This window comes from Dipteris shenzhenensis, chromosome 3 (assembly GCF_047967505.1).
Source record: "Dipteris shenzhenensis isolate YYH24624 ecotype China chromosome 3, Dip_SZ_1.0, whole genome shotgun sequence".
In the NCBI taxonomy this organism is placed as follows: Eukaryota; Viridiplantae; Streptophyta; class Polypodiopsida; order Gleicheniales; family Dipteridaceae; genus Dipteris; species Dipteris shenzhenensis.
In genome coordinates, this window is record NC_141598.1 from 12,276,933 (window position 1) to 12,349,021 (window position 72,089).

Consider the following 72,089-nt stretch of genomic DNA (forward strand, 5'->3'; position numbering starts at 1 on the left):
ATAATAATCAGAGTAAATTGGTGACATGAGCCAACCTTTTTGTTCGGGGGTCACTATGTTAGCAAAGTATGGTCTCTCTCTCTTTAACATCCATCTCAAGAAGAATTGCATGTGTCATCCAACCTCTTTCATGGGCCTACTCAACCTCTGCAACAAGATAATTTGTAGCAAAAGCAATGGCCAGCTAGCAAAGCATGTCTTCTATTCTGCAATATGTATATCCTTTTGTCAGCAATGTATGTGTCTGTAACAATTGCAACCTAGCATTTTCTTCACACCATATCAATCGTGGCCTTTATCACCTTCGCTGGTAGTTTTCTTGGTGGCATGGACAAAGGTTCAAGAAGACGGCTATGCAGAGGTGTGCTAGAGGGGGTCAGCTTCTCACTACGGTTCCAAAGAATGTGTTCTTTCTCTGTCCTTCTGCACATCATGAAGAATTGCATGTGTTAGCCAACATCCTTCAGGGATCTACTTACTCAAACCGCTGCAACGTGTATAACCTCCTATTGAGGATGTGATGTGTTGCTAACATACCACATTGTTCATTGTTCACCCCAACGGTGCAACCTGGTACTTTCTTCACACCATTAGCAATCATTGCCTTTCTCACCTTCACTGGATGTTTCCTAGTAATACATATGGAGAGGCACTCCCTTGATCTAATTCAAATACAAAATTTGCAGCACGCGCAGCCCGCTCTACATCATTGTGAATTCTGCATGATGAAAGCAAGTTCAACCATAATGAAGAGACACGTCCAAATGGCATGCTGTTGATCATGTCCTCTGCCTCGTCCAATAACCCTCTTCGGCCAAGAAGATCAATCATGCACATATAATGCTCCATGGATGGGGTTATGCCATGGTCTCTATTCATAGAGGCAAAGTGTCGCCTTCCATCAGCAACGAGACCTGCATGACTGCAAGCATTGAGAACAGATATGAAAGTGATCCTGTCTGGCTGGAAACCTTTACCCTGCATTTGACCAAACAGTTGCAAGGCCTCCTTGCCATGACCATTCTGGGCACATGCAGTCATGATTGCATTCCAAGAGACCACATCTCGCAGAGGAACCTCTGCAAACACTGCCCTTGCATCATGTACGCTCCCACACTTGCCATACATATTGACGAGGGCTGTTCCAACAACAGTATCTGATTCCCATCCATTGCCAGTAACAACAGCATGGATCTCTCGACCCTCTTCTAAGGCTGCCACACTTGCACATGCATCCACAACTGAGCTGAAGGTGATCTTATTTGGCTGGAAGCCTTCGGCCTGTGTTTGATCCAATAGTTCCAAGGCCTCCTTGCCATGGCCATTCTGGGCATTTACATTTATCATGGTGCTCCAAGAGATCACATCTCTCTGTGGCATCTCTGCAAACGCTGCCCTTGCATCATCTAGGATCCTGCACTTGCCATACATGTTGATGAGGGAATTCCCCACAACAACATCCGACTCCCATCCATTGCCTGCAACACTGGCATGGATCAACCGACCCTCTTCTAGGGCTGCCACACTTGCACAAGCATCCACAATGCAGATGAAGGTAATCCTGTCTAGCTCAAAGCCTTCATCCTTCATTTGACCAAACAGTTGCAGTGCCTCTTTGCCATTCCCATTGTGGGCACAAGCACTAATCATGGCACTCCACGAGGCCACATTTTGCTGTGGCAACTCTGCAAACACTGCCCTTGCATCATCCAGACTCCTGCACTTGCCATACAAATTGACGAGGGCTGTCCCCACAATGATATCTGACTCCAATCCATTGCAAGCGACAGTACCATGCATCACTCGACCCTCTTCTAAGGCTGCCAAACTGGCACATGCATCCACTATGCATATGCAAGTGACCCTGTTTGGCTCGACGCCTTCAGCCTGCATTTTACCAAACAGTTCCAGGGCTTCCTTGTCATGCCTGTTCTGGGCACACACTGTAATCATGGCATTCCAAGAGACCACGTCCCTCTTTGGCATATCTGCAAATACTGCCCTTGCATCATCTAGGCTAGCACACTTGCCATACATATTGACAAGAGCATTCCCCACAACACCATCTGACTCCCATCCCCTGCCAGCAATAGTAGCATGGATCATGCGGCCTTCTTCTAGAGCTGCTATAGTAGCAGACGCATTCACAACGCAGATGAAGGTGACCTTGTCTAGCTCGAAGCCTTCTGCTTGCATTTGGCCAAACAGTTCCAGGGCCTCTTTGCCATGCCCATTCTGGGCACAAGTAGTGATCATGGCACTCCAAGAGATCACATTCAGGTGTGGAACGTCCACAAACACTGCCCTTGCATCATCTAGGCTCCCACACTTGCCATACATATTGACAAGGGCTGTCCCCACCACCACATCGGACTCCCACCCAATGCCAGCAACAGTAGCATGAATCCATCGACCCTCTTCTAAGGCTGCAACGCTGGCACAAGCATCCATAACACAGACGAAGGTGACTTTGTTTGGCTCGAAGCTTTCCACCTGCATTTGAACAAAGAATTGCAGGGCCTCCTTGGCATGTTCATTCTGGGAACACGCTGCGATCATGGCATTCCAGGAGACTACATCTCTGTGTGGCATCTCTGCAAATAATGCCCTTGCGTCATCCAGATTCCCGTTCTGGGAAAACCCTGCGATCATAATATTCCAGGAGTACAAATCCCGATGGACTATTTTGTCAAATACAGCACGTGCATTCTCCAGGCTCCCACACTTGCTGTACATTTGGACGAGAAGGTTACGCAGAAATGTGTTTCCCTCATAGCCACGGTTGTTCATGTGTTCATGCACAAGTTTGCCCTCAGACAGGGCCTTGGCACTAATGCAAAGCCTCAAAAGCGAAGTATAGGTAGCATGGTCTGTATCTGGACCCAGCTGACGAAGGATCTCCAAATTGAACCTTTCAATTCCACTGTCTTCATTTCTCTGATGGGGGATCTGTGTGCGACAGGGCTTGCTAGTTCCGAGCTTGGTTGGCAGGTCTTCAAGGATCCACTCACTACATGGTAGCTTGGTGCCCATCAACCTCAAATACGGGACAGGCAACGGCTCCAGGACCATGTCACTAAAACGCAGATACGTATTTCTAATCCCGGAGTCCGAAACCTTCGAGGTGGTAGTGGTGCAACATACGACCAAGTGTGATTGTTTTCTCTTCAAGGGTAGCGGTGCAATTGCAAGGAGAGGCAAATATGGTAAAGAAAAACTAACACAAAACAGGAAGAGCGCCATACGTATGATGTTCTTGCCAGAAGTGGGCAGCAAAGAACGGATGCAACAAAGTACTCAAAGGCCACAAATTAACAAAGACGCACCTTCCCTTCCATGGCTCTCGACCTTCGATTCGTTGGTTGTGAGAGAAGAAAGCCTCATAGCAACATTTTCAGATGACGCCTCTCATATGAACTCTCCAACGTGGCACAATAGCCAAGGTGCAGTCACATGATGTAGCAAACCGACGATCCTGTTTTCGTGTATCTTTGATGCGATCGTACCGGCCGCATGATGCAACTAGCTCGATGCAATCACTACCAACCGCATGCATGCTCTCTGAACGAGTCCTGATGTTAAAAAATTTCTCCTCCTGTGTGTGAGAGAGAGCGAGCGAGAGAGAGACCTAGGATGATCATAGATCTCCTTCGATATGCCTCCTCTACACCACAAGTGAAAAGAGCGGAGGAAAGCTCTAAGAAATTAGATGACAAAGCTCCAAAATTCCCCAAAAACATGTGAAAAAGGGGGGGACCAACACAGATGCGACACCCACAAGGAATACTTGAAATTCCTAAAAGTTCCAAAAATAAGAAGAATACCCAATAAGAGCCAAAACCTCTCGAAAAGAATTACCCATCCACAAAGGTCTAGAGAAAATAAGCCACACTTTTCGATTCTAAAATGGGGAATCTTCATCAATCACATTTGCATCTACTAAACTCATTTTCTTTTGAGGGGATCTTGATCAATAAGCCTTCTCTCATGATGTCTTCAGCTTTTCATCTCTCTACTTCTTATAAAAAAACTCTCAATATGTCGTTCTCTTCCACAATATTGGTAGACACTACTATATTGAATTCCATTCCTTCTAGCTCTCTTTTTTTCCTTCACAGCATATGTGTGTTCTCCACCTTTCTCTTCACAACATATAGCATCCAAAAAATCCAACTCATCATCCATTCTCAAAATTTTGATAGTCTCAAAGTACCTTGGGCATAAACTTGCTAAAAGTATTTGCCTTTGCATCAACCACTTCTACCGTTGGCATAGACTTTGCTAGAAGTATGGCCTTTGTATCATCCACTTCTACTTTCGAACCAAGAACATTCAAATGCGTAAGGAGTGCTTGCATAAGATGCAGATGAGTTCCTAAGCTCTCCTTGTCACCCATATGAAGACTAAACAATTTTTACTTAAACTAAGATTCGGAGTGCTTGATCCTAATACCAAAAAGAGATTCTAGAATTACCAATTCTCGGTTGTTCTCCTCCCCAATGGCCAACTTGTCCACCTCCAATTGATTTGTCATTTTCTTGTCTATGCCAAAGACCAGCTTCCACAATCCCTTCTCCATGAAATAGAGTCTAGTTGAAGGCCACCATGCCTTACCTACATTGTTCTATCGATCAGAGGCTGTTCACCTTGGACACCAAATGCGGTTATGAGTACGATTGGGCATGATCGGCAATCGCTCCTCCAGATTTTCACAGGCCATCGAGGGTGCATTGGACACTACGAGACGTGCGATGCTTTACCAGCCACTGGACCCTATCTCCAGGTGATCGATTTCAGGGTGGGCGGGCTGTTAAAAAGAAAAGAGAACTCTTCTCGGGGCCCCCATCGGTGTCTTCAAATTGGATCACATTGCCGTCCACCGCCACGTCTCGGTTCGAGAATATTGACCTGATTCCCTTTCGATGCTCGGCACGTAGTGCGCCCTTGACACAGGACTACCCCATATCTTAGGATCGACTAACCCACATCTAATTGCTATTCACATGGAACCTTTCTCCACTTTGGTCTTCAAAGTTCTCATTTGAATATTTGCTACTACCACCAAGATCTACACAGGCGATCGTTTCACTCGAGCTCGTGCTACGACCCCCATGGCTTCCTACTCATCGGGGCCTCGTACTCACCCTGATGGCCGGGTATAGGTCACGTGCTTCAATGCCATCCAATGGTTCTCCCCATTGTAGTTGGCAATCATCTACAATACTTGGATTTATCTAACCTGTCTAGGTCTAACAGTAGACTTTGAGCAAAACAACTAGAGTCACTCAAGCTCTTACAATCTAACCTTGTTTAAACCTTTCCAATAGACCTAACCCTACATGCTATCATAAATCGATACCTCATAGGCCCTCAAACAAACCTTGAAGTCTTTCAATGTGTCATAGGCTCTCAACCAACCTCGATCTAATACCAAATAATAGGATTCAGTTGCAATTTGCAAATGCAATAAAGGATTTCACTCAAAATGTAATCTACACATATATGTAGTCTGGACATAAAATACAACACGCTGATTGACAATATGCACACTTAAATATTCAACCCACGAGATAGAAAGGCAATGTAATATAGGATTCATGACTCATATATTAAAGACTCAATAAATTAGAAAGTCCTGCAACAGCTCACCATGACCATGTTTGTTGCTACTTACAATGATTCTAGAGACTCAAGACACTTCTTAGCTTGCTTCATGAATTGACAATGATGGCACATATAGAAACAGGCTCCAGGTTTGTTGATGCAAATTAATTAATTATCACACATCCTAAATTAAGCTTACACGGACCAAATTGTGTTCTTGCCCATCACATTTGTAGGAGTCATGACCTTCTCCACACTAAAACATCTAACCACTAGTAGCCATGGATTGCCACTTGTAGTTGATGCTACCGTCAGCTATATGAAGAGCAAATCACATGCCACTGTCAGCTGTATGAAGGGCCAATCACATGCACCAAAAGCCATGCACTTTAATGGCTACTAAGGCAACCCTATCGTTGCTTCACAAATGCCATCATAACAAGGTCCTATTCTCAAATGATAAAAGCACAACCCAAGAAAAAGATCTTCCCAATAGTTTATGGTGATGGAGCCTTGGGTGCAAAGTTTCTCTCGACACGTGAAGAGACCCCATGCAAGTATGCCACTTGCCATTGAAGAGGCCAAAGCACTAAAGAGTCAAGATGTGCACCTAAAATGATGCAAGATGCTCGAAAGGTCCTAAAATTTTTTACATTATAGTTCATTTCGTTGATTCAACCTCATTTTATCTCTTAAAAGAATTACATTATGCAAAAGATTATCATGCAAAATGTCTATACTTTGTAAGAGTCAATATAGAATGTACTTTGCAAGTCATTTTTCTCTTACTTTATATACTTTACATTTTAACAAAATTGCACATAAGCTTATTTAAGCATATTATTTTATTATTGGGAATGCAATAACAAGGGGAGGGGGTGTTCATGACACTTGTCTTCCCAATTAAGCTAAAACATTTTCTCACTTTTGTTTTTCTTGTTGGGATGGTGGCAGGTACGTAGACATCTATCCCCCTTCAATAAAAATTTTGTCAAACTTGATTGCTGTTAAAGGTCTCTTGAAAGACATTCATGGTTTCTATTTCACTAAAATATCATCATTTTGGAAATTTTTATACAAATTCATTTTCAAAGTGGCTTTGTTTGGTCTTGAAATATAACTTCTCTCTTCAAGTCTTGTCATTTAACTATGCAGAAGGGATCTTCAATATCTTTTGTACACACACACACACACATAGTTATGAAAGGAAGTGTGCTTTGATACTTACAAGTGATGAAAGGAAAGCATATGTAGGCCTAGACTCATGCTTGTTCCTATTGGCTTTATTCAATGGAAGAGCTTGTTAAATACACACATGGATTGCCAAAGAACACACAATAGGAAATAGCATGCAGCAAGTGCCCAAGGAATGTCCACGACTGTCACTTGAGTGAAACTATGCCATTACACTTGCTCTTCACTAAAATATTATGCTTTTCATTCTAACGAGAAAGCCACATTCAAAGTGACACAAAGCTACGTGTTATTGTTTATTGAACTTTCCGATCAAAGCCATGAGGGATAGTGCAATGTCATTGAAGGAACTAAAGGTATGTATCCAAATTGAGGACTCTATCTTGGTCACCTCATATGGGGGAGCTATTGGCACTTTCAATTTCAGTATGGTGCAGAAAGAAAAGGTATGTATCCATTCGTCATGCCCTTGTATGCCTCAATCTTTTCCCTCTCTAGCTAAAGGCACCCCCTATTCATTGCCTTTGTAAGGCCAACCTGAATGGTGTCAGGCTGGTGGCGACTTTGTAAGAAGTGCGGTATGCCCAGACTGTGGAAAGGAGCTTCTCACCCCAATACGTGCGATGACTATTCATTAGTAATGTGGTAAACTACTGAACTTCTTATTGGAGGACTCCACCTATCCATTCACTTTTGCGCGGATAATAAGGTGATGACTTTTTGTGAATGACCATGTAGGAATTTGTCATCTCCTTCACCACTTGTGCCACAAAATGATTTCCTATGTCGCTCAGAAGCTCAATCGAACAGCCGAACCGACATAACACATCCTTGTATAAACACTTGGTTGTAAAGCATGTAGTGTTGTCTCACAGTGGCTAGGCTTCCACCCACTTGGTGTAATAATCTATGGTTGCTAGCACATAAAAATTTTGAGTTTGAGCAACAGATGACGGCTTGAAAGGACCCATGAATTCCAAACCCCATTTCTGGAAAGGACCCAAAGGAAGCACTGGCTGCATCGGCATGTGGTTCCGATCCTGTCCCAACCATTGACATAGATCGCACTGTAGCGTGAATCGACAGGCATCCTTCTGTAGTCTTGGCCACCATAACCCTTCTTGCAGCACCTTCTTAGCCATAATAGCTCCCACAACATGACCACTTCTTGCCACCCCACAATGCGCCTCTGTGAGGACCGCTGCTTGCTCCTACAAAAGCACACACCAAAGTAGAACATCTATCAAGTGCTTGTGGTAGAGTTGACCAACAACCACCTCAAATCTGCGGCTTCTGAGTGCTAATCGCTTCCATTGATCCTTGTTGAGATAGTTCGGCATTTGTTCAGACATCATGAAGTGCATCATCTCATCATACCATGACCATGGCATGCCCTAGGTTGTTGGCCCCTCTCATGGCTTCGCAACGGCCACCAAAACTACATTGAGGTCCACGTCCGGGAACTCATTTTCAATGTTGATTGTGGGCTCCCCTATTTCTAGCTATGATAGGTAGCCCACCACTATGTGTTGGGATCCTGTCTATGTGCCACCTCAAAAATCATACTCGTGCAGTAGTAGGAGCATCCATTTGGCCAGTCTCCCCATCAAGTTTTGCTGCTTGACCAAGTATAGCAACGCCAAATGATCGAGATGGAGAGTGAAACATTGCCCCTACAAGTAGTGGCGAGACTTCTTCACAATGCACACCACCCCGAGGCCTTCACATTTGGTTACTGAGTAGTTTCGCTCTACCGATGATAGTCTGCGGCTTGCACAATACATTGGCTGAAACCACCCTACCTCGTCCTGATGCATCAGAACGGTACTAATTGCTCGATCCAAGGCATCTTTGAATAAAAGAAAGGTCTTCTCCTAATGTAGAGGGATCAAGATACGTGCTCTAGAAAGTTGTACCTTCAACTACCAATACACCTTCTCACATTTTGTGGACCATACAAACGTTTTGAGTTCCACGTGCACCAACACATTCAGGGGTATGGTGATGTGAGCCAAGAAATAGAGGTGATGACCATGCCATCGTATATGTCCCAGAAACCGCACGCATTCTTTTGGGTTTACTAGTGCTGGCACTTGCATGATTGCTGCCACTTTATCTGGGTCCACTGCTAGCATGGATAATTTTTTCAAGTTAGTTTCGGTCAAAAGGTAAACTTTTATATTGGAGTCAAAAGTTTGTATGCCCTAATAAAATGAACATTTGAAATATTCACGAAGATTTGAAATTATTATGCAAAAAAGTTAAAAATTTCGCCAAGATTTACATTTTTTCCTTTACAATTCAAAAGAAAATATATTAAAAGATACTATATTCTACCAATATTGTGAAACTTAAAAAATTAGCATGAAAACTTTCGCCAAGATTTTATATTAATCTATAAGCATAAATTTGATAAAAACATCCATGACTGCTATTCCTTGAGTGTTGATCACATGCCCTAATAGGTTGGCACTCCGGATCACAAATGCACACTTTATTGGTTTCAAGCTAAACGACACTTTTGTACAGCGTTGAAAGTATAGCTGCAAGTGATCCAAGGGATTGACTTTGGTTTTGAACATGCTGAGGTCGATGGTGCATTCCGCAAACTGAACCACATGACCGTGCACACATACAGCTCCCAGGCCATAATGAAAGTAGTCTTTGGCTGGTCTTGTGGCACCATCTGAATCTGGTTATATCTATTGTACCCGTCCATAAATGAATAGATCTCGTGCCTCCCACTTCAGCTAGCATGGAATCCGTATGTGGGAGTGGAAATGGTTTTGGCATTGTAGCTGCATTCAATTTCGATAATCCACACAAATTCTTAGCTTCTTGTTTTTCTTGGGCACAATCACAATCAAAGAGATTCACTCCGGATCCTCGATTGGTGCAATGAATCCCACCTACAGTATCCTCTCTTGTTTCGTCTTGACCTGCTTAGCCACATGCAGATTCATACGATAAGTTCAGTGCATTTTGGTGGGCACGGCATCCTTCAAGTCAACCCAATGATGGTAAATCTTTGGGTCTATCCCCCACATATTGGAATAGTCCCATGCTAACATGTCCACAAACTCAGTTAGCACTGACACCAGTTCCTTCCAGAATTCCTTTTCTAAGAGTGCTGATCTTCATAGGCTTGGAGCTCCCATCAACACTTAGAACACCGTCTCTCGGGCATCTTCCTATACGGGCATTAGCCGCATCATTCATTCCTCAAATTCAATTCCCTCTCTTATTCTAGGACATCTTTCATATCCAGATCCATGATACTAGGTCCTCCATAGGTTGCAGCTGCAGGTGCGGTAACACCCAATCTGTCCCTAGTTCTGGCCAGTGGTGTTGTGCAAAAATTTCCATGACATCAACTGAGAATAGTGGCACCAAATCCGAGTTGTTGCATAGAAGCTCCTCTTCTTCAGCATCCTCGAGGCCATCCGCCATGTTCACTGTTTTGTCCATGATTGGTCACACTACTCCCTCGAGTGTATTGACCACTCCCATTGGCATGTGGACCTTGTGTCTACCTTGCCGCATCGACATCGTATTGAGGGCCCAATTTTGCTTCACCTTTTCCTGCCATAACCAGGGTCATCCCAATATTAAACTGTATCTAGCTGCGGTGCCTCCATGTTGAGCACAATGAAAGAAACAATAAAGTCAATTTCGGCATCCGCCATGCACACGTCTCGAAGCATGCCCAAAGGACGTACTCTCTATTGATTAGCCATTCATACCAAATATGGCACCGGCTCCCATTTATTCCAGCCCAATTCTTTGCATGTATGCAGGGTAATGATGTTCACCCCAGATCCACCATCAACCAGTACTTGGGAAAAGCTTCATCCATTGATGCTCCATCCGATAACTGGTATCCACATGTCAGTGAGGGGTATGGCTGCAACTGGCACTGATGCGATATGATAGACATCCACCTTCGATACCGACAACGACACTCTGGTTAGCATTTGTAGGAGTCTCTTATGAAATTATAGCACTAGCTATCTACAGCAATAGTCCCAACAAGATCTGAATGTTCATCTGGGCCAGAATCCATTTTGACTATGTGGTTGCCTTCATCTTCTAAGTAGAAAAAATTGAATTCGTGATTAAAAAAATGCGAGAAATTCAGATGAATGATTCACAGGGAGGAAAAATTCGTGCAAAAAAACGATGACATGTCAAGATTTTTCCATAAATTGACATGTCATCCATTCATATTTGTACAAGGCTCTTTTCCTATACTTAGGCTCATAGTTTGCCAGTTTCTCTTATCTCACGCTTGGTTCTCTAGCCGACCATAAGAGATTAAATAAGGAAAAGAAAGAAGAAAGGCCCTTCAAGGTTGCAAAAGCAATCTAGAAGGTCTGAAATAAGATGGAATTTTTTTGTGGGAGTCCTAGGATCTCTTTTTTGAGTTCCTAAGATCTCTTGTGAGAATTCTGGTTTTGGTCTTTGTGTCTTTGTTTGTGGGAGTTCTAGGTTCTCTTTGTTGAGTGCCTTCGATCTCTTGTGAGAAATGTGCTTTCGGTCTTTTTGTGTCTATGAAATTTGTTTGTGGGAGTTCTAGGTTCTCCTTGTTGAGTTCCTTCGATCTCTTGTGAGAAATGTGATTTTGTTTTGTGTTTGTCTATGATGTTAAAGTAAATTTGTCTCTTTGTGTCTTAGTTTAATAGAACTCCTAGAGTTTCATTCTCACACTTTCTTTGAATGAATACTTAATATTCTTTCAATAGAATGTGAAGAATACAAAGAGTTTTAAAAGTGTCTATGAATTTAGAGTTTTAAATGTTATCAGAACACTTGTCTCATTCTTACACTTTCTTTTGAATAAATATTTAATATTCTTTCAATAGAATGTGAATGAATGATTTCCAATTTGAGTATATTCTTTGAATAAAAATGAATCCATGTCTCTTGATTTTTATTACTCATTCTTACACTTTCTCTTGAATGAATATTTAAAATTCTTTCAATAGAAACTGAATGAATGATTTACAGTTTGAGTATATTCTTTCAATTATAGAAATGAATCCATGTCTCTCAATTTTCATTACTCATTCTTACGCTTTCTTTTGAATCAATATTTAATATTCTTTCAATAGAATGTGAATGAATGATTTACAGTTTGAGTATATTCTTTCAAAAGAATATGAATCTTGGTCTCTCAATTTTCATTATCCATTCTTACACTTTCTTTTGAATGAATATTTAATATTCTTTCAATAGAATGTGAATGAGCCATTTACAATTTGAGTATATTCTTTCAATAGAATATGAGTCCATGTTTGTGAATGAATGAAATACAATTTGCCTTTACATTTGTTTTTGAAAGAATATTTTATATTCTTTCAAAAAAATGTTAAAAAATGAATTTTCATATTCTAGCAAGGATATAATCTAATGTGAATGAAATATAATTATTGATAAATGAAAATAATCTTGTTTTTTATAATGATATTTAAGAGAATGACAATTAATATATTGCATTCTTGAAAGTGTTTTTAAAAGTATATGTGTTGCTTTTGACAAAATGTGTATTGTAGTATGTTTCTATTGCGTACGTAAATTAATATTTTTTCCAACAAAAGCATGGTGCATGGCAAGATTTAGTCATATGTGATGGAGATACGAAAAGTGCATGTCTTGGTCTCCTTCGTGCAATGTAAATATTGTGGACACAAGTTCACGGGCGGCTCTACTTGCATCAAGCAACATTATCTTGGAATTGGCAGTGGTGACATTAAAGCTTGCTCATGCACTCCATCTGATGTTCTTCCATTTTGCAATTGTATTTAGAGAAAGTGAAAAAAGTGGTTAATTCGACCCTGATAAAAGGAATCGTCCAAGTCCTAATGTGAGCACTGAGGTTCATGAGACTGTTGAAGGAGAAGCACCGATAATTGTGAGGGGTGCATCAATACATGACGGTGATGTAGATTTGCTAGCAAGCGGGTTGTAGGTGAGTTTTGATGTGACTAATGTCTATCAGGCAAAGAAGAGAAAAAGGGGAGAACAATCATCTATAGAGGATGGTTTTCTTTGACAACAAGTGCATGAAGAGCACTTAAGATGGATAGAAGCATTTGTAAAAAATGGTATCCCATTCAATGTCATGTGAGATGAGACATATCGTAATGCCTTGAAGTCATGTGCTAGACTAGGATTTGTTTTGCCGGATTATAATAAAATGTATACGGATCATCTTGATAGAGTTAAACAGATTATGGCAGACTACTTTAAAAAAAAGATATTGGATTTTATTCCTACATATGGGTACACTCTTGCTTTTGATGGATGGACTAGCAAGCAGGCTAGACCCTTGGTAATTGTAATGTGCATTACTCCCAAGGGAACAATGTTTTTGGAGAGTATTGATACATCTCTAAAAGAAAAAACTTTAGCATATATTGTAAAAATATAAGAAAGGGCAATTCATAAAGTTGGTGGTGGTAGTGAAAATGTTACTACATTAGAAACAGATAATGCATCGAATTATAAGACCGCGGGTGAGATGATCATGGCAAAGTATCCCACTTTGACATGGGTGCCATGTGGTGCTCATACTCTCAACTTATTGTTGAAAGATATTGGACAATTTCCATTTGTGCAACCAGTGCTACAAGATGCTAATGCTATCGTGAGTTTTATAAAAGAGCCATCAATACTTGCATGCAGTATTTAGAGAGCACTCTGTGAAGCAACTAAGGTAGTTTTGTCAAACTAGATTTGCCACTTCTTTTCTAGTTCTTGCTAGATTCTTGGAAGTGTGCTAAGATATAGTCGAGACTGTTGCTGATAGACGATGGGCGAATTGGCTTGAGAAAAAGACACAGTACATAATACTAGGCAGTAAATGTGTACATCTTGTGCAATCAACAATATTTTGAAAAAATGTAGAAAGAATAAAAGAAGGTGTGGAGCCATTTGTGACAATGTTGAGGATGGTTGATGCTGATGCCTTTGTTATGGGTAAAGTGTATTGGAAGATGTCCAAAGAAATACGACACGTTAAAGAATTTGTATGCTTTGCATCTAGGGAAAAGCAACAAGTGGTATATTTGGCCGATAAGAGATGGAAGCAAATGCACACTCCTTTGCATGGAGTTGTGTTTGTAATACATCCACAATATCAAATTCATGCTCAATCACAGAATCCAGACGTCATAAGTAACTTTGAGAGGTTTGTCAGAACTTGCTTCTAGGAGATTTAGGCAAATTGGCCTACCAACAACGAGTGAGGTTTACGAATTGTGAAGGCTCTTTTGGAGATCCCTCGAATCTTGATTCTATTAAGATGATGATTGCACCTACTTGGTGGAAGGAATATGGTGGAGAGATATTGGAGTTGCAACTCGTGCTCTCTGTAGCTACAGCATCAGGTTGATGTGAGCAAAATCGGAGTGCATATGATTTTATTCATTCTAAGAGATGCAATCATTTAAAGCCATCAAGAGCTGTAGATTTAGTTTTTTTCTTTGGGAATCTACGATTGTTGAAAGGGTTTAATGTTGCGGCTAGGGTAGCAAGTGAAGCCGCTGTAATGAGAGTTCTTGGGCAACAATTATATACAAAAATAGTTGTCGAGTGCATTTAGGGAAGAAGAAGACAAGCTTGAGCTATTCAGTGACAACAGTGAAGTCGAAGAGATCGACGATATCATACCTATGTCAAATGCCATATAGAGTGTTGTATGTTACACATGAGGATATGGATAGGAGAATATGTTAGGTGATGGAAGAGACATATGCTCATATCCAGCTTGTATCCATCTCGTCTCATTTTGTACTTGAAAGTTAATTATTCAGATTGTGGATGATTTGGTATACATAGTAGCTAGAGCTCATCTTGTGAGCTAGAGCTAACCTTGTGACTTGCAAATACTTTCAAGGCAACATCGAGAAAAAGGAGAGAACAATCGAATATGCGCTATCAAACTTTATATTTTCAAGTCGCAAGGGTTGATCTAGCTATATGTGCACTAATTCACGTCGATATATTTCAACATTTTAGCATTAACTTTACAAGTCCACATAATCCACTTAAACCACTTAATCAATTCTAACCACTCAAACCACGTAGTCTACTTAACCACTTAAACCACTTCATTCACTTATACCACTTAAACCACTCAGTCCACTTAAACCACTCGATTCACTTATACCACTTAAATCACTTAGTCCACTTAAACCACTTCATTCACTTATACCACTTAAACCACTTAATTTTATTTTTTTTGGGCATAAAAGTAATGTGTCTTTATTGCTTTATAACATGCAATACATCAAAAAGATATCACCAGAGATGTTTGTTGTGGCTATAATAGCCCTTACATCATGAAGAACCACAAAAGTATTAACTTCCAAAAGTTTCAAGAGTGACTTCTCAAAGATGAAAGGAGAAGCTAGAAGTTTCCTCTTTGGAGTCTGAGGTAGCAGTAGTAGTAGAAGTATTTGTGGAGTGTCCATGAGCAACAACAGTATTTGTAGAGTGACCCTGAGTAACAACAGCGCAGCAAGGCCCTGAAGAGTGTCAATGGACATAGAAGATAAGTCTTGGCCTGACATAGGGAGAACTTGGGTGTGATTAGCAAGGGTAGGAGAGAACTGAGTAGAAAATCCAAAACAAGGGATTTGTATGTTGGCTCGAGCAGAGGTATCACATGGGGCTAATTTGATGAATCCATAGCCATAGAGGGGGATTTGGTGGAGAGGCTACCCACAATAGAGTGGAAGGGACCAGCAATAGCTGCATAAGTGGAAGAATCTTTGCTTGCAGAGCCATTAGGATGATGAGGAGCTGAACCTGGAGAAGAGGGGAAGGAGGCCCCAGTTGCTATAGCTTTTCTTTGCAGGAAGGGGGGTAATTTGGCATGATCATCTAAAATGAAACAAGGACGTTTGTGTTTGGATATATCTGAGCTTAACCTCTGGTGTTCAAGGTTGTATGTACTAATAAAGAAGTCAAGTCTCCTTTTTTCCTGTCCCACCATGAAGCAAACATAGCATCAGTACAAATATCTTTATGATTTAATTAAAAATTATTTCTAGAGACCCAGATGATTCAGAGAGCATGGGCCCTGATGAGAAACCAAGGCTCATGCCTTATTTTGCAAGCATCTCCTAGCAGAATAGCTTTCCAGTTAACAGGCTCATCACACTCCATCTGAATGAATTTCCACACTTTTTTGGCATGAGGGCAAGAAACAAAAAGATGGAAGACATCCTCAACAGAGTTTAAACATCTCATACATTTTCCATCACCTTTACCAATGCTAAGTCCTCTTGAATTAGACCATACTGCCTTATGAGGAATTAGCCAAGCAAGACGACATTTTCTGATGCACATTCCTAATTCAATTTTTGTGAAATCTGAGGTACCATTTGGATCTGTCATCATTTAGTTTCCACCTGTTGTTGAGAGTTCTAAGAAGATCATCCATGTCAGTAGTGGGAGTTGGAATAGGTAATAAAGAGGAGCACCCCACCTAGCTAAACTCTTTGTGCATGCATAGTATCGAGACTCCCTTCCAACTCACATCCCCTTGCCATAGTTCTAGTCTTCCCATGATAAACTGGAAGGCAACAAATGCAACCACTATGGAATGCATGTGGTTGAAGAACTTTAACTTATGATTTACATCATTCAAACGATAGTGTGATCATTCCCACTCAATATGACAGTCAGAGTTGCATCGCCATAGCAAACAATATTATCTTTAATGGTTTGAAAATCATCAGCATTGCATTCAGGGTTGTGTTGAGGATAGAACCATTGACCTCGCTAGAATCACAAAATGGTAGAGGAAAAAGTCAGTAATCATGGCATCATTGAACTTTCTGTAGTCCACACATATTCTAAGTTTTCCATTCGCACAATCACAATAGGTGAAAGCCATGTAACATGGGTGAGAGGATAAATAAAACCAACTCTCAACAACTTGTCAATTTCCTCTTTAACTTGTTTTGCATAGTTGGGATTCATTCTGTACCTTCCCTGTATCACTGGCACATCATCTTGCTTTAAGTTGATTCTGTGTTGACATAACTTTCATATCAGTGTAATGTCAAGCAAAGACGTCCTTACACTCTGTCAATAAGTCTTTTAAAGCCATTTTGAAAGGTGGAGGGAGACCTATACTTACCAAAAACCACCTATAGATGTAGTCAAATGGAAGAATGTGAAGTCCAAAGACAATTAGTTGAATACCTTAGAAAGGGCCGAATTCAACCTAGTAATTCACCATGGTCATCACCAACTTTAATGGTAATGAAAAAAGATGGCACTATGAGTATATTCATAGATTACAGAGCCTTAAATAAAATCACAATAAAAAATACGTATCCTATGCCTCGCATTGGATGAGCTCTTTGATCAATTTGCAAGGGGAAGTATTTTACTAAGCACTCATTTCGTTGTCACGTCCATAATAATATGACATATGGTTACAAATTTGAATGAATTGAAGCCCTTGAATCCAACATATTTTATTCAAATTTCAAAGACGTTGTGCTTGTTCTCATATGCTTACTCGATAAAGAGCGGGACATGGAAAAAAGCAACTTGGCATCCCACGCCTATTTCTACAAGAACGAAAACATTCATCTACTGGGTTCAGTCCGTTTGAGCTGAACTATGGTTATAGACCAGCCAATCCGACTATAGTTGGAGTACCTCAGAAAGTGCCTAGTGCCGCGAACTTTGTAGTTCAGATGCGGGAGATGCTAGCACTTGCGAGAGCTAATATCCGCCAGGCTATGGATAGAGCCAAGGTGTATGCGGATGAAAATCGGTCTATAAGAGTATTTGAAGAGGAAAGCATAATATGGTTCAAGGATTGCCAAAATTAGAGCAGCCCACTCAAGAGGTGTATGAACCTTGTGCTCTTGGAAAGTTGCATCGCCTACCATTCCAAAAGGATGGTCTAGGTTCAGTAAGAGCACAACGGGTGTTGTAGATTGTGCATAGTGATGTTTTTGTACCAATGAATGTCACAACCCATAGAGGGTATCAGTATTTTGTCACATACATTGATGATTATTCTAGGTTCACTTGGCTCTTTCTCATGAAAAGAAAATATAAACTGTTCACTTGGTTTAAGGAGTTCAAAGAATTCGATGAGAACCAAACTAATTCTAGAATTGAAACACTTAATTCTTACAATGTGGGAGAGTATACTTCACATGCTTTTCAGGGATACCTGAAAAAGCATAGGATAAGGCATCACAACATTGCTATACATGCCTCAACATAGTCTAATTGTAGAGAGGAAGAATAGAACTCTCACGGAGATGAGATGGTGTATGCTGAAATCTAAGAGAATGTCAAAAGCATTTTGGGATGAAGTAATTGTTATAGCCATATATATTCAAAATCATTGGCTCCCACAAAGCATTGGTTGATAGGATGCCTTTTGAGGCATTTTACGGGTTCAAGCCCAAGGTGAATCATTTTAGAGTCTTTGGGTCTATTGCATATGCTTTGGTACCGGCTGAAAATTGATCCAAGCTTGATGATAAAATAATTAAATGCATCTTTGTGGGGTATGGCACTAAAATCTGAGACTTTAGGATTTTTTATCAAGCCACAAGGAAAGTAATCATAAGCAAGGATTTTTTGTTTGTAGAGCATGATAGCATGCAGCACATCAGTGAGGAGTTGCCTCCATATGATGATACACCTCTAGACATCATTCGATTTAAGGATGATGCTGATTTGGGTTCTCTACTTGATGTTACCTCCACCTCTCAGACTCTGGCAAGGTTGCCACATGTTTAAGGTTCTTTTCCCTCAAATGTTTCAGATTTGTAGCCAGCTCATGGGGAGGGACAACCCAATATTTGGAAGCATTATCAGCACCATGCAAAGGATGTTACTCCAGATGCACTTCTAGCTCTTCAGATGCCATTCCCAGTGGGATAGCTAAAAATTTAGTTCCTAGATGGACTAGGTTGACACTTGCAAATGCTAAAGATCAGCCTATATTGGGGAGAACCGTGCCATACCCCACAAAGATGCATTTCATGCTTTTATCATCAAGCCACAAGGAAAGTAATCATAAGAAGGGATGTTTTGTTTATAGAGCATGATAGCATGCGGCCCATCAGTGAGGAGTTGCCTCCATATGATGATACACCTCTAGACATCATTCAGTATGAGGATGATGCTGATTTGGGTTCTCCAGTTGATGTTACCTCTACCTCTCAAACTCTAGCAAGGTTGCCACATGTTGAGGGTTCTTTTCCCTCAAATGTTTTACATTTGCAGCCAGCTCATGGAGAGGGACAACCCAATATTTTAAAGCATTGTCAACACCATGCAAAGGATGTTACTCCCGATGCACTTCCAGATTCTATTCCCAATGGGACAGTTAAAAATGTTAGATATCAATGCTCCACTCTCATGTAACTACGCGGGAACGAGCTAACTCTACTTGTAAGCCCCCCATATGAGGAGAAGGCATTTGAGTAGCTCGGTTATCCGGTAGGTCGTGGTTTGGACACCAGATGGGGGCCATGTGTGGCTTGATGGCTAGACGGCTTCAAATAGAGTTGGCACACTGCCAACTAGGCTACATGCAAGTGCGGGAAGGCATCCCTTGACTGACCGCACTGAGGGTAGATGGAGCATTTCTTGGGCCAGCCCACTCTCGAGTTGCGGGGCCCGTTTGGAGCCTCAGATGATCCCGGATAGCTGTGGGCCGAACAGAATCCGTAGGTTAGTTGCTCTGTTTTGCACACCGGTTCTATCGTATGGTCGGTGGCTTATTTCAGGACCGACCCCCAGTCGACCATTTTGGGCGGACTGGGTCGGCCACCCAATTGAGCCTAACTGACTACGACTGGTGGCTATATAAGAGCAAGCCCGTGAATCCCATTTCATCACTGGCTACAGCAACCTTGATTCCTTAGCATTCAACCTCTGTCTTCTACTGTTTCCAGCACGCCATCGAAGCTTCTTTCACAGGAGTGCATAGTTGGGAGGCAGTGCCATCTATTGTATCAATTGTACAGTAATCAAATTTTTTATTCTCCATACTATCTTGTTTCCTCTCTTGCGTACGAGATCCTGTTATCTGTTGAGCACAGACGTATTATTTTCTTACAAAAAATACAGTTCCCATATGAGCTAGGTTGACACTTCCAGATGCTAAAGATCAGCCTATATTGGGGAGAACCAAGGCCAACACTCAGAATGCTAAGAAGTAGGTGAATTTTGCTCTCATGACCCAAGTGATGGAAGCTAAAACTGAGCCTCAGTGCTTTGAGGATGCTCAGGGCAATCTAATCTGGCATGGCAGAAACACTACTACACAGGGATCCTATTGCAATGTTTAAGTACCGATGTTTAGCGCACGTGGGGCACTAATCGTCAATATGGGAAGCGCATCCCGTAAAGCGTCGCAATATAGCAATATAGTGACTTTAAGCAAACGTTGCTATATAGTGACGATTTCTAAAGTCATTATATAGCGATGTTTATCAGAAACATAAGTGTCGCTATATAGTGATACTGAGATACTATTTTATAGCGACGTTTTCCAGAGAGCTTTTTTTACTCAGATAGGCCTTAAAAGTTAGTTTTTTCCAATGATAAATTTTTTTGAATTTTCATACATGTTTGATCTTTTGAGAGAATAAAAGTTTGATAGCATGTACATCAAGACTTTGAAGCTCATATATTCATGTCCAAGTTTGAGATGAAAAAAATCAATGAAGAGCATTTACATCAACTATTTCATCTTGAGCCAAGTCTAACGTGCCAAACAAGTCTATCTCTAACTCTATACCGAGTTGATCTCCTATATCATCATCGTACTCTAGCGTCGTACGTTCAACTAAAAGTACTCGATCATCTTCTTTAATAAAGTGTGGTGATTCTTGATGATGGTTGTCTTCTTTCTCAATATCGTGATCTCCATCATCCTCCCGTGCGATGTCATTATGTGCATCTTCCTCTTGGCTCATATTGTGATCTTCATCTTCTTCACTAGATTCATCAGGATCAATTGGATACGGCATTGTAGTGGCATCTCCATATCCACATCTCTATCTTCAAAAATTTGCTTACTTCGTGGTGCAACTTGGATCATGTACCACCATCTTGGATCAGAACGATCCGGATGAAAAACCACCTATATTGAAGATGGGTGCCAGATGTCATCAATTATATATATGAAATTATGCTTAAGCACATGTATCAATGGATCTTTAAAAACGAAAGCTTCGATTAATTAAATCATTAGCATGCACCTACTCACAGTGCTCTGGAAGAACGAAAGTATCACTTTCATTGGTCCAATGTTTGGTGGAGTCTATTGCAAAGAAACTGCTACTATCTTTTCTCACTGTCGCATGGGGACCGTTGTATATAGTTCTAAACCATTTTACATCAAGAATGAAAATACCAAATTGTCTGAAATCAACTTCATAGATTTCGCGTATGGTTCCACAATAATCCAACTGTGAGGAGAGTAGATTGGTATCCAAAGCACTTGCTCAGCTATCTTGTGTGAAGTTAGCCATGACTCCACAATCATACGTGACTCTCTTTGAATCGATGCATTTCATGCGAAAATGTCGTCCATATGACCATAATGCACTATACTTTTTGTACTGTAAAAGAGCATCATTAAAACAATGAAGATGCATCCGTATATTTCCACAAATAATTAATTACGTCAAGAGGTAAGAAACTTACATGCATCATACATCCAGATGATAACTCTCGCTCATGCTCGCTTATTGTCTCTCCATCGCGTTCGGCTTTAAGTAGAGCCAGTTGTAGCCAATCAAGTGACATGTGAGTGGGGAGAAGAGCCAGATCCCGTGGATATGGTTGCGATCGCCTATACATTACTCTGAATCTCGTCCTTGCATTTATTCTTTCTGCTTTGGCCACTTCATATCTCTCAATCCACTTCTGCATCTCAAGGCTATTGAGGATACAAAACTTATTGAATTTCTCCATTTGCTCTTCGCTCATCTTTCTTTCAATCCCTTTTCCTTGGGGAACCTCGCCAATGATGCAATCATTATCCTTGTTATGCCAAGCTTGTGGCATATCGAGATCCGTGGATGCAAGAAACTCTGTGATATATACTAATGACTCTTGCACAAGCCATCCCTCTGCCATGCTTGCTTCTGGTCTTACTCTTTGTCTTATAAATCCCTTCAAAGTTTTCATAAACCGCTCGAGAAAAAACATCCATCGACTATGAACGGTACCTGCAATAGCTACCTCATCAACTATGTGCACAGGCAAGTGGACTTGAGTTGTCATAATGCTCGAGGAAAGTGCTTCTCAAGCAAGCATACAGCTTCGATGGATTCCACCCTAGCCTTCTCGATGCTCGATATGGAGATCTCTTTTTGAGATATCCACCTATTTCACATGTCCATGTAAGATATTTTCATAACCAGTCTACAGATTAATCAGCTTAAATTGAAGAAAATGCAATCAATGCAATTTGATAGTAAGCATACCTCACCATACCACTGATCTTGAATATAGAATTTCTAACATCTTCTTGTAAGCACTCTTTTATTGTAATTGGGAGGATGAACTATCAAAGCAACAAAGAAGTCATGTCAACAATATTACATAATCATAATCACGCTAACACATCACGATTATCGATACACTAATTCTATAGCTTAGAATACCTGTAAGACCTTGTGCCAATCATAGGACTTGAGCCCATTAAGCTTATTGTCATCTATGTAGGTACCTGAAGACGTGGCACCAGGAACTGGAGTGGTCGAGTGGAGCTTTAAGAAGACTTTCAAGAGGATTCGGTGTAACCAAAAGAAATGCTTCAAGCCTTTAAGGTTGTCCTTGATTTATTGGAGGAAACTAGGGTGCATTTTTGTTCACTCGGCATTCTGAGGAGATGTTCAATATAGTTCAAAAGAAATATGATGCCGCAAAAAGTACTATCCCAAAGAAACTTGTGCAGAATGTACAGGAGCAGTTTGAAGAACAAGTCAAAGACTGGTTTGAAGAGCAGTTCATAGGAGTTCAACATGAAGATTGTAATGCTGATCATGAACTGATTCCAACCAGTTCAGTTTTAGTAGATTATCCTACTGGATCTACTACAGTAGATAAATAAGTGGGTTTGAATCTCAATATTTTTGTGGCACAAAAATGATTGTTCCACCGGGTGTGCCACTGTGGGCAAACATAGCCCACGAATGTAGCCCAAACACACTTATAAACTCTTTATCTTCAGCAATAATATAGGATATATAGAAGACCTTAATAGGAGGTAGTATGCAACCACTGATGAGGCACGTATGCAAGTTAGTAAGAAATTGCCATATGTAGGAAGTTACATGTTCGGCTCATATGTGTGTAGTGAAGTATTCCGAATGTGGATATGCTACTTCTTATCAAACTGTGTTTTGTCCAGTTCTATGCTTATTTTCTATATGTTGTAGTGACAGGAACATTCATAATAGAAGGAATATGCAGTTTTTTGTCTTGATCGGATATCTATACATTGTAATGAATTCTGACTTGATGCATTCTCTTTCAAAAGTTCTGACTGTATCCTCGATGATGCTATATTTCTACTAATAGGTGGATTTCGGGATTTAATCTCTACCTGTTACAACCAAATTGCACTAGGCTTTCATACATCAAGCATCTCAACTAGGCTATGGGAAGAAGGTACACAACTGTTGGCAAGTCAGTGTCACTCCTACTCAAATCATGTTTTAAAGATCAATTTGACCTCATTGCTTTGTAGGTAATTGGTGTCCTACACTTCATCAACTCAACAACCCCCTCAACGAATTCCATTGGCGACATTTGTGGTTCGAGTCAGTCGTTATCCTCTGCACCCATATTGTTACACATGCGATGGTGTCCAAATCATTTCACACATCCCTTCCCTCAAAGGCTATCATTTTACGTGATGACAGTCAAGTTGCTGTGCAAGTTCATGGTCCCCATGTTGATGAGGTTCTAGGACTAAGCTGTCCTCTCTTGGAGTTTCACAGTCAAAGCATTGTTGCAATACGCTCTATGTTGTTGGAGAAAAGGCCCATAGGGGAGTCGACTGTTGATGAGGTTCTAGGACTACACTGTCCTCTCTTGGAGTTTCACAGTCAAAGCATTGTTGCAATACGCTCTATGTTGTTGGAGAAAAGGCCCATAGGGGAGTCGACTGTGAACAGTTCAGGTTTCATAACAAACTACACTGAGAGTGTCTAGACATGAAGCTTGCACTTCACTACCACTAAATGTAAATACACACTCCAGCCTTTGCTTGCACCTCTTTTCCTAGTGTGATGCTGTTGCCTTTGGTTCGTGCTTTGTTGCTCGTTTTTATGTCTACATCTTCGTCACTACATACTTTTGACCTTTGTGAATAAATACAACTCTGGCACTACTTCACTGGTAAGCTCTGTAAATGTGTCTATTGAAAAAAATTCAATACACAAACAAGGCCGGACGCCTGTGCCTCCATGCATCCTAGAGATATGCATCTTCGAAGTTCTTTGCCTGACAGATTCTATTCCTCCCTGCTTTTATCATGCACTTTCATTCTACGATGCACATTTAATTGCCGATGCCAACAACAAATTGTCATCGTATAAACTTCTTTACAAGCATCATGAACCAATAGCTAAAGCTATTGTTACACACATGATAGCGTCCACATCATTTCGCAAAACCCTGCCTCAAATGCAGTGTCATCTTATGCAATGCTATTCAAACTGGCGTGGAAGTTTGTTGTCCCCATGTGGATGAGTTTCCAAGACTACATTGTGGTTTTCAACATCTTTGCTTTTCGAGCGTTGTTGCAAAACGCTCAACATTGCTAGAGAGAGGGACCGTAAGGGACGTTGCTGTGAACAAACCAGGATTGGCGAGATAAAAAAAGTAAGAGCGTCTGGACATAAAACCTGTAGTTCATCAACATTTAATGCAAATACACCATTTGAAGTTTTCTTGCACTGCTTCTCCCAATGTCCTTCCACTACGTCGTTTGCAACTCTATTTCATATGTGAGCCTTTGACCTTACAGATGCACTGTACAGTTACGTATAGTACTATAAGGTCGCAACCACTATAAGTAATTCCACGTAATTCCACCTTTGAAACTTTTTTGAAGATACCTACCAGCTCATCCTTTCACACCTCTTTTTCATATCAATGTCCTTGCCCTTGCAAACATAGTGTATAGACAAGGACAGTGCTACACTTTAACCAGCAGTGCTAAAAAACCTATGGCCAAAACTGTTTGGCCGATACATTCCATGAATTGATACTTTCTTTCCCATGTATTGAATTCGAACATGTAGCCCTGCATATTTCCAACTTTCTTAGCCAATAAATTGCTAATATAAATGACACCTCAGCATTGTATGAAATTGTTCGACTACATCACGTAGCAGCAATAAAATTTTGCTCGCATAGATATGGACCCAAGAATTGATTTGGAGCCCTTGAATGCCTCATGGAATCACGCTTTCGGCAAAGGCTGGATACTTTGCTTCTTGCTCTTCCTTATTGAAATGGGAGAAATAATGAGAAGAGGAGGGTATATGTAAGAAAAGCTAGGGTTTAAGTGCTTCTCTCTCATTGGTCCCTACATCTCATTGTCTCCTCTCCCATTGGCCCTTCCATCACATTTTCTCGTCTCCCATTGGCCCCTCCATCGAACTACCTCCTCTTCCATTGGTCTCTCCTACCCTCCCCTCTCCCACCCACTCTAACCCCCACTCCCACTCCCACTTCCAGTCCCATTCCCAGTCTCCCACCTCCCCCTCCCACTCCCACTCCCACCCTCTCATGCCCCCCTCCCCCTCTCCCACTCCACTCCCACTCCCACTTCCACACTCCCACACTCCCTTTCTCCCACTCCCACTTGCTTCCATTGGGTCGCCAGTGGAAGATGATGATTTGGTTTCTGTGACCTTGAATGGTCTAGGAAAGGATTATGCACAGTTCCGAACATCCATTTCCGTCCGTGAAAAATTTCCTGATTTTGAGGAGTTGTTTGCTCTTCTAATTTCTGAAGAGCAGAGAAATGGTGGTGCATCTTCTTCAGGAGGATCCCAATCCCATTCCCTCTCCCACCTCCCTCTCTCTGAATCCCACATCACTTTCTCCCTCTCCCACTCCCACTCCCATTCCCACATTCCCATCCCACTCCCACTTATCAATCCTAATGAAAACTATTACTTAAATCAATGATGTTAGGGTTTAGGGTTTAGGGTTTAGGATTTTGGGGTTTGGGTTTAGGGTTTAGTGTTTAGGGATTAGGGTTTTGGGTTTAGGGTTTTGAGTTTCGAGTTCACATTTGGGAGTTAGGGTTTAGGGTTTGGGGATTAGGGTTTAGGGATTATGGTTTAGGGTTTGGGATTTAGGGTTTAGAAGGCCAAGATTAGGGTTTAGGGGTTAGGTTTTACAGTTTAGGGTTTAGGAGTTAGGGTTTGGGTGCACAGCACCGGTTACTTCTCCACCAAATGGACGTGAAGACAACATTCCTCAATGGAGTACTTGACCCTGAGGAGCGTGTCTTCATGTAGCAACCTGAAGGATTCATCAGCCCTGGCCAAGAGAACAAAGTCTTCCTCGTGTTGAAGAGTCTTTACGCCCTGAAACAATCTCGAAGGATTTGGTAGACGTTTTACTGAATAGTGCTTGTTCTTCATTATAGCTGTGCATGTAGATGTTGATGTTGATGTCGATGTCGATGCCTTCAACTCTCTTTCTTTTTCAAGAAGACAGGATACACATTCCTCAAACTTTGGATCTGGCAAATTCTTCAAAGAGGTTGTCAGTGCACTGTACACTATAGGCATGCTTTTAAGGAGAATTGCAAGTGTATCTTTTTCCCCTACTTTTGCATTTATGCCCTTTAGTTGGGTCTTTAGTTGGGTCATAATGCTTTTGATTTTGTTGACAAATTGTGCCATGGATTCATTGAAGCCCATGTGCAAACCATAGAATTCAATCTTAAGATGGATTTCTTGGTTTTTGGCTTTTGCACCAAACACTCTGTTTAACTTATCCCATGCATCCTTGGCATGATCCTTGGAGTCTATATGATGAATTATGTTTGGACCTAAGTGCAATCCAATGAGTGATAGTGCTGCTTCGTCTTTTTCCTTCCACACATCATTTTGTGTTGTGGCTATGTCTTCTTTTACAGTCTTCCAAAGCTTTTGATGCATCAGGAGATACCTCATTTGTGTAGACCAGTTATGAAGTCCTTCCCCGATGAATTTCTCAACAGTTGGGGTACGTATTGCCATTACAAAGGTCTTACCAGTTGACGATACTTTTAAATATGGTAGTGTCTAATTGCATACAGAAAATCTGCGTTGACAGGCGCGTAGAGCTCAAAAACCGATTATTTTTCCTTTTTGGAGCGTGTGCAAATTCCTCCTAGATTGCAAATTACGCCTTGTCGAAGATTCTATGGAGAAGAGGGGGCATGATGAGATGGCACAGGGGGGCATTCACATGTTACATTACACTGTGCTTAGTTGGGGCTATATGCTTAGGTGGCACTATGCCACATGGCAATCTCGTAACTGAACTGAATTAACCCATGTCAAAGCAAACTGAATCACAGTTAATTGACCAACACCTAACCATGCCGAATCTTTAACACAGTTGTAAATCTAACCACCTTATCTGCCACGTGGCACTTCCACGTGGCCTAAGGTAATAGCCTTGGAGAAGAAAAAAGAAGCTTAAAGCTTTTTCTGCAACGCGGACGGCGACGGAGATTGAAGCTCGAGGGAGAAGTCGCGATGGAGCGTGGTTGCAAGCGAGGCAATTCGAATTCTTTGTAGTTCTTCTCGGCTAGTGACGTCAGAAACACAGTGATGGCGAGCATGAGCATGGCGGTGGCGGCGTATGAGGAACTGCAGAGACTAGAGATGGAATGTGCTGCGGTGACGGAGAAGAGCAGGGCGACGATAGGCTTATTGAACAAAGGTAATGTGCAAGAGGTAGATAGCGAGGCTCTTGCTACTGTTGGTAAGAGATCGTTGACGGCGGCTCATTGTAAATGCTGGTGCACAGAATCAGTCGCTGGAGAGAAGACGAGATTTGCAGAGAGGATACTAAAGGGAAACGAAAGCCTTGGTTGCCGACTGCTGCTGCTGAGGAGGTGTTGTGAAGAGGCTGTTGCCTTTGGAGTTTATGGCTTTTGGTGCTGTTGTCGCCCTGATGTGACCGAGCTGATAAAGAAGAAGGCAGCGGCTGGTTGTTGTAGGAGGCAGAAGCTCATGGCATCGAGGTCACCTTGGAAGCTGCTATCGCGAGCTTCGCTGCCTTGTTTATTGTTGAGTAGGTCGATGCTTGTAGATAGGCACACTTTGCCTTTGTTGCAGCGTTGGAGTTCCAAACTGTAGGGAGCCGCCTCCTCAGCTCAAAAGAGCCACTAAGTCTAAGCCCCTAGAGTTTTCGGCCGAAGGAAGCTTGAAGACTGAAGGAACCTCTCACTCTGTTTTTCTCAATGAAAACACTCATGTAGCTTTCAAGAAATACGAACGAAAATTTCTAATGCATGATAGAAATTTCTCCAAGTACGAGTGAACTTTTTTATGGAGAGCTAGGACCTAAGAAAATTTCTAATGCATGATAGAAATTTCTCCAAGTAGAAGAGAACTTTCAATAAAAAATCTACATCTAATCTAGGAGAGCTAGGACCTAAGCTCTGATACCATACTAAAGTGCATGGACCAAGATCTCCTATGGATCCTAATCTACTCTAATGACAATACTAATCTAAGAAGGATGAATCCTAAGTGTGATCATGATCTATAACTCAAGTCAATTAGGTTCCAAGATAGATTAACCTGAACTCATAAAGAGAATCTTGAGATAGTGCATAGTGCTGCTTAATTGATAATACTTCAAATGAACCTCCCTTTTATAGGTGAGGGTACTTACATCCATATGCTTGCTCACATGTGGGATATGTCCTCCATGCCATGTGGCAGCTTGCCATTTACACATACCTTTGCTCTACATGTGCTCATGGCACCACAACTCTCAACAAAACTACCTTGATGGATTACTTCAATGAGGTTTCTTTAGATAAACCCTTTCATAAGACTAGGTCTACTCTACATGTGGGTTTCTTCCAAAGCCATCCCATTATGTTACTCACCATTCCCAAATATTCATGTAAAGATTTGTGTATAAAATAGGCAATGCTATATACTTTGCGTACTTTTAAGTGAACTATGTTTTATTCCGATCTATTTTTGCCATATTTTTACATAGGTGGAAGCTTTTTTTATCTCTGCTCGGACGCTCAGAAGATTTCACTTTCGTCCCCTACTCGAGCAAAATATGTACACCACATTATGTGAGTATAGAATAAAGTATTTGCTACTCTCTACTAAACTTCATTACTTTGTTCACATCGTGCAAGACTAGCCAAACAAAAGCAACTTACTAATGCCTTTTAAGAGAAAGTTCAAAATACACACAACAGAAGGAACCCAAGTAATCTTGCCAAAATATTCCATAATATTATGAGCGATAGTCTTGTAATTTCAAGCATTGTCTATGATGATGGTGGTGCCATTCTTCAAGCCTCCCATCTTAGCAATTTCTCTCTCATATAGATCTTTTGAATATAGTGTGTGTGCTCTTCACCTTCAGAGATGTATCAATAGCTTCTTTAAAAATATGCCCTTTCAGACATATGCATATTACATTTACGAAAGGCTTGGCTTTATAGCTTGTCTAACTAACAAATAAATGGTACAACCATCTCCTAGCACAAAGTCAAAGAAGTTTTAAGTGTGTTTTCCAATTGCTCTTTGTTTTTTCCAATACTTTGTTCTGATCTTATTATATAGTCTTGCATGGTGAAACCAGATACTGCATCTATAAATATGGATTTGTCACTCCTTTGAATGGAAAACCACATGCAATGAATGCTTCTGTCAACTTGTATGCATCTGAAGCATGCTTTACTCTCAAATCTTACATTCAAGGATGTCTGACAAGGTTAAGTGCCATCCTCATATGCCTATATGAGTTGCTCTATAATCTCACATCCATTTTCCACATGACAATCTACTGCACTATATCAGCCAAGCAACTTTTGTGATGTGAATGATGATGTTTCTTTTGCTACAACTTCATTGTCGATTGGTCATCCATGGCTAGTGTTGCCCACTTTGTGCTAAAGACAGTCACTTTTCTTTTTGATTTCTAACTAGCATGAATCCACGAAGTTGCACTTACACATCTATGGGTGCATTATTGGGCTGACCCACATCACACTTTAATCCACATAGGTGTGTTTAATCCCAATGAACCAATGTACAATGTTTTCTTTGAATAGTCAATTATGTTTTGCATGAGTATGAGGCTAACTTTTTTTCTTAAATTTTATTTATGTAAGAATAAATAACAATCTCCTTTAGATGCACCTACTAAAGTCCAATAGATAATATTTAGAGAAATTGATTTGCAATTACATTTATAATAAAGTTACCAAGGAGCATTATATATAGCATAGTTTCTCCTTTGATAGTCAATTTTCTTGTCCAAATCTTTACATTAAGTAAATCTCTCCACGTTCGAAAGACGTCTTTCATCAAACATCATGCCTCATGCTTCTTCCCATAGCGAAGAACTTCCTTACTCAACAATCATATCCACATTGACTAATATCTTCCCGATAACAAGTGCTTAATTTCAATCAAAGACTATTTGCTCCAATGCTTATAATCTCTTCACAATGAACAAGTTCTTTGTCAGACTTGTAAAGCATCACATTTTAGCAAGAGAATAAAGTCATTCACTTTCAACATCGTCTTTCTTTTTAAAAAGAAAAAGAAACATTTGATAATTCACACAATTCAAAATAGATGAAATCATAACATAGTAAAGCCACACAATGTGAACTTTCAATACCATCTCCTCAAGAAGATTTTAAACAATAGTATCTAAAGGTTGGATAGATTCCACACAAAATAAACAAACTCAAACATACATTTGTTAATTTTCACATGACATACTGCCACATTTAAGACAAACTGATTTTGTTTCTAAATGCATGTTTTCTAGTCTATCATTTTTATTAGTCAATTCTGGAATAATCTCTCTCTATATTCTATATCTGTCATTTTTCTTCCGATTCTTGACATTTTTATTGTTCCAACAATATACTAGTACACTAATTAGAATTTGTAACAAAATTTCTTAGATAAATTGATTTCGAATACTACCTTTCTACAAAGATTCTTCGTGCTTAGCATCGAGCTGAACAATCTTTTATTTTTGGATATCGCACTCGATATCTCAACAATAGGAGCAAGCTGGCCACAGTCTTTTCCCTCTTTCAGAGCCTTGTCTATATCTGTGCCATCATAGGTTTTCATCTAAGGATCATCCTCAAATGCTGGGTTGCTCCTTTGACCTGTAGTGGTGGCTTGATCAACACAAGACTTGCTAGGTTCTTGGTGTCCAAGTCTACCCCACAGATCCCAAACCACCTTTAGTTGTTAAGGAACTTCTCGACCTCCTTGGCCGCTGTCAGCTTCAGCACATTGAGTTGGTTCCAGGTATTTAAGATCCTCTTTGGAGTTCAGTCTCATAAGATTCTTCAATATGTTCCAAGCAGCACATATCTACCAGATGAATCAGTGGAATCACAATGTCCTTGATGATCTATATGAGCATTGCAAATTTGTTTGCATCCTGCTTCTCCCATGCCTACAACAATGATCTGCTGGAACTACTGTAGAACCTATCCCCATTGCCTGGGATTTTTGTAAAGATACCGTCATCACCTCGCACAATCTCCAAATCTTGACCTTTGATTTTCCAAAAGGGCCAGTTAGGTCGTCAAGTTTACGCTTCCTGAAGTTAGGGAGGAGAAAGTACTTGGTTGATGCCATTTTTGCTTTTTTACTTGCTACACGTAACTTCAGAACACGGAAACAAAAGACCGGGAACATGTATGAGAGCCGACTGCCTGGCCAACCTGCTGCAGCCACCTTCTGTATCTCCTTCCAGCCTGTCCAGGGTGGTCTATGGTGTTGAGCTGCAGCCTGCTGCTACGTCATGGCAGCAAGGGCTGCCTGTTGGGCCCCTCGTTGGCTTCTCCATGCCTAGCTGCTCCGTGGTGTCCCTAGACAAGGAGACCATGAATGGATCTTGATTTCATGGCAGCCAGCTCTGAGACAGTTGTGAACATTGTTGGAGATTAATGCTCCACCCTCTGTTATACTTCACCATAACTTAGTTGCTGAGCTGTAAGGCCCCCAAATGAGTCCTAGTCGGCTGGTTCAGGAGATGACTGCAGCCCCCAGTAGCCTTCCTCCCAAAAAAAGGCCGCCTTGGGGACCTCATTCGAACAGCAAGCCAGCAGCAGGCATAGCTTCTTCAGTGAGCATCAACAGCCCAGCCAAGCAGCTCAATCCTCAATGTAGCAGCTCAGCACTCAGTTCAACAGCAGCCTTCAATTCCAAGGAGGATCTCTCAGTTCTAACCCTTGTACTCCAGCCCTAAAGGAGTACTGTATTTGCTGAATGCCAAGGCCAGAAGCAATAAAGCGATTGAAGCCCTTGAGAATGATGTAATCCACAAAACCAAAAATACAATTCCATAGAAAGGTTAGTGTAGAAAACAATCCTCTGACCTCTCAACTGTTAATAATAGCTACGGCATTGGGGCGTCATCATGCACCCAAAGATTCAACACTCGAATCATTGTGCTCTAGGTTCTCAAATAAGCCTAAAAACAATGGTCACTTTTCACTTTTTGCCTAGGCAGAACATCTTTATTCTAATCGAGCATAGTTTTGGCATTGCATATATCCCTCCTCCCTTATTTGGAGATTTAATTTCCGTAGTCTTGCATAGATATCATTGTTTTGTGGATGGCTTTTGTCCCCCACAATGAACTCATGAATATCGATACCAACCTCAATAAATGCCTTGCCTGGCTTCTTCCAAGCATTGTTGTGTTTTCTATGTTCTTCTAAGTTGCCTGCATTTTCATGCATGCCAGCATGAGCATAAATGCTGGACATAAGAAAGCATCCAGCAGAGTTTCTGCTGTCTATTGCATGAATGTGGTTAAAGCATCGCCTTCCAAGTTCCACATTACCATGTGTTCTGCAATGACCAAGTAAAGATGTCCAGCTCACCACATTCGCTTCAAACGGCATATTTTGAAGCAAGACTGCAGCCTTCTTCAAATGTCCTGCACGGCCAAGCAGGTCGACCATGCAGTTGTAATGTTCAAGTTTTGGAGCAATTCCATGCTCTTCCGTCATCAGTTTAAAATGATGATCGCCTTCGTGCAGCAGGCCCACATGACTGCAGGCAGAGAGAGAGGGGAGGGGGGGGGAGGTCGCAGCAAGTGAGAGAGAGAGTGGGGAGGAGAGTGGGGAGCCCAAGTGAGAGAGAGGGAAAAGGTGAGGAGAAAGGGAGAGAGAGAGAGAGAGAGGGGAAATGAAGAGGAGGGGAGAGAGTAGACTAAGATGAGAGGAAACATAGACTAGAGCGGAGAGGAAAGAGAGAGAGAGAAGAGTGAGAGAGATGAAAATTTAGAGAGGGAGGACACGAGAAAGTACGATCGAGATAGAAAATCTTACCAAGGAAGAGGAGACATGAGTGGGCGACGATCGAGACAAGATGAAGGAGCTACGATCAATGAGGCATATGAGAGGAGATTGGTATGTGATTTAGTCTAAACTTAAAGAAACAAAACTATAAACCTTGGTGTTTGGTGAAAATTTAGAGAGAAACATATGCTACATTATCTGGCTTTACACCTTCGTTTTGCATATCGTTGAAATATTTCAGCGCTGACTTGTAGTCACTGCGATGGGCGAATCCTGCAATCATTGCACTCCAAGTAACCACACTCCGGTTCAGCGATGTCTTGAATACACTTCGGGCATCCTCAAAACACCCACACGTGGTATACATGTTGATGAGGACACTACTAATATAGGCATTCAACTCACACCCACTTTTCAGGATGTGAGTATGAATAAGTCCACCCTTCTCTCGCGCATCTATATCAGAACATGCTTTCAAGATGCACACAAAAGTCACTTCATTTGGATCTGCTCCCTCCTGTTTCATTTGTTGATAAAGTTGGAGAGCCTCCTCAACCTGCCCATGCTGAGCATATCCTCCCACAATTGAATTCCACGTTACCACATTTTGCTTAGGCAATTTATCAAACACCTTATGTGCCTGCTGAAGGCTACCAAATTTTGCATACGTGTTGATGAGGGTATTGCCAATCACTGCATCCAATTCAAAGCCGATTTCCATAATCTGGGCATGAAACAGCTTGCCCTGGTTTAGCTCAACAATGCCTATGCATGCTTTCAGAATGCTGACAAATGTGAGCCTGTCTGGCTCCATACACTCCTGCTGCATTTGTCTAAAGAGTTGAAAGGCCTTCTGGCCATGCTCATTTTGGGCATACGCAGTGATGATGGCATTCCATGTCACCACATCTCGATTTGATAATTTGTCAAACACCCTGTCTGCATCCTCAAGGGCCCCACAATTGGCATACACACAAATGAGTGTGTTACCGATGTTAGTATGGAACTCCAAACCAGTTTTGATAATGTGTGCATGAATCAGCTTGCCTTGATCGAGCACTCCAATGCTCATAGAAGCTTTCAAGGCACTGATAAACGTGACTTCATTCGGTTTTATGCACTCCTGTTGCATGATCTCAAAAGCCAAAAGGGCTTTCTGTGCACATCCATGCTCAGCGTATCCTTCTATCAGTGCACTCCATGTCACTACATTCTTTTTTGGGAATTTGTCAAACAATGCTTGTGCATCCTTGAGACTTCCACATTTGGCATACATGTCTATGAGTGCATTGCCAACAATAATGTCCCATTCGAAACCATGTTCAATGACAACAGCATGAAACAGCTTGCCTTCACCTAGGGCTGACATTCTTATATATACTTTCAAAATGCAAACAAAAGTGATTTGGTTCGGCTTAAATCCCATTAGTTGCATCTTCTGGAAAAGCTGGAATGCTTCTTGCCAATAATCATGCTGAACATATCCTGCAATCAATGTATTCCATGTCACCAGATCTTGGTTTGGCAAATCAGCAAACACCTCATACGCATCCTTTAGACTCCCACATTTGGCATACATGTCAATCAGGGTGTTGCAAACATATAAATCTGATTTCAACGGAGTACCAAGAATGTGAGCATGAATCAGCTTGCCTTGTTTCAGGGATGCCATACCAGCACATGCCTTGAGGACTGCGACATAAACATGTCCATCTGGTTTGACACTTGATTTTTGCATATGTTTATATAGTCTGATAGCCTGCTCACTTTTCCCATACTTGGCAAATGCGGAAATAATAGCACTCCAGGAAAATACATCTGGATCAGAGAGATTACTAAAGACTTGGTTTGCTTCTGGTAAATTTCCAAATGATGCAAACATGCGAATCAAATAGCTCCCCAGAAAGGCATTTGATTCGTATCCACTCTTCACAATAAGGTCAAGCACTTCCCTACCTGCTGTTATGTCTCCATTGTCCATGCATCTCTGCAAAAGACAACAAATAGCTTTTCTGGGGAAATAAGTCCCTCTCAGCTCCATGAGGCCCAATGTGCCTCATAAAGCTGTGTCTCGTCACTTAGTATTCTGATGTCTCCAATGCCAACATCTGCCAGGGTGAAAATCGGAGCATTAGTCATAACCCAACAAGTAACATTAAAAACAGGTAAACACAAAGGGACAAAAAGAACAGAAATCTTGAAACAATACTGAAATGGTCCAACTTACTATTAATGAAGAAAGCCTATATAAATAGCTTTTCACACTAAAGATTTTGAGTCTTGAAATAACCAGAATGCTTTGCCTTATACAAAAGACTTTTGAACACCACCTTGGCTTTGCTAATCATGATAGAAATTCAAATTGAACAGCCACAGCATGATCTATTTGAGACGAATATTCACTTTAAAGGAATATACATTTCAAAATCATTCTCTCATCGTCACTACAGCCATCATATATCATAGTAGCGAACTTTGGAACTATTTTGAAACTACGATGTGCTCCAACTCCGACTTCAACACCTGGAAATGGCCTTGAAATTACAATTCTTATTGGTAATACAGCAAGTTGATGCATAAGCACGCTCAGAGGTTTCTATTGGAACCTCCTGTCCCTGCTTCCAAATTTAGCTCACCTCCTCTTCAAAAAGATAAAAATTCTCTTTAGAATGCAATTATCCTTTCAACAGAATATGTTTCACAACAAAGAAAAACAAAGAATGACAACTTAAATCCATAACATCTGTGTGAGATCTATCCCCTAGAGGGAAAGCGGCTGGTCAAAGAAGATCGGTGCTGAATGGGAATGTGTTCCTGTTGAATGGTGTGCACACCAAGCATTCCCTTAACAATGGGAACATGGGAAACAAGGGGAGTATCACATAGATAAGGCAGGTTGGGGATGAAAATTCACAACTTATGGCACCAAAGTCACTCTACATGAAGCCTTGAACTGACATTTAGTGCAGCTCTGAGGCTCTTGGAAAAGAGACGCTTCCACGAGAATAGAGCATCTCAGAACATTCATTACGCTGTCATTCACATGCTCCAATCCCATTGTGATCTACATCCCCTTGATAAAACTTTGGGTGCAGTTCTTAATGCAGTTGCAATGTTGAAGGAGATCCATCCTTGACACATCCCAGCACTCCTGAAACCTCTGATCTGCAAAACAAACACACACCACGTGAGAACAGAGCAGGCTGCTCACCACCCAACCATGACATCTACGGGATGTGATCCCGAATCAAGAGATGTCCCCTCCGAGCCACGAGCTGAGCTACTGGCACAAACTCCCAATCAGATCCAAACCAGCCTGGTGTCGCATACCACCAGGTGGCGCTGTGAAGCCTGGGATCTGCCACTGGGCCTTGGGCTACGCTAAGATGCAGGCGCGCGTCCGCGACTCAATCTAGGAACAGACCTAGCACCTGGGAACGAAACTTGCTCCCAACTGCACACTGAGAACTGAACCCCCTGGGCCCCTTTTATAGACTCGGGCCCCGAGCGCCAAAAATAGCGAAGACCTATAAATAGTCCGTACCCTTGCCACTCAACCCGAGGATCAAGCCTGCCTAGCTCTAAGCCTCCCCAAGTTACCTGAGCTAGTCTTGTGTACCCAGTACACGTCAGATACCAATCCGTGCACATGACATACTCCCCCTCCTCTAAGAACTCACTCCTGAGTTCACTAAAAAATCCGGAAACGTTCTTTGGAGGTTTTGTAATGTCTCCCATGTTGCATCCTCCTCAACACGATCCTTCCACTTGATCTTGTATTCCGTGATGGATCGATTGCGAATCTGTCTGTCATGAAATTCAAGAATACACTCAGGTTCGTGTGGAATAAAAGTCAAATCTGTAACTTCTATTATCTCGTGAGGAGAAACTAGTTGATCATCCGCACCCAAGACTTCTTTCAGTCTACTAACATGAAAGACTAGATGGACTTTAACATCAGGAGGCAATTCTAGTCGATATGCAACTGGTCCAATTCTTTTAATGACCTTGAACGGACCACAGTATCTGGGGGATAATTTCGGAACCAAACCACCAGTACTTAGGCTCTTGGATTCCTTAGGAATTCGCAAATATACCATCGTTCCTTCAGAGAACTCTCTAGGTGAACGATGTCTATTAGCATAAAACCTGTCCCGATCTTGGGCACTTCTAATAGACTCCTTGGCAAACTGCAACATTTCCTGCATGTCTAGCAAGAAGTTCTTTGCAGCATCATTTTGAATTCCTTTTAATCCAACCATAACTGGTGACTTAGGTTGAAACCCGTACATAAGCATAAAAGGACTGTAACCAGTACTCGAATGCTTTGCACTGTTGTAAGCAAATTCTATCATAGGTAGATAATCTTCCCATGAAGAATGTCTCTTAGATACATAAGCCCGAAGCATGTCTTCAACCAACTGGTTAACCTTCTCTGTACTGCCATCGGATTGTGCATGATCCGAGGAACTCATACTTAGAGTAGTTTCTAACTTCTCAAAAACAAGTGTCCAAAAGTTACTTGTAAACTTTGAGTCCCTGTCACTGACTATGTCAGATGGCAAACCATACAGCTTAAACAAGTGGTCCACAAACTCATGAGCCAACTGAACAGCTGAAATAGTTGTTCTAGTAGGTAAGAACCTAGCCATTTTTCTCAAACGGTCGACTATGACCCAAATGGAGTCATGACCCTTGCGCGTTCGAGGCAAACCAGTAATAAAATCCATGGAAATACTTTCCCAATTATTACCTGGAATCTGTAATGGTTGTAATAAGCCCGCGCTCCTAAAGCGTTCTGCCTTAGTAACCTTACAAACCCGGCAACCTACTACATAGCTCTCAATAAATGCACGCATCTTAGGCCAATAAAAGGTATGCTTCACAAGAGACAGAGTTCGATGTATACCCGGATGTCCAGCACTAGGAGCATCATGACACTCCCAGAGAATCTTAGATTTAAGGTCCAGAACATCTGGCACACAAATCTTTTCATTCCGGAACAGCAAGCCGTTCCTAATCATCCACTGACCTCCCGCCACCTGTACCGTAGGTGGCACAATCCCTGAGTCATGGTCAACCATGGAGCTCCCATCCTGGACTCTCTGCCAATAAGAACTGAAATGACTATCAGTTGCGTATAGCCCTCTCAAGGATTGAAATAGGTCTAAGGATATTTCCGTAAATGACAGAGCATTTACAAACTTAACTCGACTTAAGGCATCCGCCACACTATTCAACGAACCCTTACGATAACGTATTTCAAAATCAAAATCTTGCATTAATTCTGCCCATCTAGCTTTCCGCCCCCTCCATTCAGATCCATCACACACATACTTAATTGACTGATGATCAGTCAATACAAGGAACTTTGAACCATACAAGTAGTGTCTCCAAACCTTAAGGGCATACACTACAGCATAAAGTTCATTTTCTAGTGTGGGCCAATGATATTGGGTGTCGTCTAGCTTCTTACTCTCGAAAGCTACAGGTCTGCCCTCTTGGAATAGAGCTGCCCCAATCGCATAATCACTCGCATCGGCCTCTAAAACATAAGGCCGGGTAGGATCGGGTAATGCAAGAACGGGTGCTTCCTTGATAGAAAACTTCAAGGTTTCAAAAGCCTTGTTCATTGCATCATATCAAAAGGCTGGCTGGGTAGACCTGCGTCCATGACCTTTCAATATGTTTGTCAAGGGTGCCATGATATGTGAATAATCACGCACAGATTTCCGTAGAAATACCGTAAATCCTAGGAAAGAACGAAGTTGTTTCACAATCTGAGGAATAGGCCATTCTAAAACCTTCTGGATGCGATCCAGATCAATGCTAATACCTTCAGAAGAAATCTTGTGCCCTAAGTAAATGATCTCCTTCATAAAGAAGTCACATTTACTCATCTTGGCACAGAGCTTATGCTGTCTTAGAATAACTAAGACAATCCGAAGGTGTCCTATGTGATCCTCAAGCGTTAGACTATATACCAAGATGTCATCTAAGAACACTACAACGAATTTGCCCAGAAAATCCCTGAACAAATCGTTCATCATCTGCTGAAAGGTGGCAGGAGCATTGGTCAAACCAAAAGGTAATACGAGGAACTCGTAATGACCATACCTAGTTCGGAATGCGATTCTATCTATGTGTTTAGCATAGATACGGATTTGGTGATAACCCGTACGCAAATCAATCTTAGTGAAATACTTCGCTCCGGCCAAACGGTCTATCAGATCATCGAAACGAGGTAGAGGGTATCGATTCTTAATTGTCACTTTATTTAATCGTTTATAATCTATACACATTCTCTAAGTAGAATCTTTTTTCTTTCTTAAGAGGACAGGTGCACCCCAAGGTGATTTACTTGGGCGTATATAGCCCATATTCAGGTAATCCTGTAGCTGGGTAGCTAACTCATCCTCCTCTACCTGGCTCATCCTATAAGGTGGTACACTAATAGGTTGAGCCCCTGGGACTAAGTCTATGCGATGAACTACTGCCCGTTCTGGAGGTAAACCTTCCGGCAGTTGAGCAAGGAATACATCTTGAAAACTATCTAACAACATTCTCAATTCACGGTGTTCAAACACACTTAAATCATTTTTGTTTATTACAGAGACAACAAATGAAGAAAGCGGAATCAAAACACACTGATAGACATCATAATGAGAAGTGTTTAATATATTCCGAAGCTGCATCGCAGATACAATAGGTCCCTGAGAAGAGGGAATTTTATCACACTGAATACAAAATTGGGTGTCCTTATCTACAAAAGAAAGGGTATGCTCCGTCCATCCAATCTGAATATTGTGGGTTTTAAACCACTCTATTCCGATCAACAAGTCTACATGCTCCAGGTGCATAACATAACACGTAAGAGTCCCTGTGTAAGCTTGAATCCGGATAGGAAGCGCCCAACCTTGCGATCCCAAAACTGCTTCCCAGTTGGAAGCTGCACCTCATAGGTGTGATCGCTAGGTACTGTGGACAGCCCCATCTTCTGCACAAATTTGTAATTAACAAAGTTGTGAGAGCTGCCCGGATCAAAGAGAATGTGAACCTGTTGGTCCATAACTTCTCCATAAACTCGGAAAAGATCATGGGAACCAAACAACGAAGTATTGAAAGTGCAATTATAAGAAAGTGGGCAGGTAATGACATTTACAGAAATACCTGTCATCGAAACTTGGTTCGCTCCCTTGGCTTTGGTACCTGGACCCGCCTGGAGCTTCGGTCCAAGCACTAACTTTTGATTCTTCCGCTTTGGACACTCATTCTTGGTGTGGCCCCGCTCCTCGCAATAGAAGCAACGTCCTTCTTTCTTAAGCTTCAATGTGCGAAGGAAACGGGCTCGACCATTCTTTGTCAAGTTTTTCTTGGAGGCGTTCTCCGTAGACTTCGTCTCCCCGGTACCAGTCGTAGGCTGAAAGAACTTGCGTTTGTTCTTTCCACTCGTGTCGGAAACTGTAGTTGCTTTTGCACCGGCCATGGTATCATCATAAATACGCGTGTAGTTCATGGCCTCTTGCAACGTTGTGCATTTGTTGTTCTTTATTTGCAACTTGTACGAATCTGGCAAACCATCTACAAAGAAACCTAACAAGGTCACTGGATCCATCTTTGTGGCCCTGGTCTGCAGATCCCGAAACCTTTGAAGATAAACTTCAAATGACAAGTTCAGCTTTGACATATCGAGGGCTTTAAGCTTGCCAACGATATCATAATCGTCCTCCTTCTTCAGGAACTCCTTCCTTAAGACCCCTTCGAAATCTATCCATGTATCCGGCTTAGGTTGGAGTTCCTTCCACCATAGCAACGCTTTACCTGACATGAAACCGGCTGCAAGCTGGATTTTCTTCTCATCTGGGTACGGGTGGAACTGGAAGTGTACCTGCCACTTGTGTAACCAAGTGTCAACCACCTCCTTAGTTCGAGACTTTTGATCTCCCGGAAAAGGATCTGGAGTTATGTTCGGACCTAGCACTGAAGCCATGGCATCCACATGCGTGAGTGCCTGCACGGTGCTAGCCAGAAGAGTGAGAGTCGCTTCAATCCCTTGGAGTTGCTGTGTCAACCCCGTTTGATTCGCATTAACCTGCTCGAATTTGCCATCCAGAGCAGTAGTGAATTCACTGAAGGCCTTCTTCGTAATCAGATCGTCATAAAGACCCTGGTCTTCCTCTCCCACAGGAGTGTAATCCAAATCCTGATCTCCCATGGTGAACTCGGGATTTGCAGGATCAGACATATCTGAAATCTGATTTGAACGAATATAAACTGAGAGAAATAACTGAGTTAATTGAAGCTGAAAGGAGAGTGGAGCAGAGAAAAACCGTCCCAAAAGATGCTGACGGAAGAAGATGCTGAAAACTGGCGAACCGCGGGCGCAATAAACCCGGAATCTTGCTGAATTCGCTGCAGGCTGCAGTGTACGGATTCCTGCAGCAATCCGTACTGTACGGTACCCTCCCGCTGACCGTACAGGTGACGCAGATTGTACGGATTGCTGACGTGGTTGTACGTACGGTTGCTGACGCAATCCGTACAATTGCTGATGTAATCTGTACGGACGCTGATGCAATCCGTACAGTTGCTGACGTGGGCGTACGGTGGCTGACGCATGTGTACGGCCGATGACGCAGGCTGTCCCGAATCCCGATGGCGCAATCAAGTCGTTGGGCAAAGAGGCCTCCTCGCAAGGTTGTGGTTGAGCTTGGAACCTTGTCCAACTATATAGGGAACAGGGCAGCCAGATTAGGAAGCCCTGCTTCCAAAAAAGGCTCACCCTCCCAACTTTGGAGGGTGGTGCTTTTTCGAAAAAAATAGCACCTCCCACAGGGTGGCCGCACCCTGTTCCAGTTCCTTGCGCCTCTCCCTGCCCTGGCCGAAAATCCTTCCAGCCATGGCGCACCAACACAGCCTCCAACTCTACATTCTCGACCCCCACGCAGCCCCGTCAGCCTCGAACCGCTCGCCTGCCACTCAGCTACCCTATCGCCTCTCCTTCCTACACCTCCGCTCTCTCCCAGCTATGCTCATCCCTCTCTCACCTCAACCCTTCAGGAATTTCGAAATCTAGACTCTCTCTTTCTCCTACCTTTTCCATACATCCTGACCACCCCTGATAACCCAGAAGCCAACCAAGATTTGCAGCAACAAATTTCGAAATTTAGGGCATACCTGGAGAAAGAAATCGTCCAAAGTACTCGCATCAGAAATTCCTACCTCAGGAGCTGGCTCTGATACCAACTGACACATCCCAGCACTCCTGAAACTTCTGATCTGCAAAACAAACACACACCACGTGAGAACAGAGCAGGCTGCTCACCACCCAACCATGACATCTACGGGATGTGATCCCAAATCAGGAGATGTCCCCTCCGAGCCACGAGCTGAGCTACTGGCACAAACTCCCAATCAGATCCAAACCAGCCTGGTGTCCCATACCACCAGGTGGCGCTGTGAAGCCTGGGATCTGCCACTGGGCCTTGAGCTACGCTAAGATGCAGGCGCACGTCCGCGACTCAATCCAGGAACAGACCTAGCACCTAGGAACGAAACTTGCTCCCAACTGCACACTGAGAACTGAACCCCCTGGGCCCCTTTTATAGACTCGGGCCCCGAGCGCCAAAAATAGCGAAGACCTATAAATAGTCCGTACCCTTGCCACTCAACCCAAGGATCAAGCCTGCCTAGCTCTAAGCCTCCCCAAGTTACCTGAGCTAGTCTTGTGTACCCAGTACACGTCAGATACCAATCCGTGCACATGACAATCCTTCACTTGAGATCCTCAGTATGTATACCGGTGTTCTCATGGGATCAGGTTGAATACCTCACCTTACATGGAGACGTAAAGTCAATATATACCTAGATGAATCCAGGAACATTCCCAAACTCATCCTCTAAAAACACAACATAGTGCAGTTTCAATCTCATGATAGTCACTCACAAGGTTGAAAACCATAAACTCCATCATGCATAGCAAGGACTAGCTACTATGACATCCCCACTGACGTCATCAGCGCCCAACAGTGGGTGTAGACCATAGTATAAAAATATGCTCTCACACATACAAATCCACACACCCACACATACTTGAGCATCCATTTATACAAAGTCTTCGTATTGAGTTTCCTGTCGGCACTCCGGAGGTGAAGGACAAACTCAGCCATGACGAAGGCTAGCACTAAAGGAGAAGGCTAATCAAAAGGTAGTCCAAAATCTCTTCATTCAAGCTACAACTGCTTGTGAAGTCTATAAACGTTTTCATTTTAGTCTCTCCCCAACGAGCATCTAAATCTAAATCTAGCTGATAGGGCAATGCACCATTTAAGATAGAAAGAATTATCACAATACCAGCAGGCCGCAACTTGGATAAAAACTTCACAAGGTGAAATTTGCATGCTCGCTAATACGGCAGAAGCATATACCTAGATGAATTCAGGAACATTCCCAAACTCATCCTCTAAAAACACAACATAGTGCAGTTCAATCTCATCATAGTCACTCACAAGGTTGAAAACCATAAACTCCATCATGCATAGCAGGGACTAGCTATAGAGAAACGATAGAGAAACCATAGGATTTGCAGTGGAGCGATCAGAAAATAGACAATACTCAGATACAACTGAAGAACGGAACTCAGAAAACATAGTGCCTGTCGGTAATATGAAAAACTGAATACAAGAACCTCAAGCCGTCGTGTCTGAAGGACCGTGGCTGAGGTGAATCTGTAGAGAGACAGTAGAAAAGATAGCAGCAGAGGGAGCGTCACGCAGTCCTCCGTGTAGCTCAATGATGACGAGGATGATGGGAGCTGGAGCTGCCCTAGGAAATGGCTGGAACCAGCATGCTCTGAGGAAGGAACCTTCAGGCTATCTGGAATAGCAATATGATGAAGAAAAGGAGCTGATCTGTAGCAGAGGAGCAGAAGGGGACAGATCTGGAGTAGGATGGGACAGATCTGGAGCAGAAGGAGCTGATCTGGAGAAGAGGAGCTGAAGGGGACAGATCTGGAGAAGGATGGGACAGATCTGGAGCAGAAGGAGCTGATCTGGAGAAGAGGAGCAGAAGGGGACAGATCTGGAGTAGGATGGGACAGATCTGGAGCAGAAGGAGCTGAGCTGAAGTAGAGGAGCAGATCTGAGCAGAGGAGCAGAAGTTGGGACAGATCTGGAGGAGAGGATGGAGCAGCCAGGAGGCAGGAAGGAGAGGCAGCAGAGGAGGCAGCAGAGGAGAGGTAGATGGAACAAGCGGGCCTGCAGCAAAAGATGGAGGAGATGAGGAGCAGCTGCAAGTCCTGTCCTGTCACGGAAGTGTGAGGGCAGAGGCCTCTTATAGGCCAGACCTAGCTGGTCGGCCAGCTGGTCGGTGGGCCTGCCAGCTGGTCGGCCAGATCTGGTCGGCCAGACCAGCTGGACTTTCTGGCCATTTGTTTGGCTGAGAGAGCTGGCCTTTTGGCTGGCCTGTGAGCTATTTGGATTGCCCCGTAAAGTGGGAATTGCTTAGTTGCTGAATACCCCCTCTCAATTGCCAATTTTGAGGGGCAAACATTGTGTGCTTGGAGCTTCGTGTAGGGATGTCGATGGTGGTGCTGGCTATTCCTGTGAAATGCCCAATAGAAGATCACAAGAGGAGTGCCCTTGCAAGGGAATTGTTCACTTCCTCAAGTGTCGTAGTTACACGTATGATACCAGATAGAAATAAGAACACTGTTAAGCTTGAGAGAATAAGCCACCCCCTCTCACCGCCGAAAAGGTGGAGGAAGGTGCAAAGGGAAAGAACAAATTTGTCGTAGCAGTACTGATAATCCAGAGAGGTCAGAGCTGAACAGTGAGCCAGTGTGTGTCCGATCTTGGACCTCCGGAGAGAGGAGTCTATCCCCACCTCCATGCAGGTAGAAGATTCGAAACAACAGACATCTAGACACATGTGAACAGAAAGGGTCCCTCCTAGGGAGAACTTGTAGATCCTGGAAGTCGATGCCGATGGAGGTAGAGGTGAAGTATCATGACCCCCTCTTTCGAAGGAATGGGGAGTGTCAAGCTAGAAACCTATAAAAGGAGGGAGGGATGGTAGTAGAAGATGGAGATAAGAAAGGGAGGGAGGGATGGCAGTAGAAGATGGAGTTCTGAAAGGGAGGGAGGGATGGGAGTAGAAGATGGAGTTCTCTCCCTTAGTGCGCAGCGGAATGAAGAGGAAACTGATATGTTCATAGGAGTGATGCTCCCTGTACCTAAGGCCTCCATGAAGAAGCAGGATCTTTAGATCACCTGAGATCTGGGGTCTTTAGATCACCATGGCTCTGATACCATATAGAGAAACGCTAGAGAAACCATAGGATTTGTAGTGGAGCGATCAGAAAATAGACAATACTGATACAACTGAAGAACGGAACTCAGAAAACATAGTGCCTGTCGGTAATATGAAAAACTGAATACAAGAACCTCAAGCCGTCGTGTCTGAAGGACCGTGGCTGAGGTGAATCTGTAGAGAGACAGTAGAAAAGATAGCAGCAGAGAGAGCGTCACGCAGTCCTCCGTGTAGCTCAATGATGACGAGGATGATGGGAGCTGGAGCTGCCCTAGGAAATGGCTGAAACCAGCATGCTCTGAGGAAGGAACCTTCAGGCTATTTGGAATAGCAATATGATGAAGAAAAGGAGCTGATCTGTAGCAGAGGAGCAGAAGGGGACAGATCTGGAGTAGGATGGGACAGATCTGGAGCAGAAGGAGCTGATCTGGAGAAGAGGAGCTGAAGGGGACAGATCTGGAGAAGGATGGGACAGATCTGGAGCAGAAGGAGCTGATCTGGAGAAGAGGAGCAGAAGGGGACAGATCTGGAGTAGGATGGGACAGATCTGGAGCAGAAGGAGCTGAGCTGAAGTAGAGGAGCAGATCTGAGCAGAGGAGCAGAAGTTGGGACAGATCTGGAGGAGAGGATGGAGCAGCCAGGAGGCAGGAAGGAGAGGCAGCAGAGGAGGCAGCAGAGGAGAGGTAGATGGAACAGGCGGGCCTGCAGCAAAAGATGGAGGAGATGAGGAGCAGCTGCAGGTCCTGTCCTGTCACGGAAGTGTGAGGGCAGAGGCCTCTTATAGGCCAGACCTAGCTGGTCGGCCAGCTGGTCGGTGGGCCTGCCAGCTGGTCGGCCAGACCAACTGGACTTTCTGGCCATTTGTTTGGCTGAGAGAGCTGGCCTTTTGGCTGGCCTGTGAGCTATTTGGATTGCCCCGTAAAGTGGGAATTGCTTAGTTGCTGAATACCCCCTCTCAATTGCCAATTTTGAGGGGCAAACATTGTGTGCTTGGAGCTTCATGTAGGGATGTCGATGGTGGTGCTGGCTATTCCTGTGAAATGCCCAATAGAAGATCACAAGAGGAGTGCCCTTGCAAGGGAATTGTTCACTTCCTCAAGTGTCGTAGTTACACGTATGATACCAGATAGAAATAAGAACACTGTGAAGCTTGAGAGAATAAGCCACCCCCTCTCACCGCCGAAAAGGTGGAGGAAGGTGCAAAGGGAAAGAACAAATTTGTCGTAGCAGTACTGATAATCCAGAGAGGTCAGAGCTGAACAGTGAGCCAGTGGCCGATCTTGGACCTCGGGAGAGAGGAGTCTATCCCCACCTCCATGCAGGTAGAAGATTCGAAACAACAGACATCTAGACACATGTGAACAGAAAGGGTCCCTCCTAGGGAGAACTTGTAGATCCTGGAAGTCGATGCCGATGGAGGTAGAGGTGAAGTATCATGACCCCCTCTTTCGAAGGAATGGGGAGTGTCAAGCTAGAAACCTATAAAAGGAGGGAGGGATGGTAGTAGAAGATGGAGATAAGAAAGGGAGGGAGGGATGGCAGTAGAAGATGGAGTTCTGAAAGGGAGGGAGGGATGGGAGTAGAAGATGGAGTTCTCTCCCTTAGTGCGCAGCGGAATGAAGAGGAAACTGATATGTTCATAGGAGTGATGCTCCCTGTACCTAAGGCCTCCATGAAGAAGCAGGATCTTTAGATCACCTGAGATCTGGGGTCTTTAGATCACCATGGCTCTGATACCATATAGAGAAACGCTAGAGAAACCATAGGATTTGTAGTGGAGCGATCAGAAAATAGACAATACTGATACAACTGAAGAACGGAACTCAGAAAACATAGTGCCTGTCGGTAATATGAAAAACTGAATACAAGAACCTCAAGCCGTCGTGTCTGAAGGACCGTGGCTGAGGTGAATCTGTAGAGAGACAGTAGAAAAGATAGCAGCAGAGGGAGCGTCACGCAGTCCTCCGTGTAGCTCAATGATGACGAGGATGATGGGAGCTGGAGCTGCCCTAGGAAATGGCTGAAACCAGCATGCTCTGAGGAAGGAACCTTCAGGCTATCTGGAATAGCAATATGATGAAGAAAAGGAGCTGATCTGTAGCAGAGGAGCAGAAGGGGACAGATCTGGAGTAGGATGGGACAGATCTGGAGCAGAAGGAGCTGATCTGGAGAAGAGGAGCTGAAGGGGACAGATCTGGAGAAGGATGGGACAGATCTGGAGCAGAAGGAGCTGATCTGGAGAAGAGGAGCAGAAGGGGACAGATCTGGAGTAGGATGGGACAGATCTGGAGCAGAAGGAGCTGAGCTGAAGTAGAGGAGCAGATCTGAGCAGAGGAGCAGAAGTTGGGACAGATCTGGAGGAGAGGATGGAGCAGCCAGGAGGCAGGAAGGAGAGGCAGCAGAGGAGGCAGCAGAGGAGAGGTAGATGGAACAGGCGGGCCTGCAGCAAAAGATGGAGGAGATGAGGAGCAGCTGCAGGTCCTGTCCTGTCACGGAAGTGTGAGGGCAGAGGCCTCTTATAGGCCAGACCTAGCTGGTCGGCCAGCTGGTCGGTGGGCCTGCCAGCTGGTCGGCCAGCTGGTCGGTGGGCCTGCCAGCTGGTCGGCCAGCTGGTCGGTTGGGCCTGCCAGCTGGTCGGTGGGCCTGCCAGCTGGTCGGCCAACTGGTCGGCCAGATCTGGTCGGCCAGACCAGCTGGACTTTCTGGCCATTTGTTTGGCTGAGAGAGCTGGCCTTTTGGCTGGCCTGTGAGCTATTTGGATTGCCCCGTAAAGTGGGAATTGCTTAGTTGCTGAATACTAGCTACTATGACATCCCCACTGACATCAGCGCCCAACAGTGGGTGTAGACCATAGTATAAAAATATGCTCTCACACATACAAATCCACACACCCACACATACTTGAGCATCCATTTATACAAAGTCTTCGTACTGAGTTTCTGTCGGCATTCCGGAGGTGAAGGGCAGACTCAGCCATGACGAAGGCTAGCACTAAAGGAGAAGGCTAATCAAAAGGTAGTCCAAAATCTCTTCATTCAAGCTACAACTGCTTGTGAAGTCTATAAACGTTTTCATTTTAGTATCTCCCCAACGAGCATCTAAATCTAAATCTAGCTGATAGGGCAATGCACCATTTAAGATAGAAAGAATTATCACAATACCAGCAGGCCGCAACTTGGACGAAAGGTGACTCCCAACCTATACCACAAGGACAACGGGATGCTGCTCCACTGAGGCCATAAGGTGCTATATCTGACCATTTATCTACACCACACCTATATTAGCATTAGAACTGCCAACAACTTCCATAGTACGAGGGAGTTCTGACCAAATTGCCTTTTAGACTCCACACACCTGCATCTCATAAAGCATCCAGATACTGAAAGGAAATTCTTCTTGTTGCTCCACTAGGTTTGGTGATGATTGTCTTAGACAACATGGGAATGAATCAGGATTAAGACAACTGATGCTAGGAACTGAGAGGGATTGGTGGTGCTCATGAGAACTTGAGCAGAACCTTGTTTCTTAATTAGTTCTCTCTCTGATCTATTTTTTTCCTTTGATCTGTGTGTCTGCAGATGTTCATTCGTGGTTCCGTGTGCATATGTTTGTATTGTGTCTGTCTGTCTCTCTGACTCCCAACTAGTTTTTTGTGAAGTTTAGTCTGTACTGTGTCATGTCTTGTGCTTCACTGCTAAGGGGTCACTCATTACAGCAGGATAATTGTTATGAAAACAGTTTAGAATTGTTACTCGTATGATTGCAAGTCATAGTCTTAGCCAGCGAGGGCTGTCATTGAGCACAAGTCTTCTGCTGTCACACAGCTTCTACCCGTTGCACACAGTTCTGCTTGTGGTTCTTGAGAACCCTTAATTTTTTCCGAGGGCAGCGCATTTCTCTCAATGTTTGAACAAAGTATACTGTGCGGGACATCCATTAATTCACAATTTGTGCTGCCGCTTTGTGTGAGCTTATCCAGAGACGCGTCACAGATGGGACATGCAGGTGACGCAGTCGGATCTACCAGACGCCAATCGCCATCAGCGGGGGACTGTAGAGAAGAACTGCAGATAAAGTTATGGGGGATACCCTCGGAATGCAGGAACAAAGGAATGATGCGGGCCAAGATCAGCTGATATCCTTCCCAGTACAGGCAGGCCAGTAGCCACCAGATCTAAGACATGCACTGTAAGGTATCTCCACTCCTGTCAGCACAGCAGACTCCATTTTGGCACACAGTCTCCACAGCAGAGGGATACTGTTATGAAAGCATTAGTCACCAACAGTCCCCACAAGAACACTTTTTACCTTTGTCGTTATGAATGTGATTTGCGTCTCTGCAAGATCGTTCTGATGTAATTTGATTCACCAGTGGTCGGTCTTGTGACAATCATCACAGACCTGCACTTATGTTATCTGCTCAGGAATATTAATAGGGCAAAGGGCCGTCACCTGCTCACTGTGTCCAGAAGTGCATCTTCCTTTCAGTAGGCCATTTCCTGAAAGATACTGTCCAAATCAGGCACAGTATCCTTACTCTTCAATTTGAAAAGAAAGATTTGCCAGCCTTGCATAAAATCTTTGCTTTGGAGATGGCTCCAATCAAGCACCATAATAGAATGCACCATTCTGCCACAAATGCAGTGAACTCTGTTCTGGGTTCTCTCCCATGATTGAGCTGTTGGGAAGAATACCTTACCTTATGGTGGAAAAAACCAAACCAGATGAGGGCTAAGGGTCTGGTGCACACATGTAAATTCAGGGACTCATTAGCTGCACATGCAAATAGTACTTGATTATCACTTGAATATAGAGCCTGATAGAGGGTACTCTCCTCTATCTTTTTAAGGCGTAAGAGAAGTTCTCAGGAGCAGCCAGGCAGCCCGTCTGAGATCCCGCATGCGACTGCATAGTGCCACATGATCATCGACCCTGTTTTAGGGGCTCTACAAGTGTTGTCAGAGCCATGCAAGGCTCCTTTCTGGCGGATGCAGACCATGGTGGATGCTATAGATGATGTACATGGTGATGATGATGATGATGTGTCACAATAGTTGCACGTACTTTGCCAGCTCCAGCGGGATATGACAGTCCACAGAAGCTCCTTGCAGTAATGGCGCCTGCATGACTGTGTGGCAACTAAGCTATATCACTGTCCGGTGTATCAATTTGAATTCAATGTCAATGGGAGCACTTATTGGTAGGCAGCTCTAGGAACCTGACAGTGGCATATGCTCAGAGAAGGCACGCAGCAATTCCAGGAGAACAATACTCCGGAGGGGGAAGCTAGTCAATTAAATGTGTGGCTTTGGCTTGCTCAGGGATTGTTGGGGTCTATGCCTCACCTCCACATATACTAAGGGCATGAGGGTGTCCTTTGGTATGTACTGGTGTACACAGGTGAAGTCAAGGACTACTTAACCCCCCATGCATATCCCTCAAATACGAGGCCTAATAGAGGGATCTCTCCTCAATCCCCGTGGCCTCTTTTTAGGGGGGGAAGAGATGTCCTTGTGGATGGCTAGGCATTGAAGCAAGTTGCAAGGGATGAGCTATAAGGGAGGTGCTACTACTTCTTGATGTTTTTTGGCCATGCGGCTCTATCGTAGTGTACTTAAATGGCCTCTTCCTACAAATTTCGATACCGTGATGACCCCATATTCCATACTAGTTATGGAAGTTCTTCAGGTAATCATTCACATAGTGTGCTAGTTCATTGGGGTGGCATATAGCCATAGTCCTCTATGGACTCCACTGGGCACTGATCCAATGAGTACCACTATGAGAGCACGATTTGGACCTGCACGTGACGCAACACTGCTCTGTGGCACATGTATCATTGGCCCCCTTTTGGGAGCTCTACAATTGCATTCTCACATAAGCTCCATCTTATGCGTTCATCATGAATGTGAGCATCTGCATATATGTTTTCCATCAGCACATATGGTGCAGTAAGTTTTCCGTCTAATCTCACCACATTTTCAAAAGCATACCTTCCAACCTCTACATTATTCCACCTTCGGCAAGCCCCCAACACAGTCAACCATACAATAGCACTAGGTTGGAAAGGAATCTTCTCTACTATTGCCAGTGCCTTGTACAATTGGCCTGCACGGCCAAGAAGATCAACCATGCAAGTGTAAAGCTCCATGGTCGCAATAATGCCATATTGTTCGCTCATAGCTTGAAAGTACTCCTGGCCCTTGTCCACTAGACCCACATGACTGCATACTGCGAGAATACTGACAAAAGTCACCACGTCTGGCTGTATGCTTTCTCGCCTCATTCTCTCAAACAAATGAAACACAAGCTCACTAAAGCCCTGGCGGGCATATCCTGCAATTAATGTATTCCATATAACGACATCCCTTGTGGGTAGAACATTAAACAATTGTTGAGCATCAACCATGCTCCCACATTTAGCATACATGTCAATAAGACCATTGGCTACATTCAAAACAGACTCAAGTCCAAACATAATAATTTGAGAATGGAGTTCCATTCCAATTTCCAAGGCTGCTGTGTTGCCACATGCTTTCAGGATGGCAACAAAGGCCAAGCTATCTGGTGACACACCTTGCCATTGCATTTGTGTGTAAAGCCTAAAAGCCTCCTCATTTTCCTCTTGCTCAGCATATGCTAAAATCATGGCATTCCAGGACACCATATCACGGCGAGGCAATTCATCAAAGACATGACGTGCATCCTCCATGCTCTCACACTTAGCGTACATATTGACCAAGGCAGTTCCCGCAAATATATCACATTCAAAACCATTCTTCACTACTTGGACGTGGATAGCTCTACCTTTCTCCAGGCATCCTATTTTGGCAAATTTCCCATCAATGTGCTTGCCCTCTTCTAGTGCTGCCAGACTACTGCAAGCCTTCAATGCACCCACAAAAGTTCGAGCACTGGGGTGGAAACCTTGCCGTTGCATCTGCCCATACAGATTCAAAGACAGTGCACCCTCTTCCTTGCTAAATCCCAGGATCATGGCATTCCAGGAAACCACATCACGATGAGGCAATTCCTCAAAGACAACATGTGCATCCTCCATGTTCCCACATTTTGCATACATATCAACCAAAGCATTTCCCACGAATCCTTCAGAATCGAAGCCACCCTGTACTACTTGGGAGTGGATGGCTCTACATTTCTTCAGGTTTCCCATTTCTATAAATTTGGAGTCCTCTTTCATTGCTGCCAGGGTGCTGCAAGCCTTCAATCCACCAACAAAGGTTCGAGCAGTTGACTGGATACCTTCTTGGTGCATCTGTGCATACAACTCCAAAGCCATTGCACCGTCTTCCTGCTTGGCATACCCCAGGATCATAGAATTCCACGATACCGCATTACGATGAGGCAATTCATCGAAGACACGTCGTGCATCCTCCATGCTCCCAAATTTCCCATACATATCTACTAAGGTGGTTCCCACAAATACATCCGACTCCAAACCACCCTTTACGACTTGGGAGTGTATGGCCCTACCTTTCTCTGTGCATCCTCCATCCTCGAATTGGTCTCCATCTTCCAGAGCTGCCAGGCTACTGCAAGCCTTCAACGCACAAACAAAGGTTCTAGCATTCGGTTGGAGACCTTCCTGGCGCATCCGTGCATACAAGTCCAAAGCCAGCGCACCTTGTTCCTGTTTGGCATACCCAAGGATGACAATGTTCCATGACACCACATCGTGCCTTGGCATCTTGTCAAACACATGGCGAGCATCGACCAAGCTCCCACGCTTCATATACGTATGTAGCAATTTGTTTGTCTCAAACAACGGAAGCTCATTCAAAACTTCCACACGAAAATCTCTAAAGCTCATTGTTCTGAGGCAAACCCTTGCGAGCGCTGGCTGCACCAAAGGAATGGCTTCCACTTCCAATGTAGATGGGTGTCGCGTTCCTATCGCATCTTTAAACAAATCTGGACTTTTGGCCTCGTCTACTCAAAGAGACTCCGTAGTAATCTTCTGCCTAAACTCTGAAGAGCTGAGATTGTTTCTACAAATGTTGGACAACAACTTACTTTGTTGCCTGTGTTGCGTTGGGTTGCATGGTAGAAGAACATTTAGTTGCTCCATTGCCTAATCAAGAAGAAGCTGTTTGACACTTTTAATTGAAACTCCTCTACACACCACCAAAGGGTGCCCAAAGTTTGGTCACCCAAAAAAAGAGTCATGGATGGGCTGGAATAGTTACAAACCGGCCCCCCCTTGTGAGATCATTAAAAATTGGGTGCCCAACGGATAGGCACCCATTTTACTCTGCCCAAGTACGTAAAACTGAGGGTCCAAATGAGCTGGAGGACCCATATCTTGATGGTGAATGGCTAAATCTAGCCCTCTCCATCGATGGGCTACCCAAGGATGACCTTTCTAAAAGAGGAGAGAGAGAGAGAAAGAGAGGGGAAAAAGAGGGAAAAGAGAAGAGGAAAAGAGAGGAGGGAAAGAGAAGGGAGCAAGAGAAAAGAGGAGAGAACAAGAGAACAACAAATGGGAAAAAGAGGGAAAAGAGAGGAGAGTTCCTATGCCCATCACTGCAGCTAGCACCAATGTTACCTAGCTACAGGCCAATGTGTTCACTAAAAGAAAAATAGGAAAGAGAGGAAGCATGTTCTTACCTGGAAAGTACGTGTAGTGGCACCGGATGATCCCGCATGATGTGGATGAAGGACAAATTGATGTAATGGGATCATATTCTCACCTTGAAAGACCACCGTGGGAACGGCGTTCAAAGCAAGAAAGACGCATAAGGTCTATGGTTGTGAGTGTGATCACATGAGTGAGTGTGTGAACATATATGTGTGTATGTGTGCCTAGTTAGGTGTTAGTAGGTGTGATTGAGTGAATCTAGGTGTGTGGTGTGTGATTGAGAGATTCATGGAGGTCGTGGCTTGATTATAGGATCTTGGTGGCTTCTGTTGTGACATCACATATGATGTACACTAGATATAACATGGTGCCTATATAATGGCCCTCTATTCATGAATACAATGCTCTTGCCTTTGCTTCTATCTCGTGTACTATTTGCCTCTACCATGATTGCAATTATGCTCCAACAATTGGTATCAGAGCCATACTACCCTCCCTCCACATCATATAGTGGAGCTCGGATGATGGGGCGCAAGAGCCAGGAGCGGCAATAGCGAAGCTTTCTTATGTTGCCTATCGGAGACCACTTTGAACTACTATAGCTAGATGAGGAGAATCTAAAGAAAGGTGGAGTTGGCTGCATGGCTGTGGTCAATTCATGCTGCAGCTGCTTGCGCTGCCTCCTCCTCTTCTTCTCCAACTGCTTCTTCACAGTCATCTGCATATTGTAGCTCGAGGTTGAGATGCCCAGCTGCTCGGTGGATAGCTGCTTCTTATTAGCATCAACACACATGTTCTCATTATCCTCGTGAGACTTCACAACCCCACACTAACAATTAGTTGGAGTAGGGGGAGAGGGAGAAATTTGACGATCAGTAACTTCAAATAGCATCTACTTCTTTGGAGTCTCATCATCATCATTGACCATTGAAGAAATTCTCCCAGGTATAGCCGCGTGACATTTCACCTCTCCTCTACGCTGGATACTTTCCTCACAAAGAGCCTTCATTACACTACAAAAGCCCCTTGATTGCTACTCCAGAGCTCTCCAATTTTGGCCCACAGTTTCTGATAGCTCAATTTGGGGGAAACAATCAAAATCGAGATCAATAGTCAAAATTCTGAAGGGGCGAAGTGGTCTAAAGTTTCCTTATTATTCATTCTTTACCTTTTATTTTGATCATATGCTCATATCATGTCTTCTAGCATCGATTCAAGTTGAATCTTTGGGTTGGTGTCCAATTTTGACTATGTTTGACTATGTATATGCTTGGATGATGAGCTTCATTGACTATAATTATGTAGCCTATTTGATGATTGAAGGTGACTGAATGATGTATGCAACTTCTTTACATCTATATGGAGATGATGTAATTATAGTTTTGATGAGTGACCTGAGAGTGCTCTCAACGGAAGCAAGAACGGAAGAAGGAGAGAGAGAGATAGAGAGCCACACAAGTTTTGTGGGTGCAAAACGACCCTAATCTTCTTTTTCATTCATTTATATATGTGTTTGAGTATTGTACATAACCGGGGTAAAGGCACAGTGACCTTTAACCCCCACAACCTCCCACTTAAAGGACAATGTGCCTTTAAGGGAGAACAACCAGTGAGCATACTATCCAATGCCCATCAATACACGACAATACTCAAACCGCTGACTAGGTAGACTCTTCATCAGCATATCTGCAGGGTTATCATCTGTATGAACCTTGACAAGTTCTATGCGCTTGTCCTCAAGTACCTCCCTGATGAAATGGTACCTGACCTCAATGTGTTTGGTCTTTGCATGAAAGACCGGATTCCGTGCTAGCTGAATAGCACTCATGGAATCACTATGCAATGTCGGTACACCTGTATGAATCCCCAAATCTCCCACTAGCCGATCAAGCCATATAGCCTCCTTGCAACCCTCTCTGGCTGCAACTCTCTGGCTGCAACATACTCAGCCTCTGTGGTAGACAAAGCAACGCACTTCTGTGCGCGAGACATCCACGACACTGCACCACCTGCAAAGGTGAACACATAACCAAAAGTGGATCTCCTACTATCCACATGCCCTGCATAGTCTAAATCTGTGTACCCAAGTACACGCATGTCTCCTCTACCAAAGCAAATGCACATCTCCTTGGTACCCTTCATGTACCTCATGATGCACTTAACTGCCTCCCAATGCCTCTTTCCTGGATTAGCCATATACCGGCTAACAACTCCCACTGCAAATGCAATGTCTGGTCTAGTAGCTATCATAGCATACATAAGACTCCCAACCGCTGATGCATAAGGAGCCTTAGCCATCATGGCCCTCTCCTCTTCTGATTTGGGACTATCTGTATGACTCAGTTTCACATATGGAGGCAATGGAGTACTCACTGCCTTCCCCCCCTCCATATTGAAACGCTGCAATACTTTTGTAACATACTCTTTTTGTGAAAGCCAAAGGAGTTTCCTACTCCGATCATGCGTGATGCGCATACCAAGAATATGACCTGCAAGTCCCAAATCCTTCATATCAAAGGCCTCATGCAACTTGGCCTTTAATGCATCTAGCTCATAAGTATTCTTGCTAGCCAATAGCATATCATCCACATATAGTGCCAAGATTATCAGGCTATTATCCTTAGCCCTTTTAGTGTAGAGGCAGTGATCAATTTCACTCCTTCTGAAACCCTGGGACCGAATGAAAGCATCAAACTTTTGATACCATTCTCTAGGTGCTTGCTTAAGACCATAGAGACTCTTCTTCAGTTTGCAAACTAAATGCTCTTTGCCCTTTTCTTTAAAGCCTTTCGGCTGCACCATGTAAATTTCCTCATGCAAATCCCCATGCAAGAAAGCTGTCTTGACATCCATTTGCATAAGCTCCATATCCTCTATTGCCACTAGTCCAAGCATGCATCTAAGTGTGGTCATCTTCACAACTGGAGAGAATATCTCATCAAAGTCCACACCCTTCTCTTGCTTGAACCCTTTAGCAACCAAACGGGCCTTGTACCTAGGCACATCATCACCTGTGACCTTCATTTTGTAGACCCATTTACATGGCAATGCTTTCTTTCCATGTGGCAAAGAAACCAAGTCCCAAGTCTTATTCTTCATAAGTGAACTCATCTCTGATTGTCTCTGATTGCATAGCATACTCCCACTTGCGTTGATCCTCACGCATCATAGCCTCTCTATAGCAAGAAGGCTCCCCGCAATCAGTAAGCATCACATAGTCTACCCCTGCAACAAACCTATCAGGCGGTCTAGGCACTCTAGATGATCTTCTCAAGGGCATTTCAGCTTGCTGTCCCACTTGCATATCAGCCACATTTGGCTCATCATTTCCACCAATAGATGATCCATCATCTACCCTTGATTGTATATTTGTGGGAGTACTTGGTGGCACCATTTCTTGCACATTTGGTGCATGGACAGCTTGCTGTCTATCAACATATGCAAGTGGATTCACATCCTGGAAAGTGATTCTCCTCATTTCCACATCCCTCATGGGTGACTTATGCATCTTCTTCTCATTGAAGACTACATCATGGCTGCGTATCATCTTCTTTGCTTCTGGATCCCAGAGACGATAGCCCATCTCTCCACTTTCACCATAACCTAGAAAGATGCATTTCCTAGACTTAGGATCTAGCTTCTTTCGAAGCTCTTTTGGCACATGTGCATATGCCTCACACCCAAATATGCGCAAATGAGAGTAAGAGGGCTTCTTGCCACTCCATGCCTCTTTAGGAATACCACCATCCAAACTCTTACTAGGTGATCTATTGATCACATGCACTGCAGTCTTCATTGCCTCAGCCCAAAAACCACCAGAAAGACTTGCATTGGAAAGCATGCATTGCAACCTTTCTTGAATGGTACGGTTCATCTTTTCTGCAACTGGATTTTGCTATGGAGTACGAGGGGATGTGAGCTCCCTCTTAATCCCACGTGTATCACAGAAATGCTGAAAGTCATGAGAGAGATACTCTCCACCATTTTCAGTCCGTAGGCATTTAAGCGTTCTACCTAACTGATTCTCAACCAAGGCCAGCCATTTATGAAATACCTGGAGCACATCACTCTTTCGAGCTATAGCATAAGCCCACACTTTCCTAGTTGCATCATCAATGAATGTCACATAGTAATTAGCCCCACCTAATGACCGTGTAGGAATGGGACCGCATACATCTGAATGCACTAAATCAAGCTTTTCAAACTCTTTCTTTCCCCTTCTTTTATGGGCTGATTTAGTCTGCTTCCCATAGAGACAATGCTCACAAAATTCAAAATCAGAGAAACTCAAATGCGGCACATAACCCAAACGGCATAAGAGTTTCATTCCATTCTGGCTCATGTGCCCCAACCTGCACTTGAACTTCGGGTTCATGATCCTCAACAGATTCAACAGGTTCACGCTCTCAAACTCAGTTTGGGCGATAGTTTATAAAATCGATGCCTCCCCATCGATGCCTCCTCTGCTCTCCAGGTTCTGATTTCTTCGCCTCCACCCCTTCGATTTCGGTTTCTTTAGGACCTCCTCTGTGAGCATTTGGCATTTCCTTTATCCGGACCACGTGCCTTGGTTTTGCTTCCCCGGCATTTAGGATTTCTCGGCGTGCTGCGCTCCCCGAAGAGTTTTGGGTGAAGGAGGCTGGTCTGACGCTTTTGGAAAGTGGGCTGGAACGTTGCGAGGATCCTTTCATTTTCAGATTGCTGGAACGAAATCCTTGAGAAGATCCTTCTGTTGAAGATCCTTTTGTTGGAGCAGGAGGAGTTAGGAACTGTGCCAGCCGTGTGGATTTGCACGAGATTGCTGGAAGAACTCCAGTACTTGACAGGATAGGCCATTTTTTGGGCCTCCCGGCTGAAACAGGCGTCGCGCCGCAGGAACCTAGTTGGCAGTTGTGTGATGAGAGAAGCTGCAGGCAGATTTTCGAAAAAAGAAGGCTAAATCCAGGCATTTTGTGGCGTCTCTCCCGGTTCTGTAACGTGCAATCTGCGCGCGTTGGAGCTTGGGGCGATATCCGTTATTTGTGAATAGTTCGCGCGTTGGCCTCAGATCTTGAGTTGCGCCTTCATTTTGACCTTCGTCACGTTTTGTCGGAATGTTCGCTGAGAGAAGATGGCCTTGCTTGAACATGTGACTCACCCCTGCCTATCCATCGCCAGCGTTCAAGATATCAGGACGGGCAGCCACTTCGACTCTAGTAATTCTGAGCTTGCACGGACTTATTCCCACGTTTTTATAAAGTCTTGATAGTTTTTGGGGGGGGGGAGTGGGCGAGCCAGTCTCCCTTGTCGCTCGTTTGTCCTGTGCAAAGTCTCATAAATCCCTTCGTTCACTAGTTTCACTGGCGAAACTAGTTTCGCCAGCGAAACTAGTTTCGCCAGCGAAACTAGTGTTCACTAGTGTTCACTAGTGTTCACTCAGTCCTTCCTCTTCCTCTTCATCACTCAGTCCTTCCTCTCTCTCCCTCCATACTCCCTTCATCACTCGTCCTTCCTCTTCCTCCATGCTCCCTTCATCACTCGGTCCTTCCTCTCTCTCCATGCTCCCTTCATCACTCGTCCTTCCTGTCTCTCTCCTTCCCTCTCCCTCCAAGGCTCGCTTCCACCTATCTCTCCATCCACGCTAACCACCAAGGCTCCTTTTCACCTGTCTCTCTGTCCAAGCTAATCAACAACGCAAAGAAATTAATCAACGCTAGTTCTTTTTTCGCCAACGCTAGTCCTTCTTGTCTCTCTTTTTTCGCTTCTCCACTCACTTCCTTACGCTTCTGTTGTTGTGGCTTCCTTACGCTTCTCCACTCACCATAGCCTTGGCTTCCTTACGCTTCTTTTTTGGGAATCAGTCTGAATTTCCATGCTTTCTTCTGTTCAGCTAAATTTCTCCCGTGCCTTCACTCTGTCATTTTTCAGATGGTTACACTCTGTCATTTTTCATTTAATCATTTCAAAGATGGTTTCACTATGTCATTTATTTGTTTTTCTTCTTGTGCAGGTGAGCTTATTGAAAGTTGTGCAACAAATGCCTCCAGTAAGTTTGGATTCTTTTTCTTTTTCTAGTTGCATTTCACCTTTGCATTTTTGCAAATCTTGTAATTGAGTTCTTCAAATGTGTAGAGAAAGAAACGTGATGTGTCTAGTCCTATCACAAGGAAAGGTGGCAAAAGGAAGAAGCAAGAGTCAGAGGTCAAGAATGAACTGAAGGAGCTTGAGCAAGTTGACATTGAAGATGATATTGAGGATCCTGAGGACAACAAGTATAAAACTATAGATGAACCATCCAACAAAGTAGGAGTTAAAGATGATGTGGAGGATATCATTCCAGAGTGTGTTGAGAGACCTTCAGGTGCAGATATTTTAGAGCTTCTTACAGTAACTAAAGAAATTCCACCTCCTCGAATTCCCTTGTGTCGTTGTCTCATAAACCCAGTTGTGCGTCAAATTAGGAATGATTTGACCATTTTGAAAAGAGCATTTGAAATAGAGGGATACATTCCGACAAAAGGATCTTTTATTCTATCTATCAAAATGCCTGATGGGTCTTCGAAGGATGTTGATGATGTCACAAGAGAACGTTGGGACAAGAATTGGAGCTTAGTTAATGATGAGTTTGAATCAGAGATAATTGGCACACCATGGAGCTTTCTATCAAACAAAATGTTCTTCGTGTGGGAAGGAAATCATCGTACAGCATCTTGGATGGAAAGCATAGAAGAGCTTTACACAAATATCAAGTCTAGACACATTAGAGTGCAAGCTCAAGTTATTGAACCGGAAGCAAAGGATGAGCTTAAGCTTGTTGCTGCTCTGCAAAGATTTAACTTGTAAGCCTTGTTGTTTATGTTTTCTATATTGAGATGGTAAGTGCTTGTAAATGAAACCAATTTTGATCCATTTAAGTCAATGGTTGCAGGCTTAATGAAGATGCAATTGTTGTTACTAATCTCAAGGATTATTTGTACCACACAAGCACACTCGTATCTTGTGATGCTCAATATTTTACTCAGGATTTTAGTGAGGAGGAGAAAAAAGCTATTGAGTTGGCAAGACAGAAAGAGATTGGAAGTGGACGAAGGGTGTGGTATCCCCTCACCCAAACTATTCTTGGGAGGATGGTATTTGCTGTAAGTATTAGTTCTTTAGTTTATATATTTTCTTTTTTTGTGACTTTGCTTTGTGTTCCAATAACATTATGATGAGATTATCTGTTTATGTTGAAAGGGGAAATGGAAATCAGATTTTGAGGCTCAATGCAAGAAATTGCATTCTTCCATGCCAAAGGATGAGAGAGAGTCCAAGATTCATGAGATTAAAAAGACTGTGGGAGCAACATATCGAAGAAAAATTACACGGGTAAGTTTTCAATTTACCAAATTTTGTATTTATAGATCACAAATTTGAATTTGTAGTCCACAAAATTCTACGTTTTATATCTCAGATATTTGAATTTATAGTTTGCAAATTTGAATTTATAGTTTTCAAATTCTAATTTTACAACTCATAAACCATAATATATGATTTGAAAATTATAAATCTATAGTTACAACTTGCAAATTTTTAGTTTGTACTTTGAAAACCTTAATATATGGTTTGTTGTGTGTATCAAAGTCTCTTCTAAAACTTTACTATTTGGCAGATGCTTTCAATAGTCAATCCTTCCCATGGCAAGGAGTGGTTTAATATCCTTTGGAATTTACCATTTGAGGATACATCAATGAAGATCACTTTGGAGAAGCTTTACCAAGTATCAATTGCAACCTGTTCCAAGGCAAAGCAACTATCTATTCTTTCTCTTCTTGGTGCAGATGACAATCTAAAGGAGAGTTATGGGATGCCTATGACTGACCATGGTTTCATACCTTGGCTTGCAAAAGAAGTATGGATGGACCATGTGTTGGCAGATGCTGGGCGATTGCTTGACCAAGTGATGAAATCATCAAGCATTGAGGGTGCAGCTACACTTCCAGACAGTCCTTCTATTCTGGAATACTTTGATGGCATTATAGTGAGACACAGGCCTTTTTTGTTTGAGCCTTTTGCTTCATTGATGACAGTTGCTGTTGTTCCATCTAAGCAAGTTGATCTTACAAATGCCAGCAGACGATTGGTTTACAGGTGCGTTTTGGCTTTCGTTTTCAATTGAAAGATATCTTTGTAATACCTTGCATTCTCTTATATTATCCTAAAAATCATTTAGGTATCTCCATTATCTGGCTGCAAATAAGAGTCTTAAGGTGGTACCATCCATTTGCAAGGCTTGGACTATGCTTGCACCTGCTACTTATTGCATGTACACCTCTCATATTTTTAGAGAGAATAAGCATAAGGATGGTCATATATTGCTTACGGAGTGGGAAAGGAAGCACTGCCCTTGGTGGATCGAGATGAAGGCTGGAACATGTATCGAGGAAGAGAAGGAAACTTATGATCGCCATTTAAAAGGTGAGTGCAAGTCAAACTCGGGTTCGTCGGGCAACATGGATGAGGCACAAAAGAAGAGGCTTGAAGAGGAGCAAAAAGCAATAGTAGAAAAGCAAAAGGCAAGTCATGTGACTCCAAATAACAAACGAGGTGGAAGACCTAAACCAACGGGCACTTCTAACACAGGTCTATTTTCTTATAACTCTTTCTTTCATGTTTCAAAGTGATTAGAAGCTTCCTACAAATTTAATTTAGGATTCTTTGTTATTGTAGACAATGATCCACGAAAGGAGGAGTCTCTTCTTAGCAAGAAAGTGTGTAATACGGATATGGTTTATGTTCCTTTGTCCACTTTCTCATCATTTGCAACTCGTATCTCACAAGAGAACTACAAAGTTTGGGAGTATGATTATGTATCACTTGGAAAAGAAGTTAAGCAATACAAGTATGATGGGGCTTTTCAAATCATAAGAAATTTTTACCATGAACTTGGTGGCATGAAGAAGTCACGCAATGGAAAAAATGCTGCATGGAGTGTGGATTTTTGCTTGATTGACCTTCCTACAGGATCAATAGTGAGTGGAATCAAGGGTGGAATCCCTGGATGGAACATTCTAAATGAGGAGCATATCTCATGCTCACTTGCTATTGCTTCATCTGTGATGGATGATTATGGATGGACATTGGTGATGTGTTCACCTGTATCCACTTCATTCGTTGAGCGTTTGGCAAGACAAATGAGACTAGAGGTTTCTTGTAGGTGAGCAATATATCACAGTTGATAATGTCTGTTTATGTGAATTGCATTCAGCTATTGGTATCTTATAGTTAGTACATGTAGATGGATCGTGGAGACGGGAGATTGCATTGATGTTGCGGATAATGTTGGCTTTGGTGTCAAGGTATGTCATTTGGCTATTTACATGATTGTCATGTTCTTGTTTGTTCGTATTTTAGTATTCTCCATTAACTTTTTCAATCTATGTTTTATGTAGATTACTGCCTTTCAAATCCTATTGTTCTCTAGGATTGGCAAGAAGGCACATCACTATCTTGATAGGGCAAATAAAGTTTCCCAATCCCTTAAGGTGTGCATGGACAATTATTTCATCACTCATTACTTGCCTTCAAGTGTACGGTGCATAAAAGAGGGAAAGGGTGGACAGTGGCGTGGTGGGTTGGAGAAGAGTAGCTCCATGATGTTGATGTTCATGGAGTTGTTGTGTCCGATTGGAGGCTCTGTGCTTGAGCTTGGTGCAGGTACAGCACCTGGGATGAAAGCAGCAATTCACTCAGGACGTCCATGCATGGCAGTGGACAATGACAAAGAGATTTGCACAGGATACTTAGAAGGCATGCTTAGAGACAACTTCACAGAGGCAGGGCCTTCAAGTGTGAATCAAGCAGTCCTCATGATAGATGATGAGGAGACAGACTATGACTTTGATGCACCTCTTGATTAGTGAGTAATTTATTTGATCTATGTGTATAATTTAAGCATGGTTAGATACTGACTAATTGAGCTTAGTGTTCTGCCTTGCTATGCAGAAGATGTGGCTACCCAAATGGCAGGAGATAGCACATTCGATTATGAGTTGGTGCAGAGGCATCATGGGCATCTAGACTACATAGATGACTTGGCTGATGAGGTCTAGAGAGCATGTCCTGGCTTTTTATGGATTGATGCAAAACTTAATTTCTCATGTTTTCATTATCATCTCATGTAGACCTGGTTTCTTATGGATGGATAGCCATTACCTTCTTATGCAAACCTTAACTTCTTATGGATTGATAGATTATGGCTTCTGAATCATGTGATTTTAATGGTCTTTGACCTAATAATATGAACATGTCATAGTTGTTTTGGAAATGTATGGCAAGTTGTAATTTTTAGGTTTGAATTTTTAGGTGAATTCATAGTTTACATCTTTGATTGTTAAAATATATATCCATCCCTCTATTGAGTTTCGAAAGACTAAAAACAAATAATTGTTGGCAATCTCACAAGCTTGAGGGGAGGTATTAATAAGCATATCTACTTAAAAGTGAACAATGCCACTAGTCCTAATTTTGTTGGCATGTTGAGGCTTATAGAAAATACAATGAATGTGCAAATATAATACACACAATTGCATCATGAGAGCATTCAAACCAAGGGTATATGTCTTTGGCTCTTTGTACCTTGGTACATGCATGCAGCTAATATGAGAGCTGTCGATTGAGGTTTTTAAAAAAAGATATTCCATAAAAAAACATTCATTCAAGTATAACTCCATTGAGTGTTGCTCGGATAATCCGCTCAAGGGTTTCCGCTCATAATATGTACGCACCCAACACAATGGCACTTGAACGCCATAAGATACTCATTTGGATTTTCTTCAACCCATCCACAAAACATGGGAATGTCAGCCATGCTTGGAAAATGGAAAAGAGAGAGATGAAATGAGGCTTATCTATGGGAAAACAATGGAAAGAGCTAGCTTGAACTGAAATTAGGTGAAGATACATCCACAAAGCACACATAGGCAAGGTAGGGTGTGACTGATGTATTGTGAAATACAACATGGGAAGAATCTTCAGCATAGAATAGCTCATAGACAATCTTAAAAGGACCAACCATCATGATATCGCATCCATCTTTACAAGAAAGGGTTAGAGACATGACGCTAGATGAGGTTGTTCACCAAGGAAAACAAGAATGCCATGACAAATGTCAACAGTTAGAGAGCTTGCACATCACCTTTAACTTCTTCCAATTCTTGTAATCACCATGCTATTTCTTCAAGGGGTGTGCGGTCTGGCATCCTTCTTTTGAGTAATGTCCTTGCGGACCTTTCTGATGATCTTCTGAAGTCGGTAAACTTGTATCAAATATTCCCAACACTTAGTTTCATGATGACCACAACCTTTGCATTCCTTACAAATGATCACCCTCCTTCATGGCTTGTGGCTTTATTGGGGTGGTGCTTCCACTCGCGTTATGCATGATTGAAGTACATGATTCACGTGCCAAGAAATCAGCAACTATATTTTGAGCTCGAGGGATATGTTGAATTTTTACCTCTTCAAATTGTTGGCACAGTTCCAATGCTCGTTGATGTTGTGGAACCAAGCCTTCACTCCACACCTTCCACCTTCCACTAACTTATTCACACATGAGTTGAGAATCTCCTTACACCTCAAGTTGCTTGATGCGATGTTCTTGCACCTTTTGTAGCCCAAAAATTAGTGCCGAGTACTCAAGTTTGTTGCAAGTACTTGCTAGTGCAGACTTGCTATAACAATGCATCTCACCCCTTGGTGAAGTGAGCTTCACACCCACACTAGCAGCCTTGGTCAAAGGTTTGTATGCGTCGTCAAATTAAAGTAGCCAAGATGTCATCACACCAAGACCAAAATCCGAACATCCCAAGTTTCTTGGTAATCCAAGATAGGTAGAAGGAGAGGGTGGGGAGAATTCAACACTTGAGCAAGACGTTCAGAACCAAATAAACTTGCAATTCTTTGTTGATAGTTTATCTTTAGACCAAAAGGAATTACAACTTGAAGCTCAAAATAAGGCACAAAGGGTTGATTAGGTACAAAGGGATTCCTTGGTTGAAACATTACCACAAGCCCTAGAAACCTTTGTAGTGAGATCGAGAAGAAATCATTCAAGATGAGCTTATCCACTGGAATTAATAAGCAGATGTGCCAAATCTCCCCCCAAGCTTGGGGAACATCCCACCCTTCAAATAATGTCACCCTTTTAATTACCTCCAATGCAACAAGTAGCTCCCTCACCGCACAATGAGTAGAAGTGAAATCAAAGTCCTCCCAGTATATCACCAGTTCTTCACCTTGAATCAACCACAATGTATCATTCCACCCATCGTCTCCTTGAACAATGCACTGGACAATTAGCCATTGAAGGTTGACATGAAGATCAAGAAAGATATCTCGCCAATTGGTAGCCGTAATGAGCACAGGACCAAGCACCAAATCCTTGAACTCGTTGAAAAGTGACATAAATATCCACCCTCCTCGTGTGGCGTGCATCCAAGGAGTGAACTTGAAAAAGTTCCAAATTGGCGATCTAGTAGGAGATGTGAATAGAGCACATGAAATGAAATACTTTTTCTTTTTACAGCAAGAGGAAACTCTCCATGGTTAGAGAGTTACAATTCTTGAGATTTCAATATATAAGAAAAATCATTACATTTTCATCACTTCCTATTTGCTAGCCCATTGATAAGTCTTTCTTTTCTGAATGGGGAGGTTTTGGGTTTAATTCCCACTCCTTAATAAAAGGAGAAGAGAAGAGAAAGAGAAAGAGAAGATAGAGATAGAGGAGAGGGGCACGATGTGAGGATCTACTACAGTTTTGCAGAAGCTCAAAAAATCTGTCGCAACTAGAAGACGTGATCCTATCCATGGCTAGAAGATGTGCGACACACGCACGAATGCGCCACTCATGACAAAGAGGTGTGGGTGCAAGGAGGCGCAAATGTTACAATTTCGTAGATGCGATCGGTACGACTAGAAGATTCGCCAACCAGAAGATGCACCGGAACTGTGGAGGCAAATTAGAGGCGTAGAAGCAAGGATCTGTAGATGCGCAAAAACTACGACTAGAAGCAAATTTGAGGCATAGAAGCTAAGAACCACAGATGGAAGGTGTCATAGAATTACACCTAGTCGTAGGAGAAACGAATTTTATGCCACTAGCTATGGAGATTTTGATCCCAGCAGCCACACCAGTTCTGTTACCTAGAAAAGAAATCAGGACAAGAGGCCAAACACTAAGCAGGGCGACGCTCAAGGGCCATAGAGGAAAGGAGAACTTGAGGGCAAAATTTTATCATGAGTGGGAAAAAGGGATTAGAAGGGGAGGAAATGAAGAGGGAGACTATGGCACAAGGGGAAAAGGAGAGGGGGAAGAGAAGCATGTACATGATGGGAGGAGGAATGTAAAGATGGACACATCAAGGGAAGAGGGCCATGCTTTATTTGAAAGGAAGGGAAGGGGGAAATCAAAGTACTAGCTAGGTGGCTTTACAAGAATGAGCATGTTCCATCAAGGAATAGCCCCCTTGTTTTATAGCTAAGAGAGGGGGTCTCTCCCAATAAATGCATCCTCCCACATGCATGGTGTGTGTGGAAGAGTCTCCCATGTGGGTTAGGCATTTACGCACTCTCAATTGTGTGTGACAACCCTTTGCCTCATTTTTCCACATACATTAACCCCCATATCCCAAGTCTAAGATACTTCCTTGGTCTCTTCCCAATTTTATAATATGTTCAAACATCTAGGAGGACAAGTGGAGGGTTGGCACAAGGAATCTTGCCAACTCATCCTGCTTTCCCATTATTTAACTTGCATTCTTGGACTTTCTACACCCCCCCACATGGGCCTATCCTACATGGAGGAAATAATCTAATATAATATCCATCTCCACCTATTTTATATTACTTCTCCCATGGTCCTTGGGCCATATCTCACTAAATGCAGGCATGGGACTGCCTAAATGGAGGGGTGGTACATGGAGGACCGATGCCACCTTATCATTTTATATTATTACTACCATGGATTATGTACAACACACCTTATGGGTCCTCTTACGTGGAAGGGTGGCACATGGTCATGCCCTGCCACCTCAAGCCTGGGCCTTAAATGCACAACTAATATTTTGTGATTGCTATTGTGAATTCTGTGCAGCATTATCATTTTGTGCATCTACATCGTCAATCACATTTACTGCTTTATACTAGCTGCAACATCTCTGCTCAGTGTAAACTTACAAGTAGAAGGGTTGTATCATCTATACCCTTTCTGCTATAGAGAATAACCAATAAATATGCACTTCTCAGCTTTTGGATCCAACTTGGATCTCAACTCATCTGGCACATGAACATAGGCAATGCAACCAAAAACTTTCAAATGAGAAATATCTAGTTTCCTACCAGTATACCTCTCCTCTGGCATCATGCCATGTATTGATGCAATGGGAACCTTGCTCATTATGTAGACTACTGTAATTTGTAGATGAAGGCATTGTGATGTACGTCACAAAGAACATTTCTTACATCCATGCAAGGCATACCCTTGGAGTGTTTGACTTCACTATTCTTGGTGCAGTCCCCGAGGGAGGCCTTCGCACCATTGTGGGAGAATGTAGCCCGAACACACTTATAAACTCTAAGAAACTGCCATATGTAGGAAGTTACATGTTCGGCTCATATGTGTGTAGTGATGTATTCCGAATGCGGATATGCTACTTCTTATTGAATTGTGTTTTGTCCAATTCTATGCTTATTTTCTATATGCTGTAGTGACGGAAACATTCATAATACAAGGAATATGCAGTGGTTTGTCTTGATCGGATATCTATGTTGTAATGAATTTTGAGTTGATGTATTCTCTTTTGGAATTTTTGACTGTATCCTTGATGATGCTATATTTCTACTAATAGGTAGATTTTGAGATTTAATCTCTACCTGTTACACTGGTGATCCTACAAATAAGTTGGGCATTTTGACCGGATGCAGCAAAGGAGCTGAAAGACAATGAAGGCAGTCACCATGTCGAAGCCGCATAATCTCTGCAGACGTTCTAGCCACCAGGGAATGGACAATCAGAACGAATGCATCAAGTCTTGAAACAGTTCTTGATCAAATTGATTAAGTCAAAACAATCCACGCCTATAAAAAATCCGACCCTGCAAAGCAATTAGACACTTGGATTGTGAACATGAAAACAGAGAGCATATGGATTCTTCATGCAAATGTTACAGAAATGGAGCACATGTGATAGTAGAACGTGCACAACATCGTCCAATTTGAGGAACGAGAATGTTCAATACCTATATGGAGAAATTTAGATTCTCTACTACACTCTTCAGACACTAAGGAACCTCCTTCCGGCAACTGTGAATGGTGGGAATTGTGAAGCACTTCAAGTGATAATCAGGAATGTGTGGGAACTAATCTGAGATTTGCAATAGAAGAGGCAAGGAATCATTGAAAGAGAAGTCATGGATGGAAAGGTTGGGGAGCATTGAGGCTGGCACATACAATTCAATTTGTAAACCAGAAGGAGAAGGAGTTGAGTAATCTCACAGAATGTTCATGGAGATAGGGGTAGCGGATGTTAGACACAGAGGAAACGGAGCCATCTCCTTGACGTATCAATCATCTGTACTTTACAAGGGCCTGGGAAAGGGTTCTTATTGATACAAATGAAGAAGGTCTTGGTGGGACAGTTGGAATGCTGGAAGAGGTAGGAGAACGATATGAAATCTAGCCAGAGGTGGATGAAACTATCCTGAGTTCAAAGGATGAAGACTAGATTCCTAGTAACATAGCGTGAGGTGAAGATCCTTCCACTAGTTTCGGAGGAAGTTTAGAATACCAGGATGCAGTTAATGCAAAAAATCTTACGTGGTCTCCATCAAGAACCTTCATTTGGGTAACTTTTGGGTACCACGCAATGTTTGGGTTGTATGTAGGAGCGCAAAGGCAATTGTTTGACCCACTCCCAAGCAAACCCCCCCAAGGAGAGCAAAACCATCAGTTCCAATCAACCCAGCAATCAACATGCAGAACCCCAAAGTTTGCTCTACTAAATTCAGTGGCAGGAGAAAACAAGACCCTGATGGTCACATTGGGCAATTTGAGACCTGATGGGTAGCAAGTGGTTTCGAAGGTAAGCTTGGCGATGCGGTCAAGAAGGATTAATTGGCAGCCACCTTGGTGGGCAAGGCCATGAGTTGGTTCATTCAATATGGTATGAATCATTTTTTGGATTACGATGCTTGAAACAAGCTTTTATGTCAAGGTTCAGACAGAAGAAAACACCAGAAGCAATACTCAAGAAGCTCCGACAATTGAAATAGAAGGATTTGTTGGTAGAAGACTATGCCCAAAAGTACTAAAATCTAAACTAGAGGCTAGCCACCGCTCAGAGAGCACGACTAAGGAGCAATTGGGGGATTATTTCTGTAAGAGGTTAAATAAGTAATTGAGAAGTGATGTTGTGAGAAGGGATACATTGGCAGGAGCCAACGAATTCGACAACATGGTAGCAGCTACACAGTGTGCGGAATGGAGATTTGGCATGACCAAAAGCAAGTCAAAGAAGGGTAAAATGAAGGATGCAAAGGATTTAGATTTGGACACAAATTTGGACGAAAGATCTGACACAGACAGTGAGGATGATGATGCAAAATTTGAGACCGATGAGGACAATTATGATGCTTCGGATGATGAGGACATGAAGTCCAAGAGAAAAAGAAAGAAGGAATCCAAGAAAGGAAAGTCCAAGGGGAGTTCCTAGTCAAAGAAAAAGGCAAAAGCTTCCTCAGGGGATGAGAAGTTAGAGAAAAATATAAAAAAGCATTTGAAAAGTATGGGGCTATCGAAAGCCAGTTCATCTGAGAAAGCTCAATGTGAGTTTTGTTTCAACCATAATAGTGCCAATTACTGGTACAATCTGAATTATAGGGGGTGGTTGCCTCCTCACATACAAGTTGCTAGAGCAACGACACAACCACCTGCAGCCAATCAAGTAGGGATTAATGAGAATTCTAACCAAATGAGGAGACCATCATATCAGAATTGGGGAAATAATCCTCAACAAGCCAATACAAGTAATGATGGGTAGAACTGCACATACTGTGGAAAAGCTCGACACCGGCAAGGTCTAGAATGTGAGATTTGGTGTAAACATTGCAATGAGAGAGGCATTCTAGTTGTTTAGTACTAGACCCGATCACAAATGCAGAATCCGCCTCATCCACCACCAGCCCAAGCCAATGCTGTGACCAAATAGCTTGAGTAGAATGGGGTAGAGGAAGGACCTGTGAAGGTGAAGTAGATAGTAGCACAAGAGAAGAAGGTTATGGAGTCAGTACTGGGCTGTTTTAAGTGATTGTGATTGTTCAAGGTGGAAACAGGAGAGTGACATGTCAGAGGGACAGAGTGACCCGATAGCACTGGCTGTAACATGGTCTAAGGGACCAATCTCGAAGGAAGAGAAAGTGCTAATGGCAAACAAACACAAGCACCCAATTGATTGGGACGAGCAAAAGAAAGTTTGACATGAGGTTCTTAAAGCTTTGGATAAGGTAAATGCAAATAAAAAGGTTAGGGGGGCATTGATGGACACCACAAAGCCTATACCTACCAAAGTAAAGATTGATGAACGAGTGCAACCAGCAGAGAAAAGAGTCCAACCTGAACATGCAAACCAGCAGTGATTGAGGAGGAACCAAAGGAAGATTAGGGTGACATCAGAGGGAGCATAGTGCAACCTAAGGAATCTGATATGCAAGAGGAAGGCCAGAAAGTAAGTATCCAAAAAAGAAAGGGGTTTGCAAAGAGACCCAGCACCAAAAAATGCGATTTTAGGAGAAC

The 72,089-nt window shown here is 42.8% G+C and overlaps 3 protein-coding genes across 3 annotated transcripts; all 3 read right to left on the minus strand.

Moving 5' to 3' along the window:
• Positions 1–210: 210 nt before the first annotated feature.
• LOC147903371 (pentatricopeptide repeat-containing protein At3g02330, mitochondrial-like) lies at positions 211–3,568 on the minus strand. Its single transcript, XM_087373106.1, has 2 exons — positions 3,327–3,568; positions 211–3,117 (listed from the first exon to the last, which is right to left on the minus strand). The coding sequence occupies exons 1-2, from the start codon at positions 3,336–3,338 to the stop codon at positions 616–618; spliced, it is 2,514 nt and encodes an 837-aa protein (XP_087229232.1). The 5' UTR covers positions 3,339–3,568; the 3' UTR covers positions 211–615.
• Positions 3,569–30,910: 27,342 nt separating this feature from the next.
• On the minus strand, positions 30,911–53,790 carry LOC147903372 (pentatricopeptide repeat-containing protein At2g33680-like). The gene is made up of 3 exons (XM_087399063.1): positions 53,717–53,790; positions 33,550–35,481; positions 30,911–33,140 (listed from the first exon to the last, which is right to left on the minus strand). The coding sequence occupies exons 2-3, from the start codon at positions 35,412–35,414 to the stop codon at positions 32,585–32,587; spliced, it is 2,421 nt and encodes an 806-aa protein (XP_087255189.1). The 5' UTR covers positions 35,415–35,481; positions 53,717–53,790; the 3' UTR covers positions 30,911–32,584.
• Positions 51,519–53,513, minus strand: LOC147903373 (pentatricopeptide repeat-containing protein At4g39530-like). The gene has a single exon (XM_087371524.1). It carries the CDS (start codon positions 53,511–53,513, stop codon positions 51,519–51,521), a length of 1,995 nt encoding a protein of 664 aa, XP_087227650.1.
• Positions 53,791–72,089: the final 18,299 nt, after the last annotated feature.

Coding starts and splice junctions, on each gene's coding strand:
- LOC147903372 (XM_087399063.1), bottom strand. CDS start 35,414: ATGGAGCTGAGAGGGACTTATTTCCCCAGAAAAGCTATTTGTTGTCTT. Junction 33,141..33,549: donor AATGTAGCATATGTTTCTCT/CTAAATTTTCAC, acceptor CCCCCTCCCCTC/TCTCTCTGCCTGCAGTCATG.
- LOC147903373 (XM_087371524.1), bottom strand. CDS start 53,513: ATGAGCTTTAGAGATTTTCGTGTGGAAGTTTTGAATGAGCTTCCGTTG.